The sequence below is a fragment of the Malus domestica genome, chromosome 15 (genome assembly GCF_042453785.1).
Source record: "Malus domestica chromosome 15, GDT2T_hap1".
NCBI lineage: Eukaryota > Viridiplantae > Streptophyta > Magnoliopsida > Rosales > Rosaceae > Malus > Malus domestica.
Window position 1 is genome coordinate 16,577,022 of NC_091675.1, and position 71,794 is coordinate 16,648,815.

At 40.5% G+C, this 71,794-nt stretch overlaps 3 protein-coding genes and 3 long non-coding RNA genes across 12 annotated transcripts; 2 read left to right on the forward strand and 4 right to left on the reverse strand.

The window, feature by feature from the left end:
- Positions 1-3,971: 3,971 nt before the first annotated feature.
- LOC103430881 (CRM-domain containing factor CFM3, chloroplastic/mitochondrial) lies at positions 3,972-43,645 on the forward strand. Of its 6 annotated transcripts, none has more exons than XM_070814827.1 (11): positions 3,972-4,311; positions 37,987-38,597; positions 39,115-40,610; positions 40,849-41,329; positions 41,414-41,544; positions 41,623-41,973; positions 42,093-42,249; positions 42,324-42,616; positions 42,699-42,758; positions 42,849-42,941; positions 43,050-43,241. In XM_070814827.1, exons 3-11 carry the CDS (start codon positions 39,309-39,311, stop codon positions 43,140-43,142), a joined length of 2,961 nt encoding a protein of 986 aa, XP_070670928.1. In that variant the 5' UTR covers positions 3,972-4,311; positions 37,987-38,597; positions 39,115-39,308; the 3' UTR covers positions 43,143-43,241. The 6 variants fall into 6 exon arrangements, 5 of the variants coding, with proteins under 5 accessions (XP_070670928.1, XP_008367246.3, XP_070670930.1 ...); XR_011576788.1 differs by lacking the exon at positions 3,972-4,311 and adding an exon at positions 43,517-43,645 and having other exon boundaries at positions 37,875-38,597; positions 43,050-43,259; XM_070814829.1 differs by lacking the exon at positions 3,972-4,311 and having other exon boundaries at positions 37,887-38,170; positions 38,422-38,597; positions 39,121-40,610.
- LOC139192511 (uncharacterized) lies at positions 16,239-17,481 on the reverse strand. The gene is made up of 5 exons (XR_011576712.1): positions 17,305-17,481; positions 17,124-17,221; positions 16,943-17,016; positions 16,762-16,859; positions 16,239-16,586 (listed from the first exon to the last, which is right to left on the reverse strand). It is a non-coding gene; the product is annotated as an uncharacterized lncRNA (long non-coding RNA).
- Positions 43,646-45,884: 2,239 nt separating the features above from the next.
- LOC139192224 (uncharacterized) lies at positions 45,885-47,332 on the forward strand. The gene is made up of 2 exons (XR_011576211.1): positions 45,885-46,604; positions 47,052-47,332. It is a non-coding gene; the product is annotated as an uncharacterized lncRNA (long non-coding RNA).
- Positions 47,297-49,732, reverse strand: LOC103430880 (putative uncharacterized protein YDL057W). 2 transcript variants are annotated; one of them, XM_008369022.4, is made up of 8 exons: positions 49,596-49,732; positions 49,421-49,464; positions 49,176-49,294; positions 48,795-48,877; positions 48,464-48,585; positions 48,170-48,334; positions 47,860-47,953; positions 47,297-47,767 (listed from the first exon to the last, which is right to left on the reverse strand). In XM_008369022.4, the coding sequence occupies exons 2-8, from the start codon at positions 49,443-49,445 to the stop codon at positions 47,566-47,568; spliced, it is 810 nt and encodes a 269-aa protein (XP_008367244.1). In that variant the 5' UTR covers positions 49,446-49,464; positions 49,596-49,732; the 3' UTR covers positions 47,297-47,565. The 2 variants fall into 2 exon arrangements, with proteins under 2 accessions (XP_008367244.1, XP_008367243.1); XM_008369021.4 differs by having other exon boundaries at positions 49,421-49,697.
- A 1,559-nt stretch (positions 49,733-51,291) lies between these two features.
- Positions 51,292-51,915, reverse strand: LOC139192065 (uncharacterized). Its single transcript, XR_011575860.1, has 2 exons — positions 51,790-51,915; positions 51,292-51,684 (listed from the first exon to the last, which is right to left on the reverse strand). It is a non-coding gene; the product is annotated as an uncharacterized lncRNA (long non-coding RNA).
- A 4,344-nt stretch (positions 51,916-56,259) lies between these two features.
- Positions 56,260-58,555, reverse strand: LOC103400869 (UPF0481 protein At3g47200-like). Its single transcript, XM_017322856.3, has 2 exons — positions 58,382-58,555; positions 56,260-57,814 (listed from the first exon to the last, which is right to left on the reverse strand). The coding sequence occupies exon 2, from the start codon at positions 57,780-57,782 to the stop codon at positions 56,421-56,423; it is 1,362 nt and encodes a 453-aa protein (XP_017178345.3). The 5' UTR covers positions 57,783-57,814; positions 58,382-58,555; the 3' UTR covers positions 56,260-56,420.
- Between the last annotated feature and the right edge of the window lie 13,239 nt (positions 58,556-71,794).

A 71,794-nucleotide genomic window follows, 5' to 3' on the forward strand; every position in this document is an offset into this window, starting at 1 on the left:
GAAGAATTCCTGATATGTAGCACAGGGAGTAGTGGTTGTTATAGAACGCCATTTCTTGCAAGTTCATCTCTTAAACAGACGAAGCATCTCCCGGGTATTAGCAGCCATCTCGGGGTAATAACGAGATAAGTCTGTGAACCTTCGATGATACTCAGTAGCTGACATCTTACCCTGCCTCAGATATGAGAACTCATCTTTCTTGTGATCCAAATACTCCGGAAGAACAAATCTGGTCTGAAATATCCGCTTGAAAACATCCCAATTCATAGCATCCTCATCAGATAATGGTTTCTTCTCCTGATCCCACCAAGATTCTGCTCCCAAACGAAAGAACCAGGTCGCCGTTTCGACCCATCTCTCTATGGGAAGATTACCCTGTCGATGCATGACTCGAAAGGTCTTCTCAACATGATCGAACCATATCTCTAATTTCTTCGGCTTCTCATTACCAAAGAAGTCATTAATCTTCAGGCGAGATACAATTCCAGAGTATTCCTTAGGGGAGTCAAGACTGTATAGCATTGGCAATAGCCTCACCAAACTATCCAAAGTCCTGAAGATTATTCTTAGCTGAAGTACGTGGCTCTCTACGAGGTGGCATGGTTCTGACATAAGAAAACAAAATTTAAAACACACTAGTAAGTGCATGATTGTCTAAACCTATGCTCTGATACCAAGCTGTCACATCCCAGCTCGAGCCCAACTTCCTAGTGGATCACCCATCCTGGGTTTGCTCTCGCACGATCTCACTTAACTTTTGAGTTCCCATAAATAAAACCGTGAGGGCGTGGCCGGGGCCCAAAGCGGACAATATCGTGCTACGACGGAATCGGTCTAGGATGTGTCACAAGATATGCCACTTATTTTCTTAAATTGTTTCGAAATATATTTCCTCTTTTGATATGTTTTTGAAGGTCTTATGTTAAAATTCTTATGTTGTTTGTATGGTTTGTATGACTTTTATTTCTTTTTGTATATTTTCTTATTCTTATTTTTCTTATGACAACTATAATGTTGTGGTAAATCCATATTTTTACAGCTCATATAAAATTGCTTCATAATTTGTTTTTTAGCTTTTATTTGACTACACTCTTGTCTAAGTATATTATATACATGTTGAATTCTAGGTCTTATTGCAATATCATTTTTCTTTAGATGTTTTTGCCATTCATTCCAAATATTTTCTCTTATTGGTCCTTTTATTTTTGTAATATAAGTATCTAATAAATTAATATCACTAATTCTACATGTTCTTCCTAAATATTTAAATAAATTTGATGTGTACTTAGCTATGTACTGTAAATTACAAATTTGTAATTGGTCTAAATTTCTAATTGCTCTTATCTGTTCTTGTTCACTTCTGTCATCTAACCTATTATGATCTAAAAATTCTTGTTTAATCAAAGTAACAAAACTATCAATATTAAAATGTGTTTTAGCTACCTGATGCTGTTCTAGATTTTGAACTTTCCATGATTGAAAATAATAAAAAAACTAAACCATCTAAAGTATGCTCAAAGTAATCTAACATATTTTGTGAATTACTAAAATCTAACATTAATGCTGCATGTACGCAACATTCCCATCTCTCAATCGTTCTTTCCCAATCTTGTGGATCTACATTATCTAAACTTAATATATTTCCTACCATATTAATGTGTTCTTATCCTCTCAACTATGGAATCCTATTTTTTCTAGGTGATTTCATCATACTTTTTTTTATGTAATCTACTCCTGCTTGTTCATTATATTGTTCATTTGTTGGTCTCAAAAATTGTTCATCAATTCTACCTGTGTATCTTGGATTTTCTACTCCTGATGTACTACTTTCTTTTGCTGGATTACATATACTTTCAATTCTAATAAATTATTATATTTTTTATCCTAAAATATGTTCTACTCCTATTTCTAAAATTATTTTTTTTCATCTCTTCATCTGAAATTCTATGTAGTCCTAATTATATGTCTTATATTTTTCTAAATATTGTTCTTCATCTAAATGATCAATATCTTCTATAAGTTTATCTACAATATGATCAAAATTTTGCTCAACTAAATTAATATCTAAATTATCAAAAACTAGATGAATACTCTCATTTTCGATCTCACTTTCATCCTCTTCTATATTTTCTAGTTGCTTGTAATTACTAAACCTAATTGTTGCTTTAGCTGTATTAGTTTTATATATTTGTACTCTATCTGGTTGTCTATTTTTTGCTACTTGTAAATTAGGTAATATCCACTGAGTTCCTTCTAAAAAGTTATTATCTACGGGTTTTGCTTCTATCATATTTACATGCTTAATACCAAATGTTTGAACTAAATTTTGAAATTCTAAATTAAACTTATGATTTTATTTATCAGACACTTTTCCAATATACATTAAGCTAATACACAAATTTTTATACTTTCCTTTCATATTATAATTTTTTGTTCTTATGCTCACTTTAATATATTTACTAAATTCGTTTATTATCACAACATAATTTGGAATACATCATATGACTGCTAAATTTGAACTTAAGTCTACTTCAGATGTTGCTGCTTGTTGGTGATTATCCCATCTATCATCATATATGTATACTAAATCTTTTGTGCCTACTTGTGCTCTAGTTAATCCTGTTATTCCAATTAATATTGTTCCTAAATGAATCTGACTAAAATGTGATTTTCTCAAATGCATAACTGCTTCCTTACTAAGTAAATTAAGTGTAACTTAACTTCATGTTGACTGATGTTACTTACAATTCTACTTCTATTTCCAAATAAACCTAATTGATACAAATTGTATTTTTTTTCTATGTTTTTTCAAAACCTCTTCTAATAAATTCTTGTACCTCTTCTTCATTACTACTTCTTTTCCTTTTCTCTTAAAGAGTTCCATTTTCTGTTATCAAAAGGATTTATCTTAGGACTTCTAATATCACTAATACAAAATTATCTATAACTGGCAGTCCAAAAACCGACAAAAAACATATATTGCTGTCGGATTTTAAGGAAAATTCGACAGAAAATGGATGCAGTGGCGGATATAATAAGCGACAGATTTGCCAGCGTCAGGAAATGAATTTTCCGACAGAAAATACTCTAAAACTGACAGAAATTGTGTCGGATATAACCGACAAGATATATATTTATAATAAATAAATAAGAGAATTTCTATCGGATAAAATCGACAGAAAATACTAAAACCGCCAGAACTTCTGTTGGTTATAACCGGTAGATAATTTAGTAATAAAAATAAATAAAAGCATTCTTGTCGGATAAAACTGACAGAAAATATATTAATAGTAAAAAAATATATAAACCACTTTCTGCATTTTCAATATCCTTCCATATTCACTGCATTCACTGCACTTTCTGCATTTTCAACCTGTTTGACAACATGTTTCAAATCCTTCCATATTCACTGCATTCACTGCATTCACTACACTTTCTGCATTTTCCATATTCACTGCATTTTCCATATTCAACCTGTTTCAAATCCTTCCTCTCTTATGACAACATGTTTAACAAGGGAAGAATTTGTACGGACTATTTTATCTTAAACAACATCCATTATTATTTTCTTCTTACAGTTATCTTAAATAAATGTGCTTGAACTCATGTCTAGCACAAGCATATACCTTGAGCAGCAAATTTCCTCTGCTTCCTCCTATACTTCGTCACCTCGCTGACTGTATTTGAGGTGTCTCGAGTAGTATCAACACCATAATGTTGTGCTAACCGTTCTGAGCGACGACATCCGCTCGTAGCACCACCACCAACTGGGGGTGGGTTCAAAAAATCGAAAACCGAAAAAAATTGAAAACTAAACCGAAACTGAAAAATCGAACCGATCCGAAGTTGATTTGGTTCGGTTTGGTTTTTACGATTCGGAAACCTAACCGAACCGAACTGAAGTTTTTATAATTAATTATAAATTAATATCTTTATTATTAAACGATGTCGTTCTTTCAGTCTGAAACCCTACCCCATTACCCTTTGCCACCTTCGGGCCTTCCCTTCCCTCTGTACTCTAGTCAGAAACCCTTCCCTTCCCTTAGCCTTCCTAAATCCCAAGTTCCCAGTTCCTATTCACAGCCTCTGCCACTCCGTCGCTCCTCGCACCTGCTACCTGTCTTCGTCTTCTTCCTTGCGACCTACGATCTGCGACGATGCTACCCGTCTCACTCTCAATCAGTGTCGCTATCTCACTCTCAATCTCTCACCCCCATGACTCGTGACGGCGTGACCTGTGACCTCCTCTGGCTTTGAGTCCTCTCGTTGTTTCCAGTCTCGAGTCTATCGACCCACGACTGCCTTTGCAAGGTTAGTCAGTCAGTCTTTCATGTTCTACAGATTTCCTTTCATTGTAATGCTCACTATTGTTGTCAATTAGAATGCTTACTATTGTTGTCAATTAGAAGAATCTGATGGGTGAGGAAGGGGTTGTCAATTAGAAAAAATGGGAGGTTTTGATTTAAGGGTTTGTAACTATTGGTTGTGCATCTGAAGTCTGAACATGCATACCCTTGTGGTGAAAACTGGGTTCAACTTCGATAATTCGTGTTCCTATACGAATATGAACCATCTTCTTCTTCAGCCATCAGTTTGATAGCCGATTCAATAAATTTCTTTTTCACTGATATGTTACATCATTGTTGTTTAATGGAAGCCGAATTATCAAAGCAATGTGATAAAATCGATAGACGAAAATTCACAAATTGTGATGTAGGCCCTGCAGATTATGGTGTCTCTGTCAATTCATAACTCGATTTCAAAAATTGTGTGTATTTGGAATGAAATTATTAAATACATGTATTTCAAGTGATTAATTGTAACTAGTCATTTCTGAGAGTGTTTTATAGAATAGTGATTTTGTATATGCTAGTTTTGGAAAGGATGGAAGGTACCAAAAATGGTGATGTTTGCACAGAACCATACCGACCGAGTTTCGGAAAGCTTAGTCGGCCTATATCTCCATTGGAGTTAGCTGACAAAAACCATACCCTTATCTGCATTAATAAGATATGCATTTACACTAGTAAATATATAGTTTCTTATTCCTTATTATAATTTTGTTTCATACTAAAATAAAGGCTAGCTTTTGTATATATATATATAGATAACCCAAGTTGCAGCAAAGATCAGTTGTTTTGTAGACAATCTAATTCTCACGTTCTGACATGTTATCCCTTCATTGACCCATTGGATGTTATGTTCTGTTCTTTACAGCTATATGTTATGTAATTGGTGTATGGGAAAGCTTTATGAATCATGATTTAGGGTTGTTCCCTAATTGAATCTTATTATATGTTTTGTATTTTAATTAGATGAGCTTGAGCTTGAAGAGAAGGTGTGTGCTTGAGGACTTTAAAGTTTGGATGTTAGGTTTATTTTAGGTTTGGAAGACTTGAAGTGTGATTGTGTTGGAGATGTTAAAATTTCAGATTTCAATTTTTTTTTTCATTTTATTGAAAAAAAAACCAAAAAAAAAAAAACCGAAACCGAACCAAAAAAGCAAAACCAAAAAAAAATGGGCCAAACCGAAATTTCGGTTTGGTTTTAGTTTTGGCAAAAAAACCGAACCGATTTGAATCGAACCCAGCCCTACCACCAACAACATCCAACCCACTGAAACAAACAACACAAAATTATTCAAGTTTTTCAATCACCTTTTGGCTGGGTAACTACTAACAAATTTTAGCAAGTTTAAATTCGCACCCACAGTTCCCCATATGAGAGAGAAAGAGAGAGAGAGAGAGAGAGAGAGAGAGAGAGAGAGAGAGAGAGAGAGCGAGAGTGAGAGTGTTACCTTCTTCTTGTCCGACAACGGTAAGAATTGGAGTCATCGGAGCGCTACGCCATATTCGAGATAGCTAAAGCTAGGGTTTCTGAACTTTGGTTCCAAGTGTTGAACTGGAAGTAAATGAGGAGAGAAGAGAAGGAGAAGGAAATGAGGAGAGGAGAAAAGGGCAAAGGGAGAAGGCACCGGCGCAAGGAAGAGATGGAGGGGTTTTATTCTGGAAAATTTCATTACCGTCGGTTTAAACTGACAGAAACATTTTTTAATATATAAAATTGATAGAAACATTTTCATTACTGTCGGTTATAACCGACAGCAAAAAAAGGCCGCAAAAATCCCCCAAACATTCCTTCCCAAAATTTTAATTCCCCCCCCCCCCCCAAAATTTTGTTACGATTTAAAAAAATAAAAAAATAATTGTTTGGTTTAATAAATAAATAAATAATATGTATTTAAATAGAATACATTTTTAAAAATTAAATAAATAATTGTTTGGTTTAATAGATAATAACCCATGTAAAATATGCAATAAAGAAACAAAAAGATAATTGTACAATGAAAATGTCATCACACAAACTAAATATTGTCTATTCAATACGTGAAAAACATAAATAAAAATTTAGCACAAATTACTTTTCCCACTTAAAAATTTAGGCAAATTTAACGGAGATATGCATTTTATGAAACTAGTATTAATGATCAAACCGTCAAACTTGTTTGTAGATACTACAAGATCGCATACGTAAAAAATCGTAAAAAACAAACATTCAGAGATTACGTAACGGAACAAAAGTTTTTTACGGTTATAAACGAAAAATCACAATTTAACAGTTATTTTAGCTCCAATTTTAATGATTTTTTACAGCTACACACCTCGACCCTATAAGAATGCAATGAATAAATTTGATCTTCAATTTAAAATATTTACACTGGTGGATACCACAAAATCTTATTTTATACTTAATGGAAGTATAACATTAACTCTTAAGTGTTTATTTAATCTACTGTTTTGACGTGATACACATTCTACGAAACTTTTTTTCAATGATCTAACCGCCAAACTTGTTTGTACACACTCCGAGATCACATACGTAAAAAATCACAAGAAACAAACATTCAGTTATTACGTAACAGAACAAAAGTTTTCGACTGTTATAAATAAAAAATCACAATTTAACGGTTATTTTTTAATGATTTTTTTTACTGCTACACTCCTCGACCCTATAAGAATGCAATGAATAAATTTGATCTTCAATTTAAAATATTTACACTAGTGGACACCACAAATCTTACTTTTCACTTGATGGAAGTATAATATTAACTTAAAAACCGTTACACTCCTTGACCCTGTCGGTTATAACCGCTATTATTAACTTAAAAACCGCCAGAATCTTCAAAAATATTTAAAAAAAGATTCAAAAATATTGTCGGTTATAACCGACATGATTTTTTTGATATCCGCCATTAAATATCGTCCAAGACTTTATGTCGGATATAACCGACATGATTTTTCTAATATCTGCCACCATCATCCGCCACCTAAAGCTAATATTGTAGTAATGTATGACTATGTATTTAAAGTTAAATTTCTAATTTTTCTAACAAAGATGGTGGAAGTGATGAAGATGCGTTATGTAAAACTTGATTTATTTATGCTATTTGTTCTTCAACTTGATCTAATTTTCAGCTAAATTTAAAACTAATTGAATAATTAAATTATTTTGCCTAATAGGAATATTACTACTAGCTACTTGTGTTGAAAAATCTGTTAAACCTACAGGTTCTTTATCTAACTTACTAATTTATTTAAAAATTTTGGATATATTTTCTACTTGTTATAGAATCGGTCATTAAACTAATAATCTATCTATTTTATTATGCAACTTATCTACTTGTTCACTCAACTTTTTTTGCACTAATTGAATTTTTTGAACTTCTAATTTTAACTGCTCAACTATTTCTAATTATCTGAGTTCTACGTGCTTAGACTTACAATTTATGAGGTCAACAAACTCTTTTATCTCTCTTTTGCAAGAAATCATTAGAATATTTTTATTATTATCTCCTAACTGAAATGTAATATAATCTAAATTTTGTCTAATTTTTTGTATGGATTTTTTTTGAAAATGCTCTAACAACTGGTTTAACAAATGATTATGCTTATTATTTTCTAATTTTATATTTCTGCTTGACTAATAATAAGATCTACAATACTATTGGCTTGTGGATTTTCTTTACTATGCAAAATAATTATGCTTTCTCAATGGAAAATAACAAACTAAACTATTTTGGTCTAAGGTTATTTTTCTTTTTTGAGATTCACTAATTTCTAAATTAAGGTAATCTATCATAAACTGCAGTCTATATTTTTCTAAAGTTACGGCTAACTAGTTTCTTATAAACTCTCTTTCTTCTCTCATGGTATCTAAAGTTTGATCTGTTGCTCTTTTTGCTTCTAAAACTTTATGTTGCACTTCTACGTTATTATATTTACTAATAAATGAAGGATGTACAAGATAACCAAGATAAAACTTCTGCTTCTTCCAAGTCTTGCTAATTCTTTTGGATATATATGCTAATCTTCTCTTTATGCTAGTTATATTTGGTTGTCGAGGACAATAATTACCTGGTAGTTGTGGTTAACAAGGTTTACAAGAACAATAATATCTGTTATTCATACAAAATTAAACAAGTGTGATATCAATTGTGTTATTGACTTCTGTCCTCAAGGTACTTTACTATTATAAGTATATTATTAAAATGTTAAACTTGGCTCTGATACTAAATTTGCATAGCAAGCCCGGTTAAATAGTCGGATGACCATTATAACAACTAGATATAAAACTTTGCACATGGAACTCAACATGTTCCATGACAACCACTCACAATGCAGGTATAAGGCCTCAACTGCTGAACTCAGAGGTACCCTGGTTAATGTCCAGTTATTTGTATGGCAAGCATTCAACTATAACAGAGTGCTCGAACAAAGTATAATCATCAGTTTAGCAGATTAGTAATATAACTATGTTTGTACCATACTTGACCAATCCCGAAACTACCGAGCACCGGCCAACGCTATACTGTCAAGGACCCAGAAGAGTTCCCCTCCGACCAGGAGGCCAATCACTACTCGACACGTGTCAAGATTAGAAGCCAATCAGAGCGCAGCACGTGTCGACATCAAGAACCAATCATAACATGACACATGTCAATGTGACAAAGCTACAAGTTTTTCTATAAATAGGGGTCATTCCCCCACAATATTGCCTAATGCCATTTTGTGTGAAATCATTCACAAGAACTCACTAAATTGAGAGCTTGATCCTTTCTACTTGTGTAAGCCCTTCACTACTAATAAGAACTCCTCTACTCCGTGGACGTAGCCAATCTGGGTGAACCACGTACATCCTGTGTTTGCTTCTCTGTCTCTATTCATTTACGTACTTATCCTCACTAGTGACCGAAGCAACCAAGCGAAGGTCATAAAACCTGACACTTTCTGTTGTACCAAAGTCTTCGCTGATTTTGTGCATCAACATTTGGCGCCGTCTGTGGGAAACGACACTTATTCCTACTCTCTTCAGCTGTGTCAAGCTGGTTTCTATCATTCGTACACTTTCTTTTGATCAGGCATCCCTCTCCAACATGGGAAGCGAAGGAAGCCACAGCACACAGAATGACACCCCCCTTGCACATAGTGCGAAACAACGAAAGAAGGAAGGAAAACGAGTTCTTCTTCAAGCTAAAGTCGATGAGTTGGAAGCTCAGAACAACAAGATAGCAATGAGGAATGAGGTCCTCCAGGAGCAATATGAGAAGCTCTTCGAGACACTCCACGAAGCTAGGCAAGCTCAGACACGCGAGCTTGTTGCCCCCGTGGAAGTCAACCATCAACTGGGTGCCCTCCAACATGGAGGGTCACATGCATTCGACATAGATATCCCTGATAGGGAACAGATTACCCCTCGACTTGATAATCAACATGAGGCTTCTCTTAACCCAGTTGCTTCGACCCGAACCATGAGAAGTGGAGGGAGACACCTCTTTGCTGAAGGGGCAGAAGGATCGAAAGCCGTCTTTCGCGATTGTCGGGATTTCCTGAAGCAACGTCGAGAGAATTCCATCCATATAAGCTCAAAGATCAATGACCCAAGGATTTCTGAGAGACTCGGTCCCCTGCCACGGCCCGAGCCGGCCACCAATTTGGGGAAGGGGCAACAAGTCCTAGAGAGACATGAGGGTACAGGGGACTCAGAGGTGTTCCGGCAGACATACCCTGGAAGCCAGTACAACGAGTCCAGGGAAAAATCACATGCCCTTGATCAAACCTTCCTAATTCCAAGAGGAGATGGAGATTTACGAAAGAAAGCTCCAGTGGCACATAACTCCGCTCAAGACCCCCTTGTCCTACAACTTATTGAGGAAGTAAACAAGTTGAAGGCTGAACGTCAGGCTGAAATACCTGACTGGAACCAACCCAGGCCTGGCCCTCTTACAAAGAGGATCCTCAACACCCCCCTTCAAGCAAAGACAAAGCAAAAGCTTGGCTTGCAACTTTATACTGGAAAAGAGGACCCGATTGAGCACCTTAACCTCTTTGAGTCCACCATGGCATACCGGATGCACACCGACGAAGAGCGATGTCTTCTCTTCCCCTCCACCCTCTCTGGCGGAGCTCTAAATTGGTATTGTCGTCTTACACCTGAGACGGTAGACTCATTTGAGGAATTGAGGAAACTATTTGTTTCCCAACACATTTTCCAAACCGATCGCTTGCACTCTGCAGATGACCTGTACACTATCCGCCAGAAGCCAGACGAGTCATTACGTATGTATGCTGGTCGCTTCAGCCATGAATACTCCCGGTGTGCCGAGGCAGACGACAAGACTGCCCTCAAAGCCTTCACGGCAGGCCTACGTGATTGTTTCTTTAAATACATGATCAATGCCAATACTTGGAAGACTTACTCTGAGGTGATGGCGCAGGCTTATAACCATGCCTCCGCCGAGGCAAAGACATATCAGGAGAAACCCCCTACAACCATCCTTTATCAACAAGTGGGAGGTGGAAGCCAGACTCACCTAAATGAGAAGACCTCGACTTTCCAAACAGCAGTGGCACCTCCCCATGCCTTGCATAATGCTTCGCCGAATCAACAGACATATCAATTTCAAGGCAAGAGGAAGGATTTCCATCCTCACCACTCTCATTTCAGTAAAAAGAGTAAGGGACACTATCCCGATAACCAAGGGTATCGCCACAATAACGCTCGCCCCCAGGCAGTCAATGCAGTGGGTCAAACCCGCGTCAAGATACCCCCTACCCCAAGGTATGAGACATACACGCCCTTGAATGCCACATGCGCGGCCATTTACCCCAGCATAGCTCACCTGATACCAAAGCCAAAGCCGAGGCACCCAGATTACACGCCCCCGAATAACGCGGGCACGTTTTGTTGCTACCATGAGCATAACGGCCATGATAGCGAGAAATGTATCATCCTCCGTGATCGTATTGAAGCTTTGGCACGAGAAGGAAAGATTGATCAATTCCTTCTTCACCCTCAAAGGGATAACCGTAACCAACGCCAGGTGAATGTCATATATTCCATAAGCGGCGGCACACCCATATCTGAATCTTCCAATAGGGCCATGAAAAACAGTGAACGAAGTCTGAGGCCTGGTCACCAAGTGTTTCACGTGGAAGACATCAGGGGAGGGAAGTATCAAAAGCCTAACTGGGATCCGATATGTTTCTACCCTGAGGAAGAAAGAGGCATCATCTACCCTCATAACGACCCATTGATCGTGGAGGCTCACATAGCCAACTTTGATGTTCGACGAATCCTCGTAGACACAGGGGCTTCGGTCAATATCATGTTTGCCGAAGCTTTCAGGGCACTCAGTGTAGCTGAACACTTGCTCGATCGCTCGATTTCTCCTCTGATAAGCTTCTCCGGTGATATCGTGCAACCCTTAGGGAGCATACATTTACCCTTTACTATTGGTACAGGCCCTTACACGGCTACCATTACCACTAACTTCCTAGTGGTTGACTGCCCAACGGCATACAATGTCATCTTTGGGCGCACAGGCATCAATGATCTCAAGGCTATGGTATCCACGCATATGCTGTTGATGAAATTTCCAACCCCCCATGGCAACGGCTACATCAGAGGAGATCAGCTTAGTGCACGATCATGTTACAACACTTCAGTTAAGCAACAACACTTGCCCGGACCCAAGGAAACCCTGTCTGTACATGACCAAGTCACAAAGACCAGCCTAGATGAAGCGAACTTGGATCTTCCTGATAGCAACAATCAACCCGATGATCCTCGAGATGACTCTTTCACCCAGCAAGCCCAACCTGCTGAAGAGTTGGAGAAGGTACCTATCTCAAGAGATTATCCAGATCGCATGGTGAAGATTGGCACCACATTGTCACCACCCCTTCGGTTAGCATTGATATCTTTTTTGAAAGAGAACACTGAAGTCTTCGCCTGGTCATACGAGGACATGCCAGGCATCTCTCCCGATGTCATCTGTCATCGTTTGAGTATTGACCCCAAGATCAAGCCGGTGAGACAGAAGCGAAGATTTTATGACGCTGAACGATACGAGGCAATGAAAGCAGAAGTTGAAAAACTCAAAGGCATAGGCTTTGTCCGCGAAGTCAATTACCCGACATGGGTAGCAAATGTGGTCCTTGTTAAGAAAAATCCGACCAAAGAAAGTCTTTTGCTTCAAAAGGTCTTGTGGAGAATGTGTGTTGACTACACCGACCTAAACAAAGGGTGTCCGAAAGATAGCTTCCCTCTTCCTCTTATTGACAGACTTATAGACTCTACGGCCGGGTGTGAACTCCTGAGCTTCATGGATGCTTACTCAGGATACAACCAAATCCTCATGAACCCTTCGGATCAAGAACACACAGCCTTCACTACCGACAGAGGACTATACTGCTACAAAGTCATGCCTTTCGGCCTAAAGAATGCAGGAGCGACTTATCAGAGACTAGTCAACTCAATGTTCGCCGAACAGATTGGGAAGAGCATGGAAGTTTACGTTGATGATATGTTAGTCAAGAGCAAACATGCTGACCAACACATCACCAACCTATATGAAACTTTCACTATTTTGAAGAGGTATCGAATGAGGTTAAACCCCAACAAATGTGCCTTCGGCGTAGGCTCTGGCAAATTCTTAGGTTTCATGATTAGCCAACGAGGCATTGAAGCTAATCCCGAGAAGATCAAAGCAATCCTCGACATGAAGGAACCGGTAACTTCAAAGGACATCCAGAGCCTTACTGGCAAGGTGGCAGCCTTAACCAGGTTCATTTCTAAGGCCACAGACAAATGTGCTCCCTTTTTTAAAGCACTTAAGGGAAGTAGGAAGTACATTACATGGACTGATGAATGTGCCGAGGCATTCAAAAACCTCAAGGAGTACATGAGTAAAGCCCCTCTACTCTCCAAGCCCGAGGTAGGAGACATTCTCATTATCTACCTATCGGTATCAGCTTCAGCCGTAAGTTCCGTTCTCATTCGAAAGGATGGGAATATTGAGCGACCTGTCTACTACGCTAGCAAAGCCTTACAAGATGCGGAGACACGGTACTCTAACATTGAGAAATTGGCTCTGGCATTGGTCATGTCTGCTCGAAAACTCCGCCCTTACTTCCAAGCGCACTCCATCATCGTGCTTACCAATTATCCTCTTCGACAGATACTCCAAAGTCCTGACACTTCAGGGCGAATGATCAAATGGGCAATAGCGTTGGGTGAGTTTGACATCTCCTACCAACCAAAGCCAGCTGAGAAGGGCCAAGCAGTAGCAGATTTCATCGCCGACTTCACATATCCTGTTGACATTGCTTCTACACCTGAAGCAGTAGCTTCATTACCATCGGAAGCTCAGAAAGTAGAATCAACGACCTCAGCATGGAGTCTGTATGTTGATGGCTCATCCAACCAACAGGGCTGTGGAGCGGGACTAGTCTTGACTACGCCCGACAAAGTAGCAATGGAGTATGCTCTTCGTTTCAAATTCAAGGCATCAAACAATGAGGCCGAGTATGAAGCCCTTCTAGCAGGATTACGTTTGGCCAAACACCTCGGGGTTAAACAAATTGATATTTTCAGTGACTCCCAATTAGTGGTCAACCAGGTTACCAACAACTTTAATGCTAAGGACAGCTCCATGGCAGCATATCTTGCGCAAACACAACTTTTGCTCAAGCACTTCCACTACCAGATCACCCAAGTTCCTCGAGCGGCAAACAGTCATGCAGACGCCCTGGCTCGCCTCGCCTCAGCTGTGGAAGACAAGATTGGAAGAAAAATTCATGTCGAACTGTTGGCAACACCAAGCACCATGGCCGCAGAAGTATGCAACTTACAACGGGGGGATAGTTGGATCACCTCGATCTATAATTTCCTTGCTCATGGCACCCTCCCAAATGATAAAGTCCAGGCTAAGCAAATTCAATACAAGTCTACCCGCTACCTGATCATCAATGATCAACTCTATAAGCGAGGTTTTAGCCTGCCATACTTAAGGTGTCTTACGCCTGCCGAGGCGGAAATCGTCCTTCGGGAAATACATGAGGGAGTCTGTGGAGATCATGCTGGATCTCGGTCCCTAGCACATAAGACTTTTCGCCAAGGATATTACTGGCCAACACTCCACCAGGATGCCATCAAAGTATCCCGCTCATGTGACAAATGTCAACGATATGCGGCTATTTCTCATTCCCCTCCAGAGCCTCTTACTCCTATGATCAGCCCTTGGCCCTTCGCCCAGTGGGGACTTGATTTGATCGGCCCAATGCCGGCAGGGAAGGGCAAAGTCTGTTACGCAGTCGTTGCAGTGGACTACTTCACAAAGTGGGCCGAAGTAGAACCCTTGGCAACCATTACTGAGGCAAAGATAGAAGACTTCGTGTGGAAGAACATCCTTTGTAGATTCGGCATTCCCAATGCGATAGTCACTGACAATGGGCGACAGTTTGACAACAAGAAGTTCAGGTTGTTCTGCTCTAAGTTTAACATCAACTTATGCTTTGCCTCTCCAGCTCATCCCCAGTCTAATGGACAAGTTGAGGCCATCAACAAAATAATCAAGCGCACTTTGAAAACCAGCTTGGACAAAGCTAAAGGCTGTTGGCCAGAATTTGTACCCCAAGTTCTTTGGTCATATCGCACTTCATATCGGACTTCAACAGGATAAACTCCATTCTCACTTGCCTTTGGCACAGAGGCGGTTGTCCCTGTTGAGCTCGAGCAAGCAACATTCCGAGTCCAGAACTACATTCAAAGTGAAAATGACAAACAACTCACCCTCAACTTGGATTTAGTCGAGGAACACAGAAACCAAGCTCACTTGAGGAATGTCGCCTACAAGCAGCGCATCTCCAACTATTATGACTCTAGGGTCAAGCATCGTTCTTTCAAAATAGGAGACTGGGTCTTAAAGAAAAGATTACTCTGCGACAGAGTCCCGAGTGAAGGCACACTTAGTCCAAACTGGGATGGACCGTATGAAGTCATTGGCATCAGTCGCCCTGGCTCTTACACACTTAGAAGCTCCGATGGCAAGACCCTTGGCCATCCATGGAACGCTGATCACTTGAAGTACTACTACAAATAGACTCACGATGTACAAGTGTTGAGCTATAGCCGTTCGGCATCCTATGTAATGAAGGCCATTTGGCAATGAATTCAATAAAGAGGTAATTTAGCCAACTCAGCCCTCACTCTTTTACATTCATAGCAAGCGATGCCGGAACCCTTCTCAATCAGAAAGCAATCTGTCTCCCACAGTCACTACAAAACAAGCAAATGAAGACCGTGTCAAGCGCCAAAAAAAAAAAAAAAAAAAAAAAAAAAAAAAAAAAAAAAAACAACTTCATCCAAAAAGCTTCACCCGAAAAGCTTCACCTCCAAAGCTTCACCCACAAAGCTTCACCTAAAAAGCTTCACCCAAAAAGCTTCACCATCAAAGCTTCACCTAAAAAGCTTCACCCAAAAAGCTTCACCTAAAAAGCTTCACCCAAAAAGCTTCACCATCAAAGCTTCACCTAAAAAAGCTTCACCCAAAAAGCTTCACCCGAAAAGCTTCACCTAAAAAGCTTCACCCAAAAAGCTTCACCCGAAAAGCTTCACCTAAAAAGCTTCACCCACAAAGCTTCACCTAAAAAGCTTCACCCAACAAGCTTCACCCGAAAAGCTTCACCCACAAAGCTTCAACACCAAAGCTTCACCTACAAAGCTTCAACACAAAACCTTGCTCCAAATAAACAAATTTTGTTCACAAAACCCAAGATGCCCTTGAACTTGTACAAAAACACTTGGGTAAACATAAACATTTTTTGTTTTACACCCACAAGGGCCCAAAATTTTCCTTCTTATTTATTCACTTATATATGTTCCCAAACATATTATAATAGATCCAACAACAAGCCAAAGTCCCAAATTTCATAATGGACAAAAGTACAAGCAATTCATCAATAATGAAGGTGCTACAAAAATTGGAATCTGCCCCAAAATAGAAATCCAACCCAAGAGACTTTTTCTCTCTCTCCCTCTTCCGCCTCCTTTCATCTATCAAATTTCTGCAACCTCTGCTCTTCTCCAATGGAGCTGAATTTTGGACACCCTATAGTTCTTGAGCATATGAACAACTTTCAAGAAGGAACCATTTCTGTTTGAGCGACGGAAATTAAAGTGTTGAAGCTCCAAACATGATAGTCGGCTTCTTGCAGATTTCGAAGCTGTTGTGATGTTTCGAAGATCTGGAAATATTTAACCGTTAGTTCATCCTGAATTTTTGATATGTTATGAAAGAGTCGATGAGGAACAACTTCAATGAAGAAAGCATACCGATCTGAACAAGAGAAAATGGAGTTTCGAAGCTCACAACAAATCTGACGGGTTGACAGACAAATAATAACCAGTCATTCATCATACCTGAATTTCTTGAGTTATACAGCTCCGAGGGATCTCAAATTTGGATATGTTGTAGTTCACAAGCTGAGGAACAACTTCAATGAAGAAAGCATACCGATCTGAACAAGAGAAAATGGAGTTTCGAAGCTCACAACAAATCTGACGGGTTGACAGAAAAATAATAACCAGTCATTCATCATACCTGAGTTTCTTGAGTTATACAGCTCCGAGGGATCTCAAATTTGGATATGTTGTAGTTCACAAGCTGAGGAACAACTTCAATGAATAAAGCATACCGATCTGAACAAGAGAAAATGGAGTTTCGAAGCTCACAACAAATCTGACGGGTTGACAGAAAAATAATAACCAGTCATTCATCATACCTGAGTTTCTTGAGTTATACAGCTCCGAGGGATCTCAAATTTGGATATGTTGTAGTTCACAAGCTGAGGAACAACTTCAATGAAGAAAGCATGCTGATCTGAGCAAGAGAAAATAGAGTTTCCAAGCTCACAACAAATCTGACGGGTTGACAGACAAATGATAAACAGTCACTCATCATACCTGGATTTCTGGAGTTGTACTGCTCCGATGGCTCTCCAATTTGGATATGTTGTAGTTAAGGAATTAACGAACAACTTTCATGAAGACAACTTTGTGATTCGACCTACAGATGATGGTGTTATGTTGAAAAACAATTCCGGTTGTTAGGGGAAATGAAAAACAATTCCACCAAAGAAACATCATTATGATGTTTCATCATTATGGTGTTTTCATCATTATGATGTTTCATCATTATGGTGTTTTCATCATTATGATGCTTTCATCATTGTGATGCTTCCATCATTGTGATGCTTCCATTATGATGTTAATGCACCAACGGTTACACCTTCTGCAATTCCACTTATTCGGGCCTAGCAACCTTCATCAACAAAATCTATGAAGAAAAAGTCCGGGGCTACCACTTAGAAAACAAAAGAATGAAGTTTTGGTACTTACGACATGGACTATTAGCAAGACACCTCATTCGTCAACTCCCTCGACTAGAGACTTGGGGGACTCCCACCATATGCTACTACGCCTTGGTACTCAAAAGTTCGTGACTACTCAGTGACTTGGATTTTTCAAGTCTCCAACCGAGAAGTTTTCCTCACTCGGGAAATTAAGGGAACACTACCTCAAACTACATGCTTCACTCACAAAGCTTCAACAATACAGGTTTCAACAAAAGCAAAAATTCAAAGAACTTTATGAAGAAGGCTTTGGTGTATTTAACACAATATGTTGAAATGAAGCAAAGCTTATTTATTAATATTTTCGATAAGCCACAAATATGTACATATACATGAGTCAAAATAAACAAACAAAAGGGAGCCTTCACAAAGGTTGCTTAGGGGAAGTCTCAGCAGTCGGTAGAGCCCCAGAAAGAGAAAGCACCGGAGGGTGGTTATCCGGAGCCTCAGTACTTGACAAAACCCCAGAAGGAGGAGGCATTGGAGGTTCATCATTTGAAGCTTCATTACCAGGTACAGCCCCAGAGGACGAAGGCAATAAATGCCTTTGGAACAAACCCACAAACCGCTGATGATCAAGTAAAACCTTACCATCAGATTCCTTCATCTGGTCAAGCTTCCTCTTCATGTTTGTAGCATAGTCATGGGCGAGCCGGTGCAACTGCTTATTTTCATGCTTGAGCCCTCTAATCTCCTGTTTGAGACTCATCACTTCAGCAGCCAATGATTCAACTTGGCGGGTTCTAGCAAATAGGCGTTGGGCCATATTAGACACAGAACCTGCACACTGAACACTAAGAGCCAGAGAGTCCTTAACAGCCAACTCATCAGACCGTTTGGAAAGTAGTCTGTTATCTTTGGGAGTGAGAAGGTTCCTGGCCACCACTGCAGCGGTCATATCATTCTTCATCACAGAATCCCCAACGGTAAGAGGACCAGTAGGGGATATGAAGGATGGGCGCCATATGTTGTCTGGAGAAGGCGTGGCTGTCTCTTCTCCAAGGTTCAGGTCAAAACGACGGTCGGAGGGTCCAGACATTTTCAAATGTGTTGAAGAAGGAAGAGGTCAGACAAATCAAGATCTTAGAAGTGCAAGAAATGAGCTTCTACTGGTAGAGATTTAGGTGTGCTGTGGAACTTAATGCCAGCCTCTATAAAAATCTGCACTCGACGGAGCTTCAGAAATCGAAGAGGCGTTTGCTTTCTTAAAAGCTGGGCTGCTCAGAGACCACGAGGGCCGATCTCAGAAATCGAAGAGGCGTTTGCTTTCTCAAAAGCTGGGCTGCTCAGAGACCACGAGGGCCGATCTCAGAAATCGAAGAGGCGTTTGCTTTCTCAAAAGCTGGGCTGCTCAGAGACCACGAGGGCCGATCTCAGAAATCGAAGAAGCACCTGCTTTTTCAGCCTCGTCAACACCTGTCACATGCACAATCAGCTTTGCGGAAATTACGGGCAATCTGTCGAAGATTTCTGGTGAAGTAAAAAGCACGTGAATCTTACTGTTCAATCACCGCTCTCCATATGCACCATCAACTCCTCGGGTACCACATATAACTTTGTCAAAGATCTCTGACAAAGTTTAGGCACGAGAATTTCGAAGTTCCAGCTACCCTACTATTACCCATAAGGGTAAAGGAACAGCACCACTGCTTGACAACTGGAAAGTCCCTATGTGTGTCGACCTCCGTGTTTTGCGGCAAGACAGGTTGGCAAGAACGTCCAACCTTTACTCACATTCGAGAAAAGACTCCCAACATAATTACTTTCTCAAAAACCGGAGTAGCACCGCTTTCCGAATCTCGAGAGTCAGATCCTCGACGGGATTGCTTGTTCGAAAACCGAAGAGGCACAACTCTCAGAACTTCGAGAGCCAGATTTCCTTAGATAAAGCTTGTCTGTAATCTTCACACGTAATATCAGCTTTCCAGATACCACATACCACTTTTTCAAAGTGCTCTGACAAAATTAAAACACGTGAAGCTGGCAACTCCCACTACATTGCTGTGACCAAGAAGGGTAAAGGAATAGCATTACTACTTGTTATTGGGAAATCCCTATATACATTGACCTCCCTCCTCAACGGACAGGCAAACCTGCAAAAATGCTCAACCCTTTCTCGCATTCGAAAAGGCACCCTCAACATAAACTCTCGAAATACTCAGCTTTATTTCCCCCCGATAATACCTCAGCAAATAAGCCACACCAAGAACAAGAGTATCTCATATCATCAGGGTCGAAAGCAAGAGTATCCCATATCATGCTTTCTCCCTATCTTTGTCTTTGTCCTTGTCCACACCTGCAGGACAAGGAGAAAGAGAGCAGTCAGTCGGAACCTGAAATCAAACCTCCAATTTGGAACTGACTGCCTGGAGCCTTTGCCTGGTTGCTTACTTAGCATTGCTCTCGAGTACTCATCCTCAACTGCTGTCAAGGTCACGAATTCCACCGGCAAATACCTCATGACAGTTGATCAGATATTGGCTCTTTACACTGAAGCTGCCAAGCGTGGATGAGTCACTATGAAGGAATGTTCTGAAGGACCATTTAAATGCAAAGGTTGCACACCACTTCTGCCATGCAAAAGATTGAAGCAGAAGGTTCAACGGTGAGCTGAAACAGATCACTACAGCACGACACATTTCCATACCACATTCATTATTCCGTCAACAGCAAAAGTATCCCATATCATCAAGGTCGAACGTACTCTAGATTTGATGGACTTGTTTTGACCCTCAAATTTTTGAGTCGGCCTTATACTCTGAAGGGCACCAGAAAACCCTCCAGCACAGTTCAAGAATAAGCCTGTGGAAAGTTACTTCTTCAAAAGCAAAAGTATCTCATATCATCTCTTATCCATTTGCTTCTCCTTATTCTGGCAGTTGAATGAGAGACAAGGAGAAGGAGAACAATCAACCGGAAGCCGAAGTCAAACCTCTGATCCTGGGTTGCTTACTTGGAAGTTTGACTGCTTACCTTGTCTGTCACCTCTTTCGGCAGATCTCCTAGCTCGGCGACTTGGGGGACTCCTACTATAGGGTTTGTATCACACTTGACTAAGCCCGAAACTACAACTAAGCTTCAAGTGAAATTGATACATTACCTTGTGCGTCAACATCAGCTAAATACACCATTCCCGGATGGAGGAAAGGTACTTCCAGAGAAGGGCAGATGAAGATCAGACCACACTTCGGTACTTAGAAGTTTCGTGATTACTCAAGGGATTGGATCTTGCAAGTCCCCAACCGAGGAGTTTCCCTCACTCGGAAACTTAGGGGAGCACTGTTTGTACCATACTTGACCAATCCCGAAACTACCGAGCACCGGCCAACGCTATACTGTCAAGGACCCAGAAGAGTTCCCCTCCGACCAGGAGGCCAATCACTACTCGACACGTGTCAAGATTAGAAGCCAATCAGAGCGCAGCACGTGTCGACATCAAGAACCAATCATAACATGACACATGTCAATGTGACAAAGCTACAAGTTTTTCTATAAATAGGGGTCATTCCCCCACAATATTGCCTAATGCCATTTTGTGTGAAATCATTCACAAGAACTCACTAAATTGAGAGCTTGATCCTTTCTACTTGTGTAAGCCCTTCACTACTAATAAGAACTCCTCTACTCCGTGGACGTAGCCAATCTGGGTGAACCACGTACATCCTGTGTTTGCTTCTCTGTCTCTATTCATTTACGTACTTATCCTCACTAGTGACCGAAGCAACCAAGCGAAGGTCATAAAACCTGACACTTTCTGTTGTACCAAAGTCTTCGCTGATTTTGTGCATCAACAAACTACAATAGTGTTTTCCTGTTTTGGACTAGAAGTCTTGTAGACATCAAAATTTCGGTAAAATAAATGTTGATCAATAATTAAAATTTCAATGTTTATGTGTCACATAAATTTTACACATAGCATGTGACTAAACGAAAAATCAAAATAAATCGGAAAAGTCATCAAACATGACACGTGTCAACACCTGGCAGAAATGATTTATTTCATCTAATTATTTAAATCCAAAAAAAATCAAGTTTTGGAATTCTATAAATAGGAGGCCAAGGCATTCATAACCAATTCACCTCATACCACAACCTTGAAGCTTTGAAACTCAAAAGCTCCCAAGCAAATCCCGAAGGATCAAGAGAGCTCTCTTCGTTATTCGTCAAATCCTCATTCAAAATCAAGCCCCAACGGCCCTTGAAGAACTTCCGCTGATTCAAGATCAAGCCCCGACGGCCCTTGAAGAAAGTGTACATCGTTCATCATTCGTTCATCCCTAGATCAAGCCCCGACGGCCCTTTGGATCCACGACGTCAACAAATCTGCACAACTGTTAATCCCAAGATCAAGCCCCGACGGCCCTTTGGACCAACAACATCAAATCCACCCATTGCAAAGATAGAATCAGAGGCTAAATTTGTAGAAGAGATTGTAACCCCTAAATCATCAATACAAATATTATTTTGTACACGTGTTTCTTGTCTGGTTCATCGCAGGAATTTCCGTGTTTACAAATTTGGCACGCCCGGTGGGACCATCTTTACCTCTCATCTCTATCTTTGAATCCGCAAAAAGCACAAATGGCATCAAAGAAGGCTCAAGTTGTTCTCGCAGCCAATGCAAGGAACAAGAACATTATCACCGTAGGTGGTGTCACTTCAGGCGTCATAACTCGAAGCAAGGCAAGAGCTCTTTCTGCCGCATCTTCCACCCATGCATCAACTCCGTCGAAGGAACAAGAGCACCTGAGGCACGAACCTGTGATCACCCTGGCTTCGCTAAAGGCGCCAAGGAAGGAAAGCCCAAGGAAGTACTCTGGTTTCATGTTTTCCGATGCCGACTCAAGCGGCAACTCAGCCATGCAAGTCATGACTGCTGGAGCGACTTCAATCGATGAGCAGCTGGCTCATATGAATGAAGCAATCGTAAGGCTAACACGGATTGTGGAAGAAAAAGACCAGCAAATCGCCGCACTCGTCAACCAACTAGATGTAAAGCCCGATGTGAAAATCGAGCAAGGGGATGGTTCAGTAAAGAAGGAAAACGACGAGGATGAAGAGCCTCCGGTGGAGAAAATCGATGTGAAGCTGGAGCCAGGCTAAGCAGAGGCACTCATGGGATCTTTTTCTATCCAACAACTGCAAGAGATGATCGCCAGCACCATCAAGACGCAGTACGAAGGAAGCTCACATACCTCATCATTCTACTCAAAGCCCTACTCCAAGAAGATTGATGCCCTAAAGATGCCAATGGGTTATCAACCACCAAAGTTCATGCAGTTTGATGGAAAAGGAAACCCGAAGCAACATGTCGCACATTTCGTTGAAACCTGCAACAATGCAGGGACGGAAGAAGATTACCTCGCCAAGCAGTTTGTGCGCTCGTTAAAAGGAAATGCCTTTGAGTGGTACACAGACCTGGAGCCCGAATCCATCAACAGCTAGGAACAGTTGGAAAGGGAATTCCTCAACCGCTTCTACAGCACCCGCCGCACTGTGAGCATGCTAGAGCTGACAAACACAAAGCAATGCAGGGATGAGCCAGTCGTGGATTACATTAACCGATGGCGCAATCTAAGCCTCGACTGCAAGGACAGGCTCTCAGAGATCTCTTTGATCGATATGTGCGTCCAAGGCATGCAATGGGGGTTACACTATATCCTTCAAGGCATCAAACCACGGACATTTGAAGAGTTAGCCACCCGTGCCCACGACATGGAGCTAAGTATTGCCCATCATGGGAAGAAAGAACCGATCACCGACTTCAAGAAGGATAAGGTGTTCTCCTCAAATGTAGACAAGACTGGGAAGAAACCCCTCAAGGAAGCGTTCACCGTCAGCACTGCTGCCGTCAAGACCGCCTCCGCGCCTATCAAGATCTCCTCCAAAACCAAAGCAAAGGAGATAAAGAAAAGTGAGCCTCCTCGCACCCAAGAAAGGTACAAAAGTACCTTGAGGGAATTGGAGCATAAGGTATACCCTTTTCCTGACTCAGACATGGATGCAATGTTAGACGACTTGCTAGAAAAGAAGGTAATCGAGCTACCCAAATGCAAGCGGCCTGAAGAAATGAATCGCATAAACGATCCTAAATACTGCAAGTACCATCGAATCGTGAGCCATCCTGTGGGTAAATACTTTGTCCTCAAAGAGCTCATCATAAAGCTAGCACAACAAGGGCGAATCGAGCTTGACCTCGAAGACACGGCCGCGACACATACTACTACAATTGCATTTGGATATTTCGATCCCGTGCCTCTCCAAGCAGTACCTGACCATTCCTATCAATGCTCAAGTTGCACGATACCTTTTTCGCAACCATCGCTGGGGGCAAACGAACAAGATGCACATGCCGATGATGAAGAAGGATGGACATTGGTGACCTACAAAAAAATAAGGAAACCAAAACCACAAGCCATAAGACAAAAGGTGGAACAAGTGAGAAAGCACCATCCCCGCAACAGTAGGAAGCCCAAAAGAAACGTAAAAGTTGATAAGCCAATGTATGCTAGGGAACCTATGGAGCAAGAGCCACGCATTCCTATCTCATTACACGAGTACTTCCCGAATGACTTCTTCCAACAGTGCACTATCGCTGCATGCCACATGGTCGAAGTAGAAATAGAAGAACCTTCAAAAGGCAAAGATATCACCATTGAGGGAGAAAAAACTCTCACTCTCGAAGAAGGTCTGCCAACACACTTTAGCATTGAGGAAGCGCTGCGATTACCAAAGAAGATGCGAATAGCATTAGCAGCGGTCTTGGAAAGTCCCAATGACCACGAAGTGCAAGAAAGTAAGAACGAAGGCTTCAAGCTTCGACCACATGAATATGCCACATGCTGTGCCATCGAGGACACAATCCATTTCACCGACGAAGACTTGCTGCTAGGATCCAAGCCTCACAACCGTCATCTCTTCGTCTCTGGGTACGTAAGGGAGCACAAAGTCAATCGCATGCTTGTGGATGGTGGATCAGCCATAAACATCATGCCAAAGTCAACAATGACTACAATCGGCATCAAGGCGGATGAACTGTCCTTAAATCATCTACTAATCCAAGGTTTTAATCAAGGAGGACAAAAAGCAATGGGCATGATCCGAGTAGAGATGACTATTGGTGAACTCAAGTCAAGCACGATATTCCACGTCATTGATGCAAGAACTTCCTACGGCTTGCTCTTAGGAAGGCCTTGGATCCATGCAAATGGAGTAGTACCGTCCACCCTTCACCAATGCTTGAAATTCTACCAAGAAGGAGTGAAGGTGATCTATGGCGACACCAAACCATTCACCGAAACCGAATCACATTTCGCAGACGCCAAGTTCTACATGGATGAAGACATGGTGCTCGAAGCTCTTCCAAAAGAGATCAAATCCACGGGTAAAGCAACACGTAAAAAGCAGGAGTGGCAAGCCATGCCCAAGAAGCAAGAAGAAGAAGCCATGTCGTCTTCAAGCAAGAACGATGATGAGCTTGCTAAACCTGCAACAACCAAAGGGAGTAGGATGCCCTCAAATGAACTAAACACACCCGTTTTCCGATACATCCCGATGTCAAGAAGAAAGAATGGTCAATCCCCATTCAAAACCGAAGCAAGCAAAGCCGATGCACAACGGTACATGGATAATGTAAAGTTGCTCAAGACGAATACAGTTCTACCTCTGACACAGCTAAGCAACGCTAAGGTTGCAAGATTACCACAAGGCTTAGTAAAAGCTCTACCAAAGAGAGCGGAACCAAGCTTTCTCCCAACCAAGAGGACTGAAGAAGGTTTTGATCCGAACGCCTACAAACTCATGTCAAAAGCTGGGTACAACTTCGCTTCTTCTTCGAATCCTGGAAAAAAGGTTTCAAACACCGTCAACAATAAAGAACATGACCTCACCGAGACTCAAAATAAGTTGAAGAAGCATGGTTACGGAGTTAACAACAACAAAGCTGGACTTGGCTTCACACCAAATGCACTCGTGAAGATTTCAAGCAAAGCGAAAAATGCTAGCACTCAACACATTAGCGTAAGCATTGAACAAGATCGAGAGGAGCCTAAATCCACCCCTCAAACGCCAATTTTCAATAGGATGAAACGTTTAAGACCCAGAACGTTACCCCTTGATCACATTGGTGGTCAAAACCGAACCTCCGTCTTCAAGAGGCTTAACAGGCCAACATCTCGAAGCTCTATTTTTGAAAGGTTGTCAAAACCTAATAAGCAAAGCACCACGGCTAGCTCTCATCCTCGTCAATCAGCTTTGGAAAGACTTGAAGACAACATGAAGTTTTCTGGAAATAGGGAAACAACGTCAAAGGAAGAAAAGCTTGACAGGCTAGCAGGAAAAGGCGATATTCGAAGCTCGATTCCTTCAAGGATGAAGCGTCAAGCAATCTTGGAGGTTGACGCAAATGGACCACTGATAGTAAGAAGGCGCACCATCATCCATACTGGACAATCTGCATACCAACAAACCCAAGAGGATGACACTAAAGAGGAAGTCCAAGATGTCTTCCATATCACGATCCAAGAAGGCAAAGAAGACAAAACCCCTGAAGAAGATGTCACTGCTGCACCACCACAACTTGAGGATGGGGGGCAAGCCACGGTTGACGATCTTAAGGAGCTTAACTTGGGCACAAAAGAGGAGCAAAAACCTATCTTTGTAAGTGCACTGCTAAGAACAGACGAGATAGATGAGTACTACCAACTGCTATCAGAGTACAAAGACGTCTTTGCCTGGACTTACAAAGAAATGCCCGGCCTTGACCCTGTCATCGATGTGCATCATCTTGCAGTCAAGCCTGGAACACGACCAATAAAGCAAACTCAAAGGCGATATCGATCCGAGCTCATTCCACAAATCGAGGCAGAGATTGACAAGCTAATCGAAGCAGGATTCATTCGAGAGGTGCAATACCCAAGTGGATCTCCAACATCGTCATCGTCCTTAAGAAATCTGGACAAATACGTGTTTGCGTAGACTTCCGGGACCTCAACGACGCTTGTCCGAATGACGACTTCCCCTTGCCAATCATCGAAATCATGGTGGATGCAACCACTGGCCATGAAGCATTGTCATTCATGGACGGCTCTTCTGGATACAATCAAATTTGTATGGCTCTCGAAGACGAGGAACTAACAGCATTCCGCACTCCAAAAGGTATCTACTGTAACAAGGTGATGCCCTTTGGCCTAAAGAACGCTGGAGCTACATATCAACGAGCAATGCAGAAAATCTTCAATGACATGCTACACAAGAACGTAGAATGTTATGTGGATGATGTGGTGGTCAAAACAAAGAAAAGATCAGATCACTTGAAGGATTTGCGACTAGTGTTCGAAAGGCTGCGAAAATACAACCTCAAGATGAACCCGTTAAAATGTGCGCTTAGCGTCACCTCCGGAAAGTTCCTCGGCTTCGTTGTCAAGCACCGTGGTATTGAAGTGGACCAATCAAAAATCAAGGCCATTCAAAGCATGCCTGAGCCAAGAAACCTGCACGAGCTGAAAAGTCTACAAGGACGGCTTGCCTTTATCAGACGCTTCATCTCTAACCTTGCAGGGCGTTGTCAACCGTTCAGCCGACTCATGAAGAAGGATGTTCTGTTTGTATGGGACGAAGCATGCCACAATGCTTTTGAAAGCATAAAAAAGTATTTGTCAAGTCCACCTGTCTTGGGGGCGCATGTGCCCGGGAAACCACTCATATTGTATATCGCCGCTCAAGAAAGTTCAGTTGGAGCACTATTGGCGCAAGAGAATGAATCCCAGAAAGAATGAGCGCTTTACTACCTCAGTCGAACCCTCACAGGCGCCGAGTTGAACTACTCCCCAATAGAAAAGATGTGCCTTGCCTTGGTGTTCGCCATCCAGAAACTCAGGCATTACATGCACGCGTACACCATCCACTTGGTTGCAAAAGCTGACCCGGTCAAATACGTCATGTCCAAACCCATCTTGACAGGGCGACTCGCTAAATGGGCGTTGCTTCTTAACCAATATGAGATCATCTACGTCCCAGCTAAAGTCGTAAAGGGACAAGCGCTGGCAGACTTTCTTACCGATCACCCAATCCCAGCTGATTGGAAAATCTCAGACGACTTGCCTGACGAGGAAGTGTTCTACATCGACATCTTCCCGACATGGACGATGTTCTTCGACGGATCTGCACGAGCAGACGGAGCGGGGGTAGGAGTAGTATTCATGTCGCCACAAAGGCATATATTACCTTATTCCTTTCAACTAAGCGAATTATGCTCCAACAATGTCGCTGAGTACCAAGCACTGATCATCGGACTCCAAATGGCGATCAATATGGGAATCACAGCCCTTGAGATATTTGGCGACTCCAAGCTCATAATCAATCAACTCTTAACTGAATATGAGGTGAAGAAAGATGATCTCATCCCATACTTTCGGCTGGCAACTCAATTGCTACAAGAGTTTGAGACTGTGACACTAGAGCATGTGCCAAGAAAAGAAAATCAAATGGCAGACGCTCTTGCCAACCTAGCCTTAAGCATGACATTAGGAGAAGATGAAGCTGCAGACGTGCCAGTCTGCCAAAGATGGGTGATCCCCCTCGTTACTGAAATGCTACTAGATGATACAAATGTCATCTCAGTACTTCCAGTCGATGTTGAAGAGTGGAGACAACCGCTGATCGATTACTTAAAGCATGGAAAACTTCCAGATGATCCTAGACACCGCTCCGAAATACGTCGACGAGCACCCCGCTTCCTCTATTACAAAGAAACACTCTACCGACGCTCTTTCGAATGAGTACTTCTGAGATGCCTAGGTAAGGAAGAAGTTAATCAAGCCATGGAAGAAGCACACTCAGGCGTATGCGGAGCGCATCAATCTAGACCAAAGCTACATTTCCAGCTCAAAAGAATGGGCTACTACTGGCCAAGCATGGTGAAGGACTGCTTGGAATATGCCAAAAGGTGCCAAGCCTGCCAATTCCACGCAAACTTCATACACCAACCACCTGAGCCATTACACCCTACAGCTGCTTCATGGCCATTCAATGCATGGGGATTGGACGTCGTAGGACCAATTACTCCAAAATCATCTGCAGGAGAAGCTTACATCCTAGCTGCAACATATTACTTCTCCAAATGGGCTGAAGCCATACCACTAAGGGAAGTAAAGAAGGAAACTGTCGTCCGTTTCATCAAGGAGCACATCATCCACCGATATGGGGTGCCTCGCTACATCATCACTGACAACGGAAAGCAATTCTCCAACCGACTCGTGGATGAGCTATGTGAGAAATACAAGTTCAAGCAGCATAAGTCTTCCATGTATCATGCCCCGGCCAACGGTCTTGCAGAAGCATTCAACAAAACATTGTGCAATCTCTTAAAGAAGGTGATCGGTCGAACAAAAAGAGACTGGCATGAAAGAATAAGTAAAGCACTTTGGGCATATCGGACGACACATAGGACTCCTACCCAAGCTATGCCTTATTCTCTTGTATATGGCGTGGAAGCTGTTCTACCGCTCGAAAGTCAAATCCCCTCACTGAGAATGGCTATACAAGAATGCTTGACTGAGAAGGAGAATGCAAAGTTGCGCCTTCAAGAGTTGGAAGCACTCGACGAAAGAAGGCTCGAAGCTCAACAACACTTGGAATGCTACCAAGCACGGCTATCCAAGGCATTCAACAAGAAGGTCCGCCCAAGGTCTTTCCAAACTGGAGATCTCGTCCTCGCATTGCGTAGGCCTATCGTCACAACTCACAAGACGAAAAGCAAGTTCACATCAAAGTGGGATGGACCATACGTAATACAAAAGGTTTACACCAACGGCGCCTACTTAATCATGGCAGAAGACGGCTTGAAGATTGGCCCTATCAATGGAAGATTCTTGAAGCGCTACTACCCCTAAAAGGTGACAACCAAAGCTCCTGGCCCGCAAGAGCATAAACTGTGTACGGCAAAATCATCAGAAAAAAAAATGCATTTGAACTACGTTATGACTTGATCTCTTCTTTGGAGGGGTACGTAGGCAGCTCGAATGTTCAAGTTTTCGAGTTCAGTCACATCAAAATATAAATAAATGTTTTATTAAAGAAAGTCAATTTTATTAAAAAAAAATGATGATGAATACATATGTTTATGTATTAAAAAAAAAAACAACAACAACAACAACAAAAATTAGATATAATATATTTTGTTTTTATATGTTGAAATGTCCACTTAAAAGCCAGAATGAACAATCTCAATCAAATTCTACAACAGGCCTAGGTCCAGCTATCGCCAAGCTCACCAAATGCCATGGGCCAGCCCAGTGCCATCATCATCTTCATCTCAATCGATGCAGCCGGATACCACTAGCCCAAATCCAGGCCCAGCTCTCAAAAAATTGCTCCGTCCGAGATGGGGATCCTAATGCGATCGCTGGTGGCAAATCGACCCAGGCCCAACTCAAAATCCATTAGTCATCAAGGAAGAGCTCACCGCCCCCTTCGACTTCCATCGCTTCCTCAATCAACGGCCCTCTCCTCGCTCGATGGGAGTCCTCGATAATAATGTAGGCAAGCTTCTGTAATTCCCAGCGGACTCAGGTTTTAGTGATGATTCCAAGGGCAATTCATAGTCGGAGGCCGAGGGTACCAGAAGATTTTGACCTCAATTGGGTCTGATTCCAGCAAGAGTGGAGTCTCCGGCGCTGTATCCGACCCGGCTCGACCTCTGGTCCTGGTTGACTCACAAGAAACCGGCGAACTCACCAAAGCCCAACACCGTCTTCTCTTCCTCCTCATCTTCTTCTTCCTGCTCTCAATCTGCTGCTTCTACCTTCACCGTCAATCAGACCAAAGTCAAACAAATCTCATGGAAACCTAGAGCTTTCGTGTACGAAGGTCTGCTGACAGACGTCGAATGCGATCACTTGATCTTCATCGCGAAATCGGAGCTGAAGAGATCCGCCGTCGTCGGCAACTTGTTCGGTCAGAGCAAGCTCATCGAGGTCCATACCAGTTCCGGAAGGTTCGTTCCCAAGGCCAAGGATCCCGTTGATGCTGATAAGGATTTGAAACGAATGAAGACGAATTTCGAGGAGCTGTGTGATGAAGATAAGATCTTGGTGTTCTTCAAGAAGCTTTTGAATGAATGGAACCAGGAGCTGGGCGAAAAGTGCCGGATACAGGAGCATGATTTTTAGAAACTTCGTGAAGACTCGTACGCCGACTCAGGTGGCGAGTCATGCTCAGAAGTACTTTCTCCGGCGCAACCACCACTCTCAACCGTCGTCTCCGTCAGTCTTCCAGAAGAAACCGAACGGATGCAAAGGCCCACGACGTTGCTGCACAGCGCTTCCGTCGTCATATCTCCGTCAAAAATCTGAGTCCCGACCTCCCCAAAGTCGAGCAATTTTGTTCAAGTAATCTGAGATTTATCTTCTGTTTAGATCAAATCAGAAGTAGATCTTATCTGGGTTTTATCTGAAAAAGCAAAGTTTGGTGAATCTTGAAGCAATCCAAGTGTTGCAAACTCTTTGAATTTTCAAGAAATTAAGATTAGCACAAAAGAATCAGATATGAGTAGTCTTTTATACAAATACAATCCTAATTTTAAGGCCTCAGAGGGAGAGCTGAGGAAGAACCACACTGCGGAGTTCATGGATTCCAATATTTTCCAACAGCAGCGTCTGCAGCAGCAGCAGCCCGGCAGCCTTCCTCATTTCTGTTGCAAATCAGTAGAAGAACATAGATTCAAGCAATCTTGTTCCTTCCAAGAATCTGCTAATCCATTAGCAACGAAATGTGGGGCCATAAAGCTAAATACAAAAAAAAAAAAAATAGCTCACTCGAAGACCCGGAAATTCTTCTGAAGAATCAATCTTTGGGAAGCAATTTTGGATCACTTGGTGAAGTTGATTATGGGTGGGTTTCAGATTAGAGCCTTGTGTTTCTGTGTCCTCCTACTTGTGTTCAAAACCTGCATAGCCGACGAACAACACAAAGATCGAATCTATCCCGGGTTCCAGGCATCTTAGGTGGACTGAAGTGATTATGTGGGGCTGTTCCTGCTATCGAACAACTCGGCGTTCGCCTTAGGGTTCTACCAAGCGCTGGATGTCAAGTTGTATTTACTTGTGATTATTCACTTGGGTACTGATAAAGTGGTCTGGACTGCTAACAGAGGCAAACTGATTTCCAAGTCCGCTAAGTTCGTTTTTGATAAAAATGGGAGTGCCTACTTGAGAGGCAGTGATAGTGTGGCCTGGTCTACAAACACAACAGGATAGGTAGCTTCAGCCATGGAATTGCAGGATTCAGGAAACTTGGTGTTGCTTGGAGACAAAGGAAGCATTCTTTGGCAGAGTTTTAGCCATCCCACGGACACTCTCTTACCTGGCCAAGAGTTCTTGCAAGGAATGCAGCTCAAAAGTTTTCGCAACTCCGATAACGTGTTTCACTATCTTGAAATTCAGTCAGGGGATCTGGTCTTGTATACAGGATACGAACCTCCTCAAATCTATTGGTCCTTGGCGGTTGGCAGCAGGCGAAGTGAGAGAGAAGGAAGAAGCTCAGGCTCTCCAAGGATCAATCCCCGCTGTCTCTGCGACATCCAGCCCAACCCCTCTTCACCATTAGAGCTCCACATTCGAGATGCTGGAAAGTGGTGCCAACTCTGTCGCCGCGTCGTCTGAATCTCCACCAAACCCCACCTGCTGCACATGGTGCGCACACCCGGAGCAAGTTGGGCTGCGCTCTCGGCATCGATTCCTTCCACCGCAGCGCCTGGCCTCCCTTGAGCTCGTCATTATGACCACCATGATAGCAAAGAACTTCAATAAACCGTCATCAAACGACTAGCCGGTAGTGAAGCTCAATGCCTTGCATTCTACCTCAAGCTCCAGCTGTTTCTGCACCTCCGCCATGGCTGCTGCCTTTGAATGAGATTGACAAAACCAAAGTTTGTCAACTCACACCCAAAGGCCTTCTCTCCGTCCATGACAAACAACAACGAAGAACTTCAATAAACCGCCGTCAAACGATTAGCCGGTCATGAAGCCTCGACTGCAGCTCACCGTCCGTCGAGTTCCATCCCTACAAAGCACCATATATAAAGAAAAAAAAAGGTTTTCAAATGGTGACCAACCACCAAAAGCAAAGAAAAGAAGTGATTGACAGGCACCATCCAAAAGGAAATGATAAAAAAAAAAGAAAAAAACAAGAAAGACAGGTCATGGTGTATGCTACTATTAGCAAGTATGAAAAAGGAAATAGGTGGTTGAGACAGAATAATTGAAAGGAAGAAAGCAGGGGGAAGACGACGAATTTCCGTCTAAAAATAGGGAGTAAAAGAATAGTGCGCATCAGGTACCATCTAAATAAAATAAAATAAAATAAAATAAAAAGGAGTAACACATCTTAGTCAGATATATGTTTTAGCACAACATACTGAATAAAATAAAGCATGTCCATTGATATCTCTAGGAAATTACAAATGCGTAAAAAAAAGAAAAAAAAAAGTCAAATCAAATTTACAGGAAGGGATCTTCAAGGATGATCAGGTGGCGCCTCATCACTCGGCGGAGCTCCAGAAAGACGAAGCACCAGAGATTGATTATCCGGAGCTTCAACACTTGGTGAAGCGCCAGAGGACGAAGGCAGAAGTTGCCGCTGGAGTAACGTCACAAACCTCTGATGATCACTCTGAATTCGAACTTCGAACTCCTGCAGTTGGTCAAGTTTCCTCTTCATGCTTGTTGAGTAATTAGTTGCGAGCATGTGCAACTCTTTATTCTCGTGCCTAAGCACTCTGACCTCTTGCCGAAGACTGGCCACCTCAGCCATCAACGACTCAACCTGACGAGATCGAGCAAGAAGGCGTTGGCCCATGTTTGAAACTGAACCTGCACATCGGACGCTGTAGGCCAGAGAGTCATGAACAGCCAGCTCGTCGGACCGCCTGGAAAGTATCCTAGTGTCTCTAGGAGTAAGAAGATTTCTGGCCACCACCGAAGCGGTTGTATCGTTTATCATCATAAAATCCCCAACTGTAAGAGGACCATTGGGAGATACGAAGGACGGCTGCCAAATGTTGTTTGAAGAAGATATGTCACTATCTTCCCCGACATTCAAGTTAAGACGACGGTCAAAAGGGCAAGACATTTTCGAAGGTGTGAAGAAAAAGAAGAAGTCGGACAAATCAAGTTCTTAGAAGTGCAAGTAGGGAGCTTCTACAGGCGAAAAATTCAAGTGTGCTTTGGAATGTGATTCGTGCCTCTCTGTTAAAATCAGCACTCAACGGAGCTTCAGAAATTGAAGACGCGAGTTCAGAAATCGAAGACGCAAGCTCAGAGATCGAAGAGACGTCTGCTTTCTCAAAAGCTGGGCTGCTCAGAAACCACGGGCCGATCTCAGATATCAAAGAGGCGCCAGTCTTTTTTTTCAGCCTCGTCAGCATCTATCACATGCACACTCAGCTTTGCGAAAATCATGGATAATTTGTCGAAGCGCCGATCTCAGATATCGAAGAGGCGCCAGTCTTTTTTAGCCTCGTCAGCACCTGTCACATGCACACTTAGCTTTGCGGAAATTACGGGCAATTTGTCGAAGATTTCTAATGAAGAAGAAAGCGCGTGGAGCCATACTGATCAATCACTCAATGGTTGCCAACACGAGTGAAAGAATAGTACCTCTACAGGTATTAAAGAACTTCCTATAACTGTCCACCTTCACCGTCCATAGTAAGGCAGACCTCAAAAAATGCCCAACCCTTCCTCATTTCCGAGAGTACACTCTCAGCAGAGCCTCTCAAAATACCCAGTTTTCTTCCTCTCCTGGAGTACCTCTGCAAACAAATGACACCAAAGCAAAAGTATCTCATATCACCAGGGTAGAAAGCAAGAGTATCTCATATCATGCTTTCTCCCTGTCCTTTCCTTTGTCCTTGTTCTTACCTGCAAAGACAAGGATAAAGAAAGCAATATGTCGGAACCTCCACTCAAACTCCGGGCAAGGAACCGACTACCGGGAACCTTTGCCTGGTTGCTTACCTGGCTTTGCTCTTGAGTACTCGTCTTCAGTTGCTGATGTACTTCCGAAGAAGATGCCATATTTGCCCGGAGAACAGATAAGGCAAGTGAAAATGATACCTTGAAGCATATGGAGACAACGTGCTGATTTCATTCAAGATCAAGTCTCCCCTTCCTTGCATAATCAACCAACCCAGCAGAAGGAGTCTGAGTTGAATCCAAGAGCTCGAGAAGTTTCAACAAACATATTGGCGGCACCATCGTCGAAGAACAAAGCCTCGCTGTGCAATGCTGTCAAATCGCCACCACTTCTTCGAAAGCAAGAGTATGTCATATCATGCTTTCTCCCTATTCTTTTCTTTGTCCTTGTTTTTACCTGTGGGACAAGGAGAAAGAAAGCAATCAGACAACACTTGGTATCAAACTTCTGATCTGGAAACAACTGTTTGGAACCCTTCCCTGATTGCTTACCTAGCACTGCTCTCGAAGTACCCATTGTTTCAACATCTTATGCTTTTAGAGAAAATACCACATCTGCCTGAAGAACAGATAAGGCAAGGGAAAATGATACATTGAAACATGTAGAGACAAGCACAACAAAACACGAGTCGATACATCCGTTACTTCTTCAAAATCAAAAGTATCTCATATCATTAGGGTTGCAATCACTCTGGGTTTGGTGGACCTGTTTCGACCCTCAAATTCTTGGGTCGACCTGCTCGACGTTGTGAGCTACACGTGCCGATTTACCACCCTTGAATCAAATCCTTAAAGATTAAGTCACCAACTGGAAGAAGCGCCCATCACTCTTGAAGATCATACCGTTGACCAAACTGCTCAGGGTTCATGTGAAAATGCTGCGAACTTCCTTGATCTTTCAAAGCAGGCATGTCCTGAAACTGCTCGTGGTCATGTTTAAGTTCGAGATCAAGCCTTGACAACCTTTAAAGAAATTACAAGTCTGATTCAAGATCAAGTGTCTATCACCTTTGAATCAAATCCAGCTCAAGATTAAGTCTGTTGAAAGTCCATTGGAGGAAACCAGAAAACCCTCCAACTCAATTCAAGAATAAGCTGTGGAAAGTCAACAATTGGAGGAAACCAGAAAATCCTCCAGCCCAGTTCAAGAATAAGCCTGTGGAAAGTCAACAATTGGAGGAAACCAGAAAATCCTCCGAACCAGTTCAAGATCAAAGCTGTGGAAAGTCAATAAGCGCAACAAAATACGTGCCGATTCACCCACTACCAAAGCAAAAGATCATATACCACATGAAGCTCCTTATGGTCCAATTTCAACCTTCAAGATCAAGCCTCAACGGCCTTTGAAAAAATTTCAAACAAAGTTCAAGATCAAGCCCCAACGGCCCTTGAAGAAATCACCAACCCAGTTCAAGATCAAGCCTCAACGGCCCTTGGATCAGCATCCGCAGTAAGGGACTTCAAAACGCATCTTCTACACGTGACAAGCACATGTATACAACGCGTCTTGAAGTGGGGGCATTTGTAGACATCAAAATTTCGGTAAAATAAATGTTGATCAATAATTAAAATTTCAATGTTTATGTGTCACATAAATTTTACACATAGCATGTGACTAAACGAAAAATCAAAATAAATCGGAAAAGTCATCAAACAGGACACGTGTCAACACCTGGCAGAAATGATTTATTTCATCTAATTATTTAAATCCAAAAAAATCAAGTTTTGGAATTCTATAAATATGAGGCCAAGGCATTCATTTTGGGAGACCAATTCATAACCAATTCACCTCATACCACAACCTTGAAGCTTTGAAACTCAAAAGCTCCCAAGCAAATCCCGAAGGATCAAGAGAGCTCTCTTCGTTATTCGTCAAATCCTCATTCAAAATCAAGCCCCAACGGCCCTTGAAGAACTTCCGCTGATTCAAGATCAAGCCCCGACGGCCCTTGAAGAAAGTGTCCATCGTTCATCCCTAGATCAAGCCCCGACGGCCCTTTGGATCCACGACGTCAACAAATCTGCACAACTGTTTATCCCAAGATCAAGCCCCGACGGCCCTTTGGACCAACAACATCAAATCCACCCATTGCAAAGATAGAATCAGAGGCTAAATTTGTAGAAGAGATTGTAACCCCTAAATCATCAATACAAATATTATTTTGTACACGTGTTTCTTGTCTCGTTCATCGCAGGAATTTCCGTGATTACAAGTCTATTTAAACAAATACACTAAAGAAAGAAAAGAAAAGAAAACTTAGTTAAGACTTGGAGATTGCTTGCATATGTACACTTGAACTTTTATTGATATATAGAATGTTTACAAATAGAAGTGTTTACAAAGAAGTGTTTATGAATGATGCTAGGAAAGTTTCAGATGCTTGAGTGTATGAAGATTGAAATACGGTGTGTATCTGGTGTGTTTACAATAAATGGAACTCCTCTTATATACACTAAGTGAGAATACTATGATATATAAAAAAATTAAAATTCTTTACAAATGAATGGTGTAGACGGATCCTTGGTACTAGTCATTAGTCACTTTACTTCTACTATTGCTGAAATTGTCAGCATTGTTTCTGAAACGTGGTCTGACTTATTTGTCTTCTTTTGCCTTGTTTTGATGAATGCATGTGATCTTGCTTGTTTCCTTTTGCTTTGTCTTGATAAATGCATGTCAACTTGTTGCATGGCTTGTCTCATGAAGCCCATTTTTTGCTTTTGTTTTGAACATGCATGTGATCTTTCTGAAATGGTTTGTCTCCCTTGTCTTCCTTCCCATGTCCAATTTGGGTATTATCAAATTGTTTTGTCCTGATGATTAAAAGGAAATTTTTTTGGGTGTTTTCATTAGTTTTCCACCAAAAGTTTGGATAGAATGGGATCAGCCCAACCCAAACTCATTTGCCGACCCGTTTAGCACTCGGCACCGAGTAAAAAGTCAAAAATACCACACTGAAAGTACCCACTTTATTGACACTATCGACCCGGCTTCGGATTTGATGTTCCGAAAGTGGTGTCTCCTTCATATCTCCTTCTTTATTTGTTTGACAAGTGTACCACCACTTAACTATAACATAACACTATTAACTTTTAATGAGTTAAAAAAATAAATAATAAAAAGTAAATTAAAACCAGGGGTAGAGTCCCCTCGGTTCTTGCAAAACACAAAACAATTGACCCCAAATCATATTGAAAGATCAAATTCCAAATTTCCATCCCAATTTTCCCTAGAAACAAACTGAAAATTCTCTTTCCAGGAAGTCGAAGAAGCCGAAAAGAAAAGCATCGCCGCTTTGTCAGAGGTGGGTGAGGTGGTGTCTCTGCTTGATTTCAACGCCAGTCTGGGTCTTTCTTCATAGAGCTTCGAGCCACCATTTCCATGGCCAGTGACAAAATCCATCGCATATGGATTCTTCTTGTCCATCAATGGCGAACCCGCCTGTAAGCAGATGACGTCTTCAATTTTTTTTCTTCAAACCCAGGTGCGCCCAGATCCCACCCCAGATCCGTCAATGTCCATCTCAAAAACCAACATATTAAGGGAGGGGGTGGGAGTGGGCATCGGCAGTGACTGGAAACTGGGGAATTGTTTTGTGTTTTGCAAGAACCGAGTGGACTCTAGCCTTGGTTTTAATTTAGTTTTAATTATTTATTTTTTTAACTTATTAAAAGTTAACAGAGTTATGTTATAGTTAAGTGGTAGTACACGTGTTAAACAAATAAAGAAGAAGACACGAGGGAGAACACTTTCGGGACAGCAGATCCGGAGCCCTATCGACCCCCCCGCTATCTACAAACAGAGTTTCAACTTTCAGCTTCACTCATTTCTCACTGGCAGACACTTCTCCTCTCCCGCCCTGAGCCTGAGGTACTCCTCTCTTATCTCCTCCTTCTCTCTCCATCATCTCTTCCAAACTTATTTAATCTGCTTTATCACAATTTAATTTAATTTAATTCAGTTTTTTTTTTCTGTGTTAGATTTGATCATTTTCTTACATTTTTTTTTTCTTTCTTTAATTCAGTTTTGCTTGTAGTGGCAAATTTGTATGCCAATTGGATTTCCCAATTGATTACGTTTTATTGGGTCGAATTAGATAGAGAAATTATATGGGTTTTTACTGCTTGATTCAGTAGTTACAATTTTTATTTTATTCATGTGCAAATTATATAGCAACAGAAGTTCAAGTGTTTTATGTCTACTTTCTGTTTGTGGAATTGCCTTAGAGAAGGAAACATATCTCAGTAGAATATAGGATGGCAGTGATGGGTTTGCTTCCAAATAGCTATCTTTGTTGCTTTTGGATTCGGGTTTATTTACATTCCGGTTTTTCTTTGTCTGTTTTGTAATTCTTTGCCTTTGTTGTTTACAACCTTCCTATTGTCAGTAGCAGCAGTTAAGAAGGAAAATGCATCGTGTTTGGCTTTAGGCGATTGCTGCAATTTGGTTTGTCACCTAGCTTAGCTATCCTGGGGTTATCTTATCAAGTTATACAGACTAGTTGCATTGTCAGGAAACTATCATGTTATGCCTTCCATAATATGTAGCTAGAACACTAAAGATATTGGGACATCCAGTACCATGGCGCTGCCGCTGGTCTCAGTGAATCCGTCTACTACTAGTTCCTGTGCTTGCAGTTTCCATGCATCTCAATCTAGCTACTTTCTTCTTCAACCGTATCAAACAATTCAAACCCATTATTCCAAAAGTTGCAGAACTCTCAGGTTCAGAGTTTCGTGTAAGACTGGCCAAATTGACACCCAGGAGCAACCCCAAAGAATCAAAGTAGCTTTTGAGCCCACAAAGAAGAAGAGGAAGCCCAAGCCAAGCTTCTTTGAGCAAATACAGGACAAATGGTCTATGAAAGTCAATTCCCCAAGAGAAAATTTTCCATGGCAAAAACAAAATGTAGAACTGGAAGAAGAAGAAGAGGAGGAGGAGGAGGAAGAGGAAGAGGAAGGTCAGAAATCTTCTGGAGTTTCTGCGTCTGAACCAGTGAAACAGACAGTGAGTGTTTCTTTGCCAAACCGTGTAGTTTATGCTCCTTGGTCTCATGGAAGCAAACCCATTAAGCCCCAGGTGGATTACGAGCCTGCAACCTCACAACACAGTGTTACACAAGGGAAAAATCTAGGTGGGTTTGTTAGGCACTCTGAGATTGATACTACAAGTGGTAGTGTTGAAAAAGAGAAGAGACTTGAGCAACAGTTTGATAGTAATAGGAAACTGGGGAGAGAAAGTGTTGGGGCAAATGGTGGAATTTCAAATGGGATTTCAAAAGAAGAGGAGAAAATGATTTCAAAAGGCTCAAATGGAATTTCTTTCAATGAAACTCTATCTGTGGATGGTGGAAACGATGAAAAGATTGAAAAAGAGAAGAGCTTTGAGCAACGATTTGATAGTAAAAGGAAGCTGGAGAGTAAAAGTGTTGGGGAAAATGATGGAACTTCAATTGGGTTTTCGAAAAAAGAGGATAAAATGATTTCAAAAGGCTTAAATGGCGTTTATTTCGATGAAACTATATCTGGAGATGGTGCTAATAATGAAAGGGTTGAAAATTTTGTGCATACTCATAGTGGTTCTTGTGATTCTATCCGGTTGCCTTGGGAGAGAGAAAGTGAGTTGGGTTCTGAGGAAGGTGATAAGGCAAGGAAAAGGAGGAGCAACACAGATTTGGCGGAGCAAATGCTTCCGGATCACGAGTTGAAGAGGCTGAGAAATGTTTCTTTGAGGATGTTGGAGAGGATAAAAGTCGGAGTTTCTGGCATCACACAGGCATTGGTGGATACTATACATGAGAAGTGGAAGGTCGATGAAGTGGTCAAGTTGAAGTTTGAAGAGCCATTTTCCCTTAACATGAAAAGGACCCATGAGATATTAGAGGTTGGTGTTGGTACATCCTCTACTTTCTTTGTTATCCCTTTCCTATATATCTAGGGAATTATTGAATCATTCTTTAGCTGTTTGATGATTAATTTCTGCTCAGCTATTTTAAATTGGAGATTGATTCATGTATCATGTTGATCATAGCAGGCATCTGCTCTCTTTTTATATTGTTAAGTTTTTGCAAGAATTGGTTGCCGCTAGCACCTTATTTAGTTGATCATTTGTTCTCTGCCAGAGTAAAACCGGAGGTTTGATTATATGGAGATCAGGCAGTTCGGTAGTGCTTTACAGGGGAATGACGTATAACATTCCTTGTGTACAATCATATGCTAAACAGAGTCAGAGTAATTCACTTATGCTCCACCACACAGAAGATGCTACAAGGGATGGGATGCACAAAGTAGGAATGAAGGATGTGTCTAGGACTACAGATTTTCCAAGTCTTGAGTCTGCAGAGTATTTGAAGGATTTATCTCAACGTGAACTCATGGACTTGAGTGTCCTAAACCATTTATTAGATGAGTTGGGTCCACGATTTAAGGATTGGATAGGCCGTGAGCCTTTGCCTGTTGATGCTGACTTGCTTCCTCCCATGATTCCCGGATATAAAACTCCTTTCAGACTTCTCCCTTATGGGGTAAGACCTGGTCTAAGAAACAAGGACATGACAAAATTCCGTAGGCTTGCTAGAACTGTACCTCCGCACTTTGCTTTAGGTATGTAACACTTATTGCTTATGATTGTATTAGATAACCAAATCTTTTTTCTTCATATTTTTCGTGTATGATTATTTGTTATAGGAAGGAATAGAGAATTACAAGGTCTGGCTAATGCAATGGTGAAGCTTTGGGAGAAGAGTGCTATTGCAAAGATAGCCATCAAACGTGGAGTACAGAATACTTGTAATGAGAGGATGGCGGAAGAACTAAAGGTGAGACATAGTGACCATTGCATGCCACATCTTTTTATCCTTTCTATTTCTGACGAGTGTTGCATGTTATATATGTAGAGGTTGACAGGGGGTACACTTCTCTCTAGAAACAAAGATTTCATCGTCTTTTACAGGGGTAATGACTACTTGCCGCCTGTTGTCACTGGGGTTTTAAAAGAGAGGAGAAAATTAAGAGATCTCCAACAAGATGAGGAAGAACAAGCACGACAGATGGCCTCAGACTTTGTTGAGTCAAAACCTGAAGCTTCTAAAGGCCAATTGGTTGCTGGAACCCTTGCTGAAACCTTGGCAGCAACCACTCGCTGGAGAAACCAACTGACTATTGATAAAGTTGAAAAAATGACAAGAGATTCAACTTTGGCTAGACATGCATCTTTAGTCAGACACCTCGAGAAGAAGTTGGCTCTTGTACGTCCAAAATGCATTATGTCAAGTATTTTATGTACCCCACAAGTCTAGGATGCCAGAACAAGTGTCATTTAGGAATTTCAATATTGCGACTTATTTCTAACCCTGGATGATTCTAGGCAAAAGGAAAGCTCAGAAAGGCTGAGAAGGCTTTAGCAAGAGTGCAGGAAAGTTTGGAACCATCAGATCTCCCAGATGATTTGGAAACCTTAACCGATGAGGATAGGTTCTTGTTTCGTAAGATTGGTCTCTGTATGAAACCCTTTCTGCTTCTAGGTAAGAACTACTACCTCTTTGGATTAAATCAACTTTTTGGGGAGAATCAAATGCTTGAGTGATTTATATTTCAGGGAGGCGAGAGGTTTACTCTGGTACCATAGAGAATATGCACTTGCACTGGAAGCATAGAGAGTTGGTGAAGATAATCGTTAGGGGAAAAAGTTTTGAGCAAGTCAAGCATATTGCAATTTCTTTGGAAGCGGAGAGTGGAGGGGTGCTAGTGTCTCTAGATAAAACTACCAAAGGTTATGCAGTCATTGTTTATCGCGGGAAGAACTATCAATGCCCTCTTCCATTGAGGCCTAGGAATTTATTGACAAGAAGACAGGCATTGGCTCGGTCAATTGAACTACAGAGACGCGAGGTAACTTATAAACCAATCGTGTTTGTTATTCTTCAAAAATGATGGCTATTATCAGTTCTAATATATTTCCCATCTTTCCCAGGCATTGAAGCATCATATCTCAGACTTACTGGAGAGAGTTAAGCTCTTGAAGTCCGAACTAGTATGATATCCTTTGCATTGTAGTAGCTTTGACGAAGGTGATGTAGTTTGCGTTTCCATAATATATATATTCTTCTGGTGTTAATTTCAGAAGGAAACGGGAAAGGGGGAAATGGTCGATGGTGGAAGAACCTTGCCTTCAACAGTAGATGATTATTCTATCCCCAGTGATGATAGTGACGAGGTAACTGACCCATTTATCTCACTCTCAGTTAGTACAACGTGCCGCTTTTGTCAAAGTGGCACTTTTGGTTTCCGATAACTGAGATGCTTCCCTATTTTCTTGAACCAGGAGGAAGGGGAGGAGGCATATCTTGAAGTATATGATTGTGGCAATGTGGATGACGATAACGAAAATGAGACTGTTGATCAGTTTAGTAGTTAGTCCGCAAGCTGATTGTTACTTCAGAGTTGAAGATAGGTTATGTCGGAAAAGGAGATGTATAGTTTCTTATTGCTGAGTGAATGAATGAGTCGGCACAAAGGAATGGTTTTTGATACTCAGAAGTCAGAACTCCAAAAACCTAACTGCATGAATCTAAGCATTTATCTTCTGGCAATGAGGTAGACCGGCTGCTATGTTGGGAGAACTTTGGAGGGTACGACAGGATCTGAATGTCGCCCAGGTTAAACCGCAAACCTCCTATATACCAGTAAGGGGTGGTTTGGAAGTCAGGTGCTTAAAAAAAAAAACATCCATGAAAAAAAGTTGTGAGGGTTTTAGGTGTTTGGTAAACTAAAAAAAAAGGCTTATTTTGGAAGCTGCTGTGAGAATAAGCTGAAATCAAAGGAAAAAGCTGAAACTGCTATTTGCAGCTTTGGAAAACTGGTTTTTTTTCAAGCACACAGAACTACAGTGCTCCTTTAATGAAAAGACCCACTATCAGACTGTTTTTTTTTTTCCAAAAGCATTTTTACAAAAAAGTTTATCAAACGCTCTGCTGATTTATTTTACAGCCGCTTATTCTCATAGCACAGCCGTTTATTCTCACAGTAGTTTTTTTTTCAAAGCACAGCAATACCAAACCAGCCCTAAGTGCAAGATAATGAAGCTGTTCAAACCAGTTCAACAAATTCAGCGAGCTGATTGATACTTCAGAGGTGAAGATTGCAGATGTCCAGAAAGATGTAAATAGCTCCCATCAGCAACATTTAAGTTATAGTTGTAGTTTTAACAGCGTATGAATGTGTAAATTGTAATGAAGCCATCCGTATGGCAGCATCCGGTTACATTCAATCAAGTTCTTGCATACATCGTCGTCATTAAATGCTTCACAATTCAAGTTTTAAAACCCATTCGAGACCAACTAGCTATTCATCTAGCAATATTTTTCTTTCGTTCACAATGTCACAAGAGGCCTTTAGTTCAGACTCCCACCCAATAGCAAACAAAAAGCACACTCTGAGCTTGCTTTATGGATGATTTTTTATGTGGGTCCGGATCATTGTCACGTGGCATTCAGTTTTCTGCTTTGTAATATGGCTAAACGACAAAATTGATATATTGAGCTTGTCACTGACGTTAAATGGGCTAACGTTTTCCATTTTCTTCTGGAAAAAAAGGGAAAGAAAAAAAAAGTAGAAATAAACTTCGATGGCTTTTTAGTCAAAATGGTCCTGATATTTGCTTAACTCTTCACTTTGGTCCCTGAGATTTGAAATCAATAGAAGTGGTTGTCCACCATCAATCATTTTGGTCATTCAATAAAAAAATTATGTTAAATAAGGATCAAAATGACAAAATTACCCTAAATATAATAAACAATAAGCCAATATAATTTGACAAAAGTTGAGGGTATTTTTGTCATTTTATCCTTACTTTATGAAGATTTTTCACAAAATGATTGATTGTGGACAAAAAAGTTGGGGTCAAGACCAAGGAACAAAATGCCGATAATATTGGCGATATTATCGGTTTTTCACGATACCGATATTTTAATAGGTATCCAACGAGTTTTCGTCAAAATATCGTGATATTTCCAAAACTATCGCGATATTTTGGAAAGTTCCTCGATAACTGAAAAGTCTCATTGAAATGGAGCTTGAGGTGGTCGCCGGAGAGCACGGCGGCGGAGGCCAGTGCCTGCAGAGCGCCCTGGGAGACTTTGAAGTTGTTGTCCTTGAGAAGATCCAAGCAGTAGTCGACGAGCGACGTCACCTCCGACGAACTCAGGCTCTTTCTGGACGCTTCCAGAAGCTGATGCGGGCGCTGCACTCCTGCCTTGCGCTCCTTGGTGTCCTTGGCACGCGCGAGCTCCAGCGCTTCCTCCATCGGAGCAACTTTAGGGTTCTCTAGGGGTGTGATCTGGTGCGGTCGGGCACAAATCTGGTGAATTAGGTACCCAATGAAGGCATAAGATAGAGAGAGAGGAGTGGCGTTTGGAGTTGGTAGAGTGAGAGAGTGAGTGACTGAAAGCGAAATGTAAAGAGAGAAAGTGCGGAGAGAGATGCGGAGGAGGATGATTGTGGCTGAGTTTACAGGGTCTTCCCTCTCTTTTTCGAGTCTAAAGGTTGAAGACGATGTTTGGTTCGGATTGGTGCATTGGCACCATCTGAAAAGAAGAAGAAAAAGAAGTGGTGCGTTGGCGCACCATCTGAAAACAAGAAGAAAAAATGTTTGCCAAAAAGAAAAAAAGAAGAAGAAGAAGAAATAATAATAAAAAAATAAAGATTTTGGAATGGTGTGCTGCACCATGTGAAAAGAAAAAATAAAAATAATTTTTTAATAGAAAATTGTACAACTAGATTGATTAAAAATTATATATAAATGATTATGGTGTGTTTAAACATCTTTCATTAATTACTACATATTTTCTACACTCACAATGTTTGCCAGCTCGCTATATAATCAACTTAAATCAGTTAAATCCATCATGCAATGCATTTCCTTCCAATTTTTTGTGATAAACTAATAGATAATTGACTAAATAAACATCCTGCAAAGTTTCAATAAAAATTTCCAAGTTTTTCTTACAATTTCCGTGGTTTCCATATTATTTTTATCGATATCGATAATATCCTGATATTTTTATCGATATTTTCGTATTTTTGAACTACCGATATTTCCGATATCATCGATATTTAATACCTTGGTCAAGACAATGAAGACTTGTACCAACCGCTTGAAGTCGGAGAATGTGCTCAGATCAATCTTGGTTACTCAACAAAGTCTGACGCCCTTTGCAAAGGCCTGTATCAGTGAGATATCCGGAAAGTTCCACTTGGAGGTTTTTCTGGTGAGGTTCATTACTTAAATCTGTTGTTAGTATGAAGCTTAGACCAATGGCGAATTTGAATCACATTATTATGACTCGTTCATTGTCAGGCTTAGCCCACTCCCCACCCTCTTAGTGTAGATAATATCACTTGTTCAAAAGAAAATATCTGTTGTTAGTATGAAGCTGTGTTTCTTGAAATTTCATGAATATCACGACAATCTATTAAGCCTTACATAAGAAATGTAAGGTACCACCGTACCAGAAATATCAGATTTTTGAAGGCTATACATACAGATCACCGATGCAATAACTTGATTCATTTGTTTATATTCTAAGCTCTAATGCCTTCTAAAGAGTGAATATTAATCTGATGATCTGATCAAGGCTCTTACTAGTATTGTTCGTCTGATGAATGGGTATGGCCCTACACTTTAGAGGGTTGGGTTGGATGCATAGGGTTGGGTTGGGAGGAGAATTTTTGTTTACCCCACATACAAAATATTGGCTCCACCTATAGTTGCATCAGGTGCTTCAAACTTAAAGAGCACGTTCTAGTTCCTGAACATGGGGTGCTTACGAATGAGGAAAAGAAGACTTTGCTGGAGAGATACACTGTTAAGGAAACACAGGTCAGTTCTGCACTTTATTGTTAATCTTGCGTTACGAAATTTATATGCTATGTGAGACATGCCATGACTTCATATCTAGATTTATAACACTAACATGACTACAAATCTACCACTTCATTCATTGAACTGTTTGGGTTGAACATTTCAACTCAACTACGGAGTCATGCTTAATGCGTCTTAACACCATCCAAACTATTGTGACAAAGTGACAACGCTTGCTTTTTCTCCCCTTTGTGGATGTTTTATGTTATTGGTTGAATCGGGTCATGCCCAATGCATCGTAATACCATCCAAACTACTATGACAAAGTAACAAAGCTTTGTTTCTCTCATCCTAATGGCTTTTTAACGTTTGTTGTCCAAACACATCTTAGCCTGCATATCCGTGGCAAATTCAGGAAATTTGCTGGCTAATTGTTTCGCTTGTATTTGTAATTTTTTTGTCCAGCTCCCTCGGATTCAGGCGACTGATCCAATTGCAAAATACTATGGGCTTAAGCGTGCACAAGTTGTGAAGATAATTCGACCAAGTGAGACTGCAGGGCGATATGTCACCTACCGTTACTTCATATAAAGCGAGCAGTCGCTGCAATCGGGATTTTAGGGAAATGTAATGATTTTTTTTTAACTCATTTTGTGGATTCCTCAGTAGTTCATGCGATTTGTGTATGCTCGTATTGAGCTGAAATCCAATTCTAGTTAATATAATTAGTCATTGCGACTTGCTAACATTGTTTGAGGTATAAATTCAATGGTTATACCAAATTCTGAGGTAACAACTCAAATCGTGATGCAATGGCTTGCATCGTGTTCATCTAGTTCTGTATTTAATGTAACAGAACGTAGCGAAAACACAAACTTGCGGCAAAGCATGAGAATGTATGCGTCAAACTACATCGAGATAAGGAAACCACCCAGCCCCGACTAGTTGAAAAATTTATATGCCTATTGGCATAAAGTGTCTAGTTGGAAGTAGCCTTATCCTGCTGCAGAGCTGCCTTAATGAAGTCCAAGACAACCGATGCTAACTCGGCTTGATGCGAGGTGTACGAATGATTAGCGCCTTCTATAAGATGTAATTTGTGGTTAGGTATTATCTTGGCAAACTCTAATGCATCTTCAACGGGGATGATCTCGTCGGCAGTTCCATGGATTGTCAACACCCTGTATATACAGAATCGCCGATAAACTAGGTCAGGCGGAAAATGAAGGGAAACATAAAAGAATGAGAACCGAGTTAACTAAAGTTTGCTTACCGGCATTCTTTGTCAATCTGAAGGCATGATTTGTGCATATCAGTGCTTAGACGATCCATTAAACTGTCCTCGGTCACACGATAACTAACAGCTCCTACAAACATGGCATACCATAACCGTGTTAAACGCCAGCATGCACCTTACTCAGTTTCGTGTATATATCAATATATGTAAGGGTGTGTGTGTGTTACTGAAAGTAAATGGATACAAGCTGAAAACACTCAGATTATCAGTTTATTTATGCATGCCATCTTCTGGTCTCACAAACAAATTTCGCAAATTCACTACGCGATACGAATTAGCAAATTACCTGACTTATTCTTTACATCAATGAATCCTTCCTTCTTGATTACTTCCATATAGTCTTTCCCCAAGCGTTCTTCAATGCCTTTCTTCAGATCATAACGTCCAGAAACATTGACAACTGTACAAATGTCATGATACGTAGAAGCATACAGGAGCACATCATCACCTCCTGTAGTAGCAATTTTCAGCAATACCTTTGGTACACAATACGAAATTACTCTTTCGAAACATTCATCAATAGCATTTTGTCGTCTATTTAAAATCTCACACAACGATCGTGCAAAACAATCCAACGTACCTTTACTGTGTCCAAGAATTGCACTGGGTGCACGTTTTTCTCTAGACAAGTATTCTACCACAGAGTGCAAGTCATCAGCCTCTCGCCGATAGTTACCATACTGAAAGGTGCCTTCACTTTCCCTGACAACCAAAAATACCACAACTAATCAGCATCAACGTAATCTTAGATCTCAAATTGAAAAAAAAATGCAAACTTTGCAAGTACGAACAGTACGATAAGGAAAGAGCCAGGCTTACAACTATGAAACTAACGAGGTGCACACAACGAAACTCTACACAGAACCTGTTATATTTCAGGAATTCAAAACCCTGTAATTCGACAGCCTTACCCATTTCCGGCAAAGTCAAAACGGAAGGAACCAATCCCTTCATTTTCCAGTGCAACAGCAAGGTTCACCATAACAGAGCTTTCCTGGAAATCAAGACACACAAGCTGTGAAACTTTGCCCACAATGCTTCCAACTAAACATTACAATTTTCCACGGACAAAGTACTACTCTACTCATTAGTTATTAAAACACAGTTGTATTCAAGTTACAAACCAAATCATTAACAAACAAAGTTCGACGATAGATTGTCAATGAAATATTAGAAAATATAACTTAAATTAGAAGCATCCTAATCAGGGTGGAACCAAACGAGAACTCATTTCCTCTTTGAGCTAAAGCTAGAATGCAAAGACATTGTTGCGAATATATCAAAAATCGAACCTTGGTGGATCGAAAACCATGGCATAAGATTACAAGGTCCGGGGAACTGGTTTCGTGTAACAATCCCACAAGTTTTTCACCGTGTTTGTTGGGCACAATGATTTTCTGCTGCTGACCCACTGAAACATTGCAATTCAAAAAAACAAAATCCACTAAAATTCTGATAAAGTCGGCAACTTGATGGCAATAAGCACATGAATATTTCAAATCAAACATATACAGCGTGAGACGATGAGATTTCTGACCTGGGTTTTTTGCAGCTTCTGCCATTTTCAAGATTCGTTTTGGGCTGCGATTGCGGGGAAGATTAAAGTTTGGTGAAGGGAAGCTTATGGAAGTGAAAGAACTTGAGAGCAGCATTTTAATTGAGATTACAAATTAATTAACGATTAATTAATCCTCAAGGCAGTGGAAGTTTACCTAGAAACTTTTGCTTGCTGCGCTGCAATCTACACAGCTCCGGTGAGTTTGGAACTGGGAGAGTATCGGACCAATCCAGTCAGTTCCCAACCAAATAATGTTTTGGGTTTTTTAGGTTTTGGTCCACAACAGTCTCCTTTTTAACTGTTGGACCCTGATTATTTACGGGCCTAATCGGATAAATAGTCTCCGTGGTCATAAGGTATTCGGAAGGTAGCCCATGTGGTAAAAAAATTCGGATTTAATCTAAGTCTGTTAAAATTTATACTCAAAATTGAAACTTCCGTCATTTCTCATCGTGCACGTGAGTGTCACATGTGAGGAAAAGATGGTCATTTTCCCTCAAACTCTCCCTTATCTCCCAATGCTCACCATCTATTCTTCTCTGTGTTCACAAAGACGCCAAGCCCCAGAGAACGGCCATCACCAAACCACCACAACAACCGTGTCACTCTCTCTTCTTTTCTCCCTCAACGCTCAACTCCCCAGTTTCTCTAACCTCTCATCTTCTATGTACAACAACATAGATGGACTAAACCCTAAACCACCTCGCAGTTTTTAGATGAAAATCCGTCAATTCCTGGTCAGATTGGACAAGACTTGGACCGCAGATCACTTCCCCTTCATCTTGAGGTTCAGATTCGAGCATGGGAGACTTGAATCTGCCTTGATTTCACGAGAAACCAAAAGCCCAGTTTAGGGCTGACAACCTCAGACCGTTCTCAGACCATTATCCGGCCACGACTTGGTGTAAAAAGGGTATATTTCTACTCTTTGATCTGTGATCTTCGTTTTGAGATAGATTTCGTGTGTTTTGGTAGAGATTTTAGGGTGAACAGAGCAGAAAATTTTTCTGCTGGCCGATGCCCGTTTTCTGGGGCGCGTTGGGAGAGAAGGGAGAGTTTGAAGGAGAGAGATTGGGATGAGGGGCCCAAAAATTATTTGTTTATAATGAAACGAGATGAAACGAGGGATGAAATGACCATCTTATCCTCACATGTGACACTCACGTGCATGATACTAACGGAGGAATGACGGAAGTTTCAATTTTGGGTATAAATCCTAATACACTTAGACCACAAGGGTTTAAATCCGAATTTTTTTTACCCCCCATGGGCTACCTTCCGAATACCTTATGACCACGTGGACTATTTATTCGATTAGGCCTTATTTATGGGATTCTTAAAACTGCCATGTTTCTATCTTTTCTTTTGAAAATGATAAATACATATCATTTTTAGTTTCTCACACACCCATGTTTCATCATGTCCGTTTTTTTCTAACTTACTATTTTTGGTTATTCAAGAAATATACTAATATAATCTAAGAAAGGCCACAAGAACTACAAGTTAGTGATATTCCATTATTTTTTTTTGGTTAATGGTTCATCTTCATCAATATAATCATTAGATCAATAGCAGAGCAACATCAGCACCAACCCTTGAACCCAAGACCAATATTTTCATGCAAGTGCACTCAACCATCAGGTTGGGAGGAGGGTAGATAATATTCATTTTTACTCGTAATTGGGAGGTCTCATACTATCGGTTCACATGGATAACGAGTAAAATACCCAATTATAGTTGACCCACTTTGCGATTTAGACAATCATCATTAAATTAAAAAATTATTGAATAAATAAAAAGACTATAAAGAGGCAGCCGGGATTAGAACTTGAGTGCATAGGAAAAACACATCACACATAACTAGCTAGGTTCATATCAACTATGGCTTAATTGTTGTTATGCTACAATGAATTCTCATTGTGCCCCTAATGTCTCACTTAACCTCCCGTACTTTCCCCCATGTCTCACATTATCCATTTCGTCAACTCTCATCAAAACCCTGATGCTTCAAATTTGAGTTAAATAGAACCTTGGTTCCATGAGGCAATGGTTTACATCATGAACTTCTTCACTATTTCATGCAACAGATCATATCAAAGTGCAAAACGACTGTCTCTAACTCAGATGATGTGAGGTGTAACAATGGTTAGCTCCTTCTATAACATGTAATTTGTGGTTTGCTATTATCTTTGAAAACTCGAATGCATCTTCGACAGGGACGGCCTCATCAGCAGATCCATGGACTGTCACAGAATGGCCAATAAGCTTGGTCATGCGTACAATGCCAGAAAAAGGAAAAGGAAACATAAAACAGTGAAAACAAAATTAAGTAGAGTTTGCTCAGTTACCACATGATTCAGGTATATCAGTACTCAGGCGATCCATTAGACCTTCCTCTGTCACACGGTAAATCACACTTCCTGCAAGCACGGCATCCCTTAACTGTGTGAAAGGCCAGAATATGTACATATTGCTTGTTTTTGTGTGTTTATTTATGTGCCCTACCTCAATGTGGATTGGCGAATGGTCACCACACATGATGAGAATACACACAACTTGTATGCATGATTTTTTTCATCAAAATTTGGTGATTCATACTGCGGAAATGGCAATGAAATTTTTTGTAAATGTTTTAGGCTAAGCATGATCCAACACTGACTATCTCAACTTAACCACCTATTGCAAAGTGTTTGGATTTATCATGGGGTGTGATATCCACACACCCATTTTTACTTCTCACACACCCTTTTAATTTTCGGCCGTCGGATCAGATGAAATGAAGAAGATCTAACGGATAAAAATTAACAAGGGTGTGTGAGAAGTGAAAAGGGGTGTGTGGATAGCACACCCCTTTATCATAAAAGGCATCTCGGTGATATTAAGGGTCGAACTTTCACTTATAACATTGTATATTATTTTTGAACTTGTAACAAGCATGAACTATAAAGCCACAATCCCAATTCACACAGATAAGACATGATCATGTATTTGGTAACTTCATATACACATCGAAGAAAGCAAAATTGAAATTGAGGCCTAGTTTGCTAGTAGTAAGACAGCATGAAATATAATTAAGGTTTGCATGAAGGTTAAAACTAGGATCATAAAGCTTCGTCTGTTACATTTCAGCCCAGGGCGAGCATTGCTTCACCAATCATAACCCCGATAAGATGGGCTTCTGCATATATATCTAATTTATTACGAAAGAGTTCAATAATAAAGCAACCATCCACTACTAACATTTCCACAGATTTTTCTCTACCCGTATCAAATTTTCACCATAGCAACTGCGACAATGTTGTTTCATGCTTCTAAAGGCTTCGACAAAGCACTCCAGTAGGCAATGTAGATACCACAATTTAATTTCTTGCATGAGTTGCATGTTCTCTTTTCCATGGTGAAATGGCCCTATTGAAACTAAAGTTGGAACAAAAGCGTTTTTATTATGTCTCCGTAATACGCTAGGGACTCTCAATATGCAACTACAAGCCGGGAACAGAGGCTGCTGGTGAAGCTTTCCTCGAATCGAGGATGCTATCAACTCAACTTCGCTTCTGTTTTCACTCAAGGAACGCACATTCACATTATTTTCTGCCACCTTGAACTCCTTTCTGACTCCTATTTAGTAAAATCTGCTTTTGATACAGGAAACTAAAAATGGAAACTGTTACATAGCTAGTCAGCAGGATTTTTTTTCTCTCCAAAGTATTCGGTTTGCTATATTTTTTATAAAAAGTGTAATGTTAGCAAGGGCTTGTACGTGAAAAAGACCATAATAAATGTATAGTTGACAACATCTTAGGATTAAATACCTCTGAATACTCTACGCACTATGTTTAGCAGAACAAATAAATGAAAGTTATATACATTAATGCATCTTAACATGTCGCTGTGTTACGTTAGAATCGAAACATCTCATATCGACACATCTATTCCACAACCAAACTAGCCCACATATAATCAGTGGCGGAGCCAGAATTCTGAATGAGGAGGGGTCTTTCACAAATATGTATATATATATATATATATATATATATATATATATATATATATATATATATGAGTGTGTGTAAAAAGTTGAATTCATAACATGTTGACATATGCAATTTGTATAATCCTCACAAAACTGGAAAAATTCTCTTAAATTCAATACTAAGAAGAAAAAAATGTAAAAACCCAGACAACCAAGTAAGAGGTAGGTTGTGGAAGGCTAAAGAAAATACAAAGAAGTAGAAAAAGAAGGACAAGGGGGAGAGGTCTGCAAATAAAGAAGGTGGGTTGCTTTAGAAAATTATAGGATGTATATTACTGTTAGGTGAGAGAATTGAACCAGAAGTGGTGTTGTTTTTTCCATTTAAAATTGCACATCTCTTTTAAAACTTCCCTGCCAAACTTATCGTTTCATTAGACAGCCGAAAAGATTTAAAATCAAAACAGCTTAACAATGTCGTTTGCTTCATCTTCTTCCATGAGGTTCACACCTCATATGAAGTCAAGATGGACCGAGGACTACCCTAATTCCTTGGTGGCTCCGCCCCTGCATATAATCGACAAAGGTAAAGACTAAAGCAAAACTTGTTATTTAATTTCCTACATTAATTTGAGGATTTGTAGAAGAAACTTACGAGGATGATCGAGTTTGATGCAGTTCTCCATTGCAGGCTCTCTCTTTAGCTTGGAGGGAACTTTGAGAAGGAGAAATTGCTCGCCCTTATTATATAGTTATAGCTAGCTACTGTTGGAACCTTGTCACGGATCATAGATATGCCAATAAATCACCAATACTACCAACAAACAATGTGAACAACAGAACCATAAACCTCAGTATAAAACCAGTCAAAACATACCTGCAGAACTTGAACTCGAAGAAGCCATAGCAGCTTCACCACTAGACAATCTTCTCCTCTTTAGCAAAACTAGAGAGCTCTTTGAACAATAGGTATTCAATACAAGATGAGCCGTATCTTTGCAAGAGCAGTGATTGTGGTTATATACAGCATTAATCCAACACATTCTCCTATTAGAATTAGTGTTAGACTCTAAAACAAAAACCATTTTACACAATGAGTGTACAAGATCAATCCGAGAAGGATCCAAAACCTTTTCCCAAAGTAACACTAAAAACACTCATAATCCTACAAGAAATAGGATTTACACAAATACTTTATCAAGACTTTTCCATTCAAAATTCATCCAATATAACAGCTAATCCACAATCATGTTTTTATACTCATATTCTAACAGCTACTTCTTGTCTCCTTGATACTTTACGTCAAATTTCAGCTTTGTGTTGGGTCCACAATTGATAGAGAGCCATGGGACCTAAATCATACGAGTATATACGTTGTTAATTAGAAGTAAGCTTGGCTTAATTAGCCAAAAATAAGAATTTTAACCGTCTAAAGTACACAGATATACGTTATACAAGTATATACATTACTATTATTACACTAAATTTATCTAAACTACAGTCTAACTTGGGTGCGATGGGTGGAGCACACTGCTGCAAATCAAGAACGTTATTGAACCGTTAAATCTTTCCAGAATTTCAGTTAGCAAACAAATCAGTTTTTTCTCTGAAATCACATACTTCTGTTCAAAACACGGCTCATTTGTCCACCGGGCTTCAGCTAATTCTGCAGGATCGTAAGCCTTCCGCATCAAATGAGTTTGGCATGAGGTTACAAGTAGACGAAGAGATTTTCACAACTTTTGGTGATATTAGTGATGGATTTCATGCTTTACTACAAACACTAGCCGTGCGTGGATATAAGTGCAAGTAACTAGGGGTTTTGGACGATTAACCACGCGGATGGAGAATACTTGCCCGAAGAGTAAAGCTCACTCTGATAGATTTTCTCGAAATCCTTGGTGACGAAACAAATTAAACTTTCGCAGAATATTACGGCAAAGCATGAATGTATCCGACTACTAAGGGAAGGGACCCAAAACTATATGCCGATTGGCATGACGGTAGCTAATTAGATGTGGCCTTATAGTCCTCCTGCCAATAAAAGCTGGTGCTAACTGGGAAAATGAATACATTAGCACCAAAACAACTGTCAGATATATGTCAATACATTTTATCCCTGCCATCTAAAACCTCACGTATGAATTTTGGATTTTATAAGAAATAGAAAATTACCTGTCTTATTTGGTAGCGCAATTGAATCTTTCGTCCTTGATTATTTGCATGAAGTTAAGAAGGATCTCAAACAATATAAGTAAGTGTTCCTGGAAATTTCAGTAACCAAACAAATCAAATTTTCTCAGAAGTGACCGTGGCAAGATGAGGGCTCAACAAATATGCACATGTTATGAGAAAGCATGAATTTATTCAACTAGGGGAATAAGGGCCTACGCACCTGGCGCTACTGTATTTCGAAACATGTACAGCTTCAGAAATTCACATGTTGATCGGTGACTTACTATGTGAAGCACACTAATCATGTGTAGGTATTGATAAAAGGTCGTACCCAGTGCACAAGGCTCCCGCTTTACGCAGGGTCTGAGAGAGGTAAATGTTGGCTAGCCTTACCCCCATTTTATGGAGAGGCTGCTCCCAAGTCTCGAACCCGAGACCTACCGCTCATGGGCGAAGGCACTTGCCATCGCACCAAGTGCGACCTCTATGTGTAGGTATTGATGCAATAAGAAAAAAAAATGGATTTCGTGATTTGCATTAAAGTTGTAGCCACAAATGAATTTAGTGAAAATAGTTAGAAGTTTATGAATCAAGTATGAATAGTACATTTGCCAGAAAAGGGTCATGCAAGCTATTTCTAGCTACAAAATTCGTATATAGATACATACACATGTAAGCAATTACAGCCTTGGCTTTATTTTGAACATACAACAGATTACAGCCTTGGATTTTACAGCATGAGCTAAATCCACAATTCCAATTCACGATCATGTATATTTAGCAACGTTACAAAGATATTGACAAAGGCACAATTGCACAGTGCATACCGGAACCCTAGTAGTAAGCCAGAACAGTATATATGGTTTGAATGAAGGTCATGCCTAGGATCATAAGAGCAGCAGCAAATGACAAGATTGACCACGGATTGTTAAAATAATCACGCCTGAGAATTGTTTGCCATCTGTTCCACCGGTCCTGATAGAATGCATTCACATTCTTGGTGAGTTCTGCGTAAGAGAAATAGCCGGGAATAGTGTCATTGTAAAGCCTAGTGAAGAAACAGGCAATGTCCTCCTTGCTCAGTACTGTAGTTATAATTCCTTTCTGAATGAGAAAGTCTACATCTTTGCTAGAATTGATAAGGTTATCCAACACCACAGCGTAAGAGGTAATATTAGAAATCGAGATGCTTGGATTACACTGCTCGTAAGCGATGAGGTTTCTGAAGAGAGACTCTCCATTTTCTCGGATGTTTACTGGTGGAATTTCCATCACTCCGTTCTCGAAGGTTATATCAAGCATGTTGTCACCGGTGTTTCTGATTTTGAATTGGACTCCAGCTTGTAGAAGTTCTGTTACAGAAGGAATTGGTTCCCAATAACTTTTAAACGTTAATTGTAATTGCGTATATGAGCCAAGTAAAGAGTGTCGTATGATGTGAAGTAAATGTTTACTTCCTGATTTTCCGTAAAGCTGTGTAGACTGTAAGAATGTGGAATTCCTGAAGAAGTTGAGAGCAAGATGAGACAGAGAATAGGCCGGTGGTTTGTCATTATTTTCCCTTGTGTGGTGGAATAAACAGTCAAGAACCTTCCAAGGAAGCTGGTTTTCGAGTAGAAACAAGTCATTTATAAGTGCCGAGTGCATCCATAACGTATAGAACACAGGATCATCTTTGTCACTAGGCACCACTCTCGCATACTTGCGAAAGAGTTCTATAATAAAGCAACCATCAACCACCATCATTTCTACAAACTTTTCACTACTCATATCAATTTTTTCACCATAGCAATCACGACAATGTTGTTCTATACTTCTAATTAGTTCCACAAGGTACTCCAACCTGGTCTCTGAAGTTGGTTTTCGATCAAGGAGGCAATATAGATACCATAGTTTAATTTCTTCCATGACTTGCAGGTTCTTTTGTCCATGGTGAAATGGCCCTATTGAAACTAAATTTGGAAGAAAAGCTTTTTCATTATGCCTGCGTAGTACACTGGGGATTCTAAATATGCAAGTACAAGCTGGTAAAGGAGGTTGCTTATGAAGCTTTCCTCGAATCGAGGATGCTATTAACTCCACTTCATGTCCATTTCCACTCGAGGTTTGCGCATTCGCATTATTTTCTGCAACCACATTTCCACCACGATGACTAATTAGCATCGTGTAGAGATCATTAACGTTCTCTACCACCATGAACTCCCTTCTAACTCCTAGTTAGATGGATTCTGCGTTTAATATAGGAAATATGGAAATTGTTACCACCGAATGTCAGGAGAAGTACAAAAATTGGAACAATATAAGATCAAACAGCTTTAAATATATATAATCTTTGTAGCAGGAAAAAAAAAAACTAATCTGATTAATGTCTGCATGTAACACTAGTTTGTTTCATACTACTCGCTAACAAATCATGCGTATAACTATTAAGATAAATCAGGTTTCTAATATATAATTAACTCATCAAGAGTATCCCACTATGAAAAAACAAATATTTATCTTTCTCTTGTTATTTTTACTTATGATATCTAATGAACAATCTTTATTCTTGCAAACCCTACATGGAAAACCAAAATCTAATTATCACATTAATCCCCGAAAATTTTAGCATGAGATGATTGAATCACTACATGAGATTGATACATATGAAGAACAGTGGAGGATATTAATTTGGATTGAAATTCGTTTAACAATCTAATAATTTACAGTGATTTTCAATACACATGGTAAAGAGAATACACTTGTTTGCACGTTTATATATATATATAAAGGTCAAGATAATAATGTTTTCTTACCTGGTTGTATAATTTGTTGGAGAACCTTATGAGATGATCAAATTTGATGCAACTCTCCAATTGCAGGCTCGCTCTTTTGCCTTGAAAAAAAATCACAGAAACAAGGAAATGTTGATCCCTTTTTTTAGGCCTATGAAAGACAATTAATTGAACAAAAACCAAAAAATCCGAAAGAAAACGAAAGTGAAAGAAGCCCTGTGGGAAAGGCTTGGATAAAAATAGGCCAACGAGTACAAGCTAAACCACAATTATTGGGTCTACAAAACACAACACAAAAAATAACAGATTGGGCCAACAACAAAGAAACAGATCGGTAGACATTGGAGATTCGGATCTTCTACAATGCGAATTTGTATTTCATGGGGACGCGCTTGTAGCCGTTAGGTCAACGGACATTCTTCTCAGAAAATTGATTAAATGAGAATTCACACCGAAAATGCACATGTCGATTCATAAGTATAACAAGAAAGCATAAACAATCACAAGTTAAATGGATTCAACATTCTGCATGCAAGGCTCAAACTGTAATAAATTTTCTCAGAGTTCTTGTGGTAACTAAACAAATCAATTTTCTCAAAACTGACCATGTTAATTAAGAGGAGAACTCAAAATAAACACAATGGTATATATTAAAAATTAGCATGATGTATCAACAGGTACAATATTAACTTGAGAAATTTATAACTTAAAAGCTAAAGAGTGCTTAATTAGAAATTAGAAGTAGACGGGGATAATTTTATCGGCATTCTTTATCAATCTGAAGCACTAGCGGAGCCAAGGTGGGGGCAATGGGATTCCTTGACCCCAATAATCTTGTGGCCAAATTGTAGGCTCTTTTCGGCTAACAATAAAAGGCGAAGGAAAATTGAAAGGCCTAGGGCCTTTTCGGTGCCGACAGCCCCAAACAAGAAGAAGAAGAAGGAGCTGCTGCTCTATTTGTTAGCCATCACTCCATCAAAGTTGTCGTTGTTGTCAGAGCTTTAGAGTACATTGACTGTGGAGAATATACCGCCGTGAATCTACTGCCTGGCAACTTCCAGATCATTAGACTCGCGTTTTCAGCCTGCCTTGTCTAGGGCGTCGAATTGGCGGACACTCCATCGTCATCGCTCAAAGTACCTAGCGCCGATTAGTTTGTGGTTACAATTGAAGGAGTTGAAGTTGGTTCCAGATTCGCACATGCCATTCTAAGAGGTGGGCACGGGTCCGAATCCGGTGTCATCGAAGCTCTTGCTCTCGGGCCAGACATCGGTGTCCAGTACTCCGATGATGACATCATCAGTCGAGTCTGATTAGGGCATTGTCTCGGTGGTTTGGCCGAGTTTGAGGAACTCTGAGGTCCAAGTTGTATGGAGCTCGTACTTGAGTTCAGGAAGCATGGAGAGTACTCCGGGTTGTGAGCAACGCCGCTTACTTTGGCGTTAGCCTGGTGGAGAAGTCATGGATGGCACTTACTAGACACGAATTCTAGAGCGCAAGCCATGACAGTATACTCCTGACCCTATCGTTGTAAATTTCTGGCTCCGCCAATGATCTGAAGGCATGCTTCATGCATATTCGTATTTAGGCGATCCATTAAACTTTCCTCGGTTACACGAAACACGTCCTACAAGGACAACATCCATTAGATGTGCTTATAATACTACCCCTCATGCAATCATCTATAACGTTTTGCAGGGTAGGGCAGTGCTTGTGGCAGCGAGGTTTACTGTAGTTTGTTTGACTACTCAAATCTACTCCATATTAGTTTCTTGATCATTGGAGCTATGTACCTGATTGGCAAACCTCTGTAATTGTTTGTGAAGTTCAATGAAATACCACTCTATTGCTTCTGTAAAAAAGAATAAATAAATAACAAACTGTACAATGTTAATAATGTATAACATTTGCATTCAAGGTCTAGTCAGTTGACCAAGATAATGTGTCCGGCCCATCCCCATTGTAGCTAAGTTTGAATCTCCTTGTAAATTAGGGCATTTTAGAATATTTTGCCAAAAAAAAAAAAAGCATGGAAACATTTATTTTGGTGTTAAAAGTCTTCTACCACTACAACCAAGATAGGATCCAATTTACTCTGCAAATGTTTATGTTGTTACTGAATAGAATAATCGAGTTGATAGAACAATTCTTGCAAAGTCACATGATTGTATTCCGACAAACAAGGAGGACAATCAGAGCCATGTTGAATTTCAGGATTTCTGCGGCACATTTGAAGTGAATATGCAATACCCTATTACTTGAAGAGTCTCTTTATGGTGGTACTGGATGAATTTGGAAGTAAATAGCGCATTGTGTATGATCAAACAAAGCGAAATAAAATTTCGGTTTTAGATCTTGGCTCTTGAAGTGGATCAAAACTGTGACGCAGGAGACTATGTCTGATTCAAAATGATTAGTTGAAAATGGGCTTTTTGATAAGTTAACTTTATGGGTGTGTTTGTTGTATCGGACTGTCTCGGACTGGACCAGCTTCAAGGATTAAGTTGGACTGTCTTAGACTAGACTAAGCTGGACTAACTTAGTGAAGCACTTGATGCAGTGTCAGATTAAGAAGCTGGATTAACAATAAATTATTATTATTATTATGTTTTAATTTATTTTCTATTAAAAATATCAAATGAATAGGCATAGCCATCTTCTTCTTCTTCTTCACGAATTGCAGGTGCTTTTGCAACTTGGAGAATTATCAAACTTTCAACGACTCAAATTGATAGGCAACCAAATGCCTAGTTAGAGAACCCGAATGTAGAAAACCAGAAAAAAAAAAGAAAAAAAAAAAGCCAGTGCACAAGCAAATCAACCACAAACAACACAACCAAGAACAACCCAGAAGTTGAAAATTAGAGAAAAATTACCAGAAAAGCAGTACTCGATTCAACTTCCCAACTGAAAACAGACACAAATTTTCAGCTGAAAACAGTTCTAATGCATAAAAATCTTTCTTCACAAATTTTCCCACAAGATACCAATTAACCCATCCATTAATTTCAGTCAATAAAACATCATAAATGACCACAATAACACCAAGATAATACGCCAGAATAAACTGCAAAAGCCAATGCCATTTGGCCTTCCCGATTGACAAATTGAAAATCAAGGATTCCTATACCTCATGGCGACTTTTTGTGGTCTTCGTATTTGTTTCCTTGTCTGCCAGTTGAGAGAGACCTGCAAATTTAGTGGCTCTTGCAGTTCTGAGATGAACACCCAAACCCTGCACACTTGCTGCAATGGGCATGGCTTTCTCAAGATCTCGTAGTGGAACTGTAAGAAAATGGGGAAGTTTTGGATAAAGATTAAACCAAAATATGATATCAAATTTCTAGCAAAACGAAAGCAGGGAATGAAGAAAAAAATCACTTCAACTTACAAAAACTTATCAATCAATTCATAAAAGGAAAAATAGCAGATAAATGGAAAACAAATGGGTAGCAATCAAAACCCAAAAATAAAAACCCAGAAACCAATCAAATATGAGAAATCAATCAAACCCACAAATCAATCAAAAACAAAAATCTATCAAAACCCAGTAATAATTTCACGAATCTTCAAAACAAAATTGAAAAAAAACTAAGAAGAGAAAGTGGCAGAGGAAACCGTGATTTACGAGGAAGTGGCAGTGGTCCTGGGATGGTCCGGCGAGGTTGTCAAGCAGGATGAGGAGTCGAGCAGAGCGAGGAGTCGAGTGGAACAACGTGAGAGAAAAGAATGGTCTTAGCAATCCGGTGGTATTTGGGGGGTCTCGCTATAACTATCTAGCGAGCCCTGTAGTCGAGGCGAGTGAGGTTTAATCCCACTAAAGCTAGTCCCTTCCTCTAACAAACATGGGACTACACTAACACCTAATCTAGTTTAGTACAGTCCCATTTAATGAGGGCAAACAAACGCCCTCTATAGAGACTCACAAACCCACTGCAAGTCAGTGGAAAACATTAGGAAGGCAACAAAATTTTCTTGATATATTCGAGGATAATGAATTTCCATGATTGAATGTTCCTCAATGTAACACCACTTTTCGACGTGAAGCAGTTTCCAATGCAAAAGTTTAAAACAAAATTCCAATCCACAAGAAATTCCAATCCGCTATCTTGATGTAGGACTCAGGAGTATACAACAACAACAACAACAACAAAGCCTTTTCCCACTAAGTGGGGTCGGCTATATGAATCCTAGAACGCCATTGCGCTCGGTTTTGTGTCATGTCCTCCGTTAGATCCAAGTACTCTAAGTCTTTTCTTAGAGTCTCTTCCAAAGTTTTCCTAGGTCTTCCTTCACCCATTCGACCCTGAACCTCTGTCCCGTAGTCATATCTTCGAACCGGAGCGTCAGTAGGCCTTCTTTGCACATGTCCAAACCACCGTAACCGATTTTCTCTCATCTTTCCTTCAATTTCAGCTACTCCTACTTTGCCTCGGATATCCTCATTCCTAATCTTATCCTTTCTCGTGTGCCCACACATCCAATGAAGCATCATCATCTCCACTACACCTACGTGTTGATGCTTCACCGCCCAACATTCTGTGCCATACAGCATCGTTGACCTTATTGCCGTCCTATAAAATTTTCCCTTGAGCTTCAGTGGCCTACGACGGTCACACAACACGCCGGATGCACTCTTCCACTTCATCCATCCAGCTTGTATTTTATGGTTGAGATCTCCATCAAATTCTCCGTTCTTTTGCAAGATAAATCCTAGGTAGCGAAAACGGTCGCTCTTTGGCATTTCCTGATCTCCGATCCTCACCCCTAACTCATTTTGGCCTCCGTTTGCACTGAACTTGCACTCCATATATTTTGTCTTTGATCGGCTTAGGCGAAGACCTTTAGATTCCAACACTTCTCTCCAAAGGTTAAGCTTCGCATTTACCCCTTCCTGTGTTTCATCTATCAACATTATATCGTTTGCGAAAAGCATACACCAAGGAATATCATCTTAAATATGTCCTGTTAACTCATCCATTACCAACGCAAAAAGGTAAGGACTTACAGATTGTTGATGCACAAAAGCAGTGAGGACTTTGGTACAACAGAAAGTATTAAGTTTGTGATCTTCGCTAGATTGCTCCGGTCATTAGTGTAGATAAGTATGTAAATGGATAGAGACAGAAAGCAAACACAAGATGTACGTGGTTCATCAGATTGGCTACGTCCACGGAGTAGAGAAGTTCTCATTAATTGTGAACGTTTACACAGTACATAGGTTCAAGCTCTCCTTTAGTGAGTACAAGTGAATGATTTAGTACAAATGACATTAGGAAATATTGTGGGAGAATGATCTCGTAATCACGAAACTTCTAAGTACCGAAGTGTGGTATCGTCTTCACTTGCCTTATCTGTCTCATAGGTAGATGTGGCATCTTCTTCGGAAGTACTCTTCCTCCCTCCAGGGGTGGTATCTTTAACTGGTGGAGATGCATAAGGTAATGTATCAATTTCACTTGATGCTTACTTGTAGTTTCAGGCTTGGTCAAGCGCGATACAAACCATGTAGTAGGAGTCCCCTAAGTCGCCGAGCTAGGGGGTCTGTTGAAAGAGGTGACAGACAAGGTAAGTAATCAGAGCTCCAAGCAATCAGTCCCAGATCAGAAGTTTGATTTCGAGTTCCGGCTGATTGTTCTCATTCTCCCTATCTTGCAGGCAGCATGAAGGATAAAGAGAAGAAAAGGAGAAAATGTGATATGAGATACTTTTGCTTTTGAAAAAGTAACTTTCCACAGGCTTATTCTTGAACTGGGCTGGAGGGTTTTCTGGTTTCCTCTAGAGTATAAGGCCGATTGAAGAATTTGAGGGTCAAAACAAGTCCATCAAATCTAGAGTACGTTCGACCCTGCTGATATGGGATACTTTTGCTGTTGACAAAGTAGTGGATGTATCGGCACGTGTTCTGTTACGCTTGTCTCCACATGCTTCCTTGTATCCTTCTCACTTGCCCTATCTGTTCCTCAGACAGATGTGGTATCTTCTCAGGAAGCATAAGATGTTGAAGATGAGTACTCGAGAGCAATGCCAGGTAAGTAATCAGGTAAGGGGTTCCAGGCAGTCAGTTCCAGACTGGAAGCTTGATTCCAAGTGCTAACTGATTGCTCTATTTCTCCTTGTCTCGCAGGTAAGAACAAGGCCAAAGGAAAAGACAGGGAAAAAGCATGATATGTGATACTCTTACTTCTAACCCTGATGATATGAGATATTCTTGCTCTGGTGTAGTTTGTTTGCAGAGGTATTCTCGGGGGAAAAGAAAGCTGAGTATTTCGAGAGGCTTTGTTGGGAGTGCCCTTTTAGGTATGGGGAAGGGTTGAGCATTTTTGCAGGTTTTCCTGTCCGTTGAGGATGAAGGTCGACATATATAGGAGTCTCCCTAACAAGTAGTAATGCTATTCTTTTACCCTGCTTGGTCATAGCACGGTAGTGGGAGCTGCCAGCTTCACGTGTTTTAACTCTGTCAGAGCACTTTGAAAAAGTGGTTTGTGGTATCTGGAAAGCTGATGTTGCGTGTGAAGATTACAGACAAGCTTTATCCAAAGAGATATGGCTCTCGAAGTTGAGAAAACGGTGTGAAGATTATAGACAAGCTTTATCTAAGGGGCTTTCGAAGTTGAGAAAGCAGTGCCTCTTCGGTTTTCGAACAAGCAATCCTGTCGGGGATCTGTCTCTCGAGATTCGAAGAACGGTGCCTCTTCGATTTTTGAGAAAGCAATCCTGCTAGGAGTCTGGCTCTCGAGATTCGGATAGCGGTGTCTCTTCGATTTTTGAGAAAGTAATCATGTTAGGAGTCTAGCTCTCGAGATTTGGAGGGCGGTGCCTATTCGATCTTGAAGCAAGCAATCTTATTGGGAGTTTTTTCTCGAATGTGAGTAAAGGTTAGGCCTGTTTGCTAGTCTACCTTGCCACGGAGCACAGAGGTTGATACACAGGGACTTTCCAATTATCCAGCAGTGGTCCTGTTCCTTTACCCTTGTGGGTAATAATATGGTAGCTAGACCTTCAAAATTTATGTGTCTAAACTTTGTTAGTGCTGTTTCTTTGCTATTCTTTTACCCTTCTTGGTCATAGCGATGTAATGGGAGCTGCAAGCTTCACGTGTCTAAACTTTGTCAGAGATCTTTGGCAAAGTTATCTGTGGTACCCGTGAGCTGATGTTGCGTGTGGAAAGTGGATGATTGAATAGTAACATTCACGTGCTTTCTACTTCACCAGAAATCTTCAACAGAATGCCCGTAATTTCCGCAAAGTTGAGTGTGCATGTGATAGGTGCTGACAAGACTGAAAAAGCAGGTGCCTCTTCGATTTCTGAGATCGGCCCTCGTGGTCTCTGAGCAGCCTAGCTTTTGAGAAAGCAAGCGCCTCTTCGATTTCTACGATCAGCCTTCGTGGTCTTTGAGCAGCCCAGCTTTTAAGAAAGCAAACGCCTCTTCGATTCCTGAGATCGGCCCTCGTGGCCTCTTAGCAGCTCAGCTTTTGAGAAAGCAAACGCCTTTTCGATTTCTGAGCAGGCGCCTCTTCGATTTCTGAAGCTCCGTCGAGTGCAGATTTTTATAGAGGCTGGTATTAAGTTCCAAAGCACACCTGAATCTCCACCAGTAGAAGCTCCCTTCTTGCATTTCTAAGATCTTGATTTGTCCGACCTCTTCTCTCTTCAACACCTTTGAAAATGTCTGGCCCTTCCGACCGTCGTTTTAACTTGAACCTTGTTGAAGAGGCAGCCACGCCTTCTCTAGACAATATATGGCGCCCATCCTTCTTATCCCCTACTGGTCCTCTTACCGTTGGGGATTCCGTGATGACGAATGATATGACCGCTGCGGTGGTGGCCAGGAACCTTCTCACTCTTTCCAAACGGTCTGATGAGTTAGCTGTTAAGGATTCTCTGGTTCTCAGTGTTCAGTGTGCAGGTTCTGTGTCTAATATGGCCCAACGCCTATTTGCTCGAACCCGCCAAGTTGAATCATTGGTGGCTGAAGTGATGAGTCTCAAATAGGAGATTAGAGGGCTCAAGCATGAGAATAAACAGTTGCACCGGCTCGTACATGACTATGCTACAAACATGAAGAGGAAGCTTGACCAGATGAAGGAATCTGATGGTCAGATTTTACATGATCATCAGAGGTTTATGGGTTTGTTCCAAAGGCATTTATTGCCTTCGCCTTCTGGGGCTGTACCGCGTAATAAAGCTCCAAATGATCAACCTCCGATGCCTCCTCCTTCTAGGGTTCTGTCCAGTACTGAGGCTCTGAATGATCCCCTTCCGGTGCCTTCTCTTTCTGGGGCTCTACCGACTGCTGAGACTTCTCCTAAGCAACTTTTGTGAAGGCTCCCTCTTGTTTGTTTATTTTGACTCATGTATATGTACATATTTGTAACTTATTGGAGATATCAATAAATAAGCTTTGTTTCATTTCAATGTATTGTGTTAAATACACCAAATCCTTCTTCACTAAGTTCTTTGAATTTTTCTTTTGTTGAAGCTTGTATGTTGAAGCTTTGTGAGTAGAGCATGTAGGTTGAGGTAGTGTTCCCTTAATTTCCCGAGTGAGGAAAACTTCTCGATTGGAGACTTGAAAAATCCAAGTCACTGAGTGGGGTCGACTATATGAATCTTAGAACGCCATTGTGCTCGGTCATGTGTCATGTCCTCCGTTAGATCCAAGTACTCTAAGTCTTTTCTTAGAGTCTCTTCCAAAGTTTTCCTAGGTCTTCCTCTACCCCTTCGGCCCTGAACCTCTGTCCCGTAGTCGCATCTTCTAACCGGAGCGTCGGTAGGCCTTCTTTGCACATGTCCAAACCACCGTAACCGATTTTCTCTCAGCTTTCCTTCAATTTCGGCTACTCCTACTTTACCTCGGATATCCTCATTCCTAATCTTATCCTTTCTCGTGTGCCCACACATCCAACGAAGCATCCTCATCTTCGCTACACCAATTTTGTGTACGTGTTGATGCTTCACCGCCCAACATTCTGTGCCATACAGCATCGCCGGCCTTATTGCCGTCCTATAAAATTTTCCCTTAAGCTTCAGTGGCATACAACCATCACACAACACGCCGGATGCACTCTTCCACTTCATCCATCCAGCTTGTATAGGACTCAGGAGTATGCATATGATAATATTAGATTGCATCGAACTCCTGTCACTAGCCACCAACTGCAAGTAGAATGGTGTCACCGCCCTTGGACTTGAGTCTAACGTAGAAGTACTTGAACTCATTTGTTTAGATTTAACTTCTTTAGTTTTGGGTTTATGTTTTCGAGCGTTTAAACTTGCATTGCAAGAGAATTTGCACCACAAGGTACATTTTATAGAATAGAAAGATGAGAATTTGGTGTTATGGGAAGAATAAAAATCACACGCCAAAAAAAAAAAAATTAAAAAAATAAATAAATAAAAGAAGAAGGTGGTAATTGGTATAAAGCTACCAAGTACCAACTGATCACATGAGGATTGGCAGTAAAGTACCGGCTCTCTAGGGTGGGTTGTCTAGATCGGCATCAAGCAATCTTCAATGCAAAATTCAAAACAGAATTACAATTTCATGATAAATTCAAATCCGTTATCTTGGCAGAGGACCTAGGGAGGACTTAGGAGTAGGCCCTTGAGTAATTTTTTTCAACGATCCAAACTATTCATATTTCAATACATCATTTATAGACTTTGTAGAAAGCTACATAAATCATAACCATGAAGACATTAAAATAATAACCATCATTTAATCCAACGGGCATATATTTCAAAAAGGCTTAAATGTCAAAATGATCCATTTGTTATAGTCATATGGCCAATTTAGTCCCCGTTTTTTTGATTTGGCTAATTTAATCCTTGTGTTTGTCTATGTGAGCCAATTACAGACATTTCATTCAATCTCTTTAAAAAAAAAAAAAAATCCATAAGAAAATTTATGTGAGATATACTTACCCTTTCTCTTTACCAAAAAAATGCAAATCAATGAGAAATAACGCATATAAGATATAAAACTTCCAATCTAAAAAATAATTAAGGTTGTGACATTGAAAAAAGATGGGATAACGTTAGGGAGGAGGTCGGGGGTTGGGAGGAGAATAATTTTTCTTTTAATTTTTTATTTTATTTTATTTTAAAATATTTTAAATCAAATAAATAATTTTATAATAGTTTATAAATGTTTTTTTTTTACATAAATTAGATGGACATGTCCTTAATTGGCTAACGGAGATAAACACAATGACCAAATTGGCCAAATTGAAAACATAGGGACTAAATTAACCCAATGACTAAAACACATGGACTATTTTAACATTTAAGAGCATCTCCAAATGAGACGTCAAATTCAAAACATCAAATTTAAATTTGATGGCTGACTTGGCAATTTGATATATTGTTAATATTTTCCTTCCACCCGGTATGCCAAAATTTATTGCTTCATTTATGTTTTTTTAAATAAAAATAATAAAAGTTGGGTTGATGTTGGTTTAAAAATAATACTTAAATGCTAGCATTTAAGGTAAGGCAAGTGGAATGCCTTTGAAAATAGTAAAAATCAAATTTGAAGGCAGCTTCAAATTTGACATCTCCTTGTCCATGTAAGCTTAGCCTTCTTTTCCATGTCATTTTTTACATCTCAATTGGAGTAAATGGTACGTCATCTGTTACCGTTATAAGTCTATATGGCATTTTTGACATCTCCTTGGGAAATAGTCTAAGCCTTTCAAAATTGCATGAATTTTGGTGGAAATGATATTTGAGAAAAAACCTAAAATATGGATGGATGGGTTGTCGAAATACATTGTGGAGTGAGTCCTACAAGAGATCCTTCTAAGTAAGTTAATTTTTTTTGGATACCTTAAAGGGACTATTCCGTAATCTTTTCCAATAGTTTAGACCGTTGGTAATTCAATGGATCACTCTATTTTTGCTCTTCTATAATTCGACTAATGAATGAAATAGACTGTCTCCTAACTTCTCTAACGAATAAAATGGACAATTGCTATCCTAGCATGCAACGCATTTTGTTAAGCAATGTGACAATAATAGTGAATGTAGGTAAAATATTTTACTAACTTCGTAACTAATGAGCACCAGTTACCTTTATATTTTTAGAGATTTACTGAAAAGTTCGTGATAAGGCACCCCTGTTGAAGCACATAAATTTGGTTTCAACTAAAAGACCAATCACGACGCAACACATGTCAACACCACAAAAAATCCCTAGAGTCCCACATAAACCACACACAACAACCGAGAACTCTCCTTAACTATAAAAGGAGATTATATTCCCACAAAGCTTTGTATGATCTAAGATTCCTTTATCTATATTTAGATCTAATTAATGATGAATATGCTTAAACCCATGTATCATGTAAACTCTACATTGTTAATAAGAACTCATTGATCTTCGTGGAAGTAGCGCAACTTAAGGTGAACCACGTACACCTTGTGTTTGTTTCCCTATCTTTACCTCTCTACACACTACCTTCACTTGATGACTGAAATAACCAGTGGCAAAACAAGGAATTGTCAGGGAGAGTGGCAAAATGTGAGGAAGCCAGACTTGTGCCAGGGGGAGGCTGAAATGCCTTTGTGAGTCTTCCCGACCTTTGGAATGGGTGGATAACCGTGGCTTACCATCAGTTATCACTCTTTCAAAAAAAAAAAAAAAGAAGAAGAAAAAAAGAGAGTATATAATATCAATTAATTAATTATATTAATCTATATCAATTAAACATATAAATTAATTTAAATTAAACTAACAAAAATTCATATAAATCGTCAATTACTTTATATTATGCAAATGAAATAGAAAACTTTAACGAAAACCTCTTGATACTGTTCACTTTAACGAAAAACATCATTTTTTCACTAAAAAGTCAATCCTGGTATTATTCAATTTACCCTTTATTTTGTCTTTATTGTTAAAACTTAAAGGTTTCAAGCTCTTTTCATTAGTTTTCTTAATGAAATAATGTAAATTTAATTATCAATTCAATAAATTTTATATTAACTTATCAATCAAACAAAATTTAATATGGGCTTGTTAATTGCTGTACTATTTGGAGGACAACTGAGTCGATTATAATAAAGAACACAACACAAGGCCTACAAGTAAGGTTCTAAAACACGCTACACGTTAGCCGGGCGGTGGGTTCGAGCCTAGCACCTAGGGGCCTAGGTGGATTTAAGTAAATTTATTATAGGGTGAAGTGTTGATTTAGTCCCTAAATTATCACTTGTGACAACCCGTCCCTACTTTTCACTGTAATTTCTTTTCCGTTGGTGTGAGTTGACGATTTTACCCATTTTTGGACAAAAGTGGAATCTGACGAGGACATGGTTTTCGGCTTTCAGTTTCATTTTCCTGGTTTCGTACTGAATTAGTAGTCGTCGTTACGAACTCGTGAGCATGTGTTAGACTCGAATCGGATATGTAACAAAGAAGTTACGCTTAGTTAAAGTACATTAATTACGGGGATTTTTGTACACGAGCGTACAAATTTATCAATGCTTGAAACACTGTAGGGAGGCAGATTTTATACATAAAAATTTGTACAAAATCCACCAATCCCTTCCTTAATTGGTGGATCTGGTTCCCTTCACCAATCAAATCCTTCCAATCCCTCTCCACCATTCACATCTCTTCCCTCTCTTACCTCACTAATCAGAAAGCAACTCTTACTCTCTCTCTCCCCGAACTCTCTTTCTCTATGCAACAAGGATGAATCACCCTCAAACCTCATCAACGTGACCTTAAAACCATACCTTCAAACTCGTCTCACCACCACGAACACAACCATACCCTTGGATCGTGGTTTGACCGAGTTTTGGATGTCGAACTCAGAAGGTCCGACTCGGCTCAATTTTTCCCGATGAGTTACGAGCGAGGTACAAGTTTTTAGAAAGTCTAAAGGCCTCCACTCAACTCCCTGAGGTCTCTAGTAAAGGTTTGAAGGAGAAACAACCTCAAAACACAAGGTTTCTAGAAGTTGGAGTTTCGACCGTGTCTTTCGAGCCATTTTCAGGCCACCTCCATCCACTTTTTGGACCTCGAAAAGGTACAATCATGTTATTCTTTTCATAAGCTTCATTTCCGTATAAATTTTAAGAAAAATGGTTGAGAAATGAAGAAGATATGAAGGTTTGAAATTTTACTCAGAAACCGATGACTTTTTCCAGATTCCAGCGAACCAGACGGCGGTGACTGGCAAGGATGAGAGGAGAAGACGAAGGAATATTTCGTCAACTCTGACAGAATATTCTAACGACGTCAGGTAATGCCATTAACTTTTGTTAAGGTTTTAACAGAATATTCCTAACGCTGTTAGTCACACGGACCGCACTTGCTGTGCATGGCCAGCGCGTAAGGGGGCGTCCGATGTCCAAAAATTATTCTGAAAATTTATGTAGGTCCGTGACGTCGAGTAGATTTTTCTTATATTCAAACCCTATGT

Bases quoted from the DNA above. Each gene is read 5' to 3' on its own strand.
- LOC103430881 (XM_070814827.1), top strand. From the start codon at position 39,309: ATGGCGCTGCCGCTGGTCTCAGTGAATCCGTCTACTACTAGTTCCTGT. The intron at 42,617-42,698 runs GTAACTTATAAA...CATCTTTCCCAG, and splicing joins TTGAACTACAGAGACGCGAG to GCATTGAAGCATCATATCTC. The intron at 42,942-43,049 runs GTAACTGACCCA...TTCTTGAACCAG, and splicing joins CCAGTGATGATAGTGACGAG to GAGGAAGGGGAGGAGGCATA.
- LOC103430880 (XM_008369021.4), bottom strand. From the start codon at position 49,535: ATGCTGCTCTCAAGTTCTTTCACTTCCATAAGCTTCCCTTCACCAAAC. The intron at 48,586-48,794 runs GTAAGGCTGTCG...TTTGGTTGTCAG, and splicing joins TTTGACTTTGCCGGAAATGG to GGAAAGTGAAGGCACCTTTC. The intron at 47,954-48,169 runs GTAATTTGCTAA...CCATGTTTGTAG, and splicing joins TGATGTAAAGAATAAGTCAG to GAGCTGTTAGTTATCGTGTG.
- LOC103400869 (XM_017322856.3), bottom strand. From the start codon at position 57,782: ATGGTGGTAGAGAACGTTAATGATCTCTACACGATGCTAATTAGTCAT.